The sequence below is a fragment of the Hipposideros armiger genome, unplaced genomic scaffold, assembly GCF_001890085.2.
Source record: "Hipposideros armiger isolate ML-2016 unplaced genomic scaffold, ASM189008v1 scaffold_937, whole genome shotgun sequence".
NCBI classification, from domain to species: Eukaryota; Metazoa; Chordata; class Mammalia; order Chiroptera; family Hipposideridae; genus Hipposideros; species Hipposideros armiger.
Window position 1 is genome coordinate 247911 of NW_017732287.1, and position 67067 is coordinate 314977.

Here is a 67067-nt window from a genome sequence, read left to right on the forward strand (position 1 = left end):
GCGAGGCAGATCAGTCGCCGGCTTCTGGACGGCTGCTCACTGCGGCTGCTGGCTACACACGGTAGCCCATGGCAACCCACTGCCACAGGGGCTGCAGCCTACGCCATCGCCAGCGACTCATGGCAGCCCAGCTCCAGGTTGAGCTGTTGTTCAGCATCTTAGCTGTGGAGGGCAGTGTCACTGGCCCTCATATGTGGGATCTGAACCGGGGTCCTCTGGCGTCCCAAACCAGTTCTTAACCATCGCGCCACTCGACCGGCCCATGAAGTTATTTTTTTTTTAAAAGATGGCCTCCTTCTCTCTTCCTTCCACCAGCCATTAATCCTGGAGCTTCTCACTAGGATTAGTCTCACTGACTGGCCCTCCTGTTACCTGTCCTACTGGACACTCAAATGATCTCTGAACTTTGGTGGCTAGACCCTTAGCTGGACCTTCTCAGAGCAGTGCTCAGCCTTGAACCTTCTCAAACCCATTTATGGAAGCGTGTTCTCGACCAACAGCTTCCTCATTGGTTTACCCACATCCACTAAGATGCCCTCCAACTCATCTTCTGTACTGCAGTGATGTGGTCTTAGCAGCCTTCTGCCTCAAACATGTAATAGCTTTGCATTCTTATCTGCAAGGACTCATTTGCAGAAAATGGACTCAAGGTTCTTTCAAGCAAAAAGGGCCTTAATATAGGGGAGTAGGTGCTTACAAAACTGTAGGAAGGGCCAAGAGGAGTGCGTTCTAGGCTGGGCCCCTGGAATGATTCTCAGAATATGATAGAACTGGCCCACTAGGACAGTTGTCATGTCCACCACAAAGTAGGGAAGCAGAGAGCTACTGCTGGTACTGTGGGACCCATACACACTACCTTAGATACAAGCCAGGGATGAGGATATGGCCACTGTTTCACTTGTTGACTCAAGAGTAATGCTGCAGATACTAGAACTGCAATGAAAAAAAACAAAATCAAAAACAAAAAAAGCTCTACACCCTCTTAGAACATTGGACCTCTGGACACCAGAGCATGTCCTAGACCATGTTCCTGACCATGGTTACTACCAGAAACTGCAGAAATAGACCAAGGGTAGCCTCACCTCTTCTCTACCTTCCAAATTTCACATGAGTGAATCTGATTGGTTGAACCTAGATTGCATCTATTACCAGGGTGTCTAGGAGATGTAGGTTTTAGTTTTCCAGCTTCAGCAGTTCAGAAAGGCACACAAAAAGTTACAATGGATATTGAGTACCAACCTGTCACACTATTGCTCTTAGGTTAGACACACAACTCCTTGACATAGTCTGTAAGGCTTTTCATGGTCTGGCCTTTGTCTACCTCTTGGCCTTAACTCTCCCCAAACTCCCCTTGCTCTCCTCAAGCCTGCTTATGTACCCAAATCATATATACCAGGTGTGTCCCAAAATAGCCATCCCCAAATTCTATTACACATTTTAAGATCAAAATAAAAATATATGTACATGGTAAAAAATGTGAAACAGTTCAAAAAGGAATAAAATGAAACATAAGAGCCTTTATCTCCCTCTTCACCTCTAGTCTTTCTCCCCAAAGGGAGCTGAGTTTCTTCTCTACATTTCCAGAATATAGGAAACAAAATCAGACAAGGTCCCTGACCTCATAGAGCCTACCCCTTAATGAATTATTAATGAAATGATCAGACAAACAATTATAACATTGCAATTGTGGAAGTGCCTACCAAGGAAAGCTAGCAGGAGGTGTGGAAGCTGGAAAGGTTTCCAGAATGAAGTGACACTTGGGCTGAAAGCCAAAGGACAAATAGGAATGGACTAGGTCAAGAGGTGCAGGTGGGAGTGCAGGGTATTTTAGGAAGGAAAACAGCATGCACAAAGGCCCTGTGGTAGGAGAATGGCCCCTGTAGACAGTGAAAGGCCAGTCACTTTGGTTTGATGAAAGGAACTGAGAGCACCCTAGCATACCCAGGACTGCACTCTGAACTAGAATGCCAAGAGCTATGGGATAAAAAAATCCAAGACCATTGTAGAGCCAAGGTTTTTGTTTGAATCTTGAAGTTTGGAGGAAACTCTGTCCCCCAGTCAATTCAGAAACTTCTTCCATCACATCCCAGTCAGAAACTCATCTAGCACCACTGTAAACACTTACAGCTTAAAGAAAACAAATCAAACAATTACGCATTAACAATGAACACTTAAACACTTTAACAAGTTAATATTGGGGAGTCATAAAAAATTAGAAGTTGGAGGACCACCTGGGAGCACTCAAATGAAAGAAAGGGACTCCAAGAATCCAATAAAATATGTCTTCCCTTTCTTTCCCTGTTGTGCTGAATTTCCTCAGTGTCACTTGAGTATGTGTGGTCTCTGGAGGAAAAACAAATTTAAATGTCTCTTGCTTTTGTTTATACTTTTTCCTTCATCAAAGTTTCCTCCCAACTAATTAGCCTATCTTTGTTTCCTAAATATAAATTAATATACTAATAATTAGTGTTAAATAGTTTTAAGGTAAAAATCTTAATTCAACTTGAATTTAGGAGGTCTCTAAAACACATATCAGGTTGGTGACCACATATTCACAGCTAGTGAAGTGAACCATTTGGGCACCATCTCTGATTTCCCCAAGTCATTATTCAGCCTTACTTCATTTATTTTCTTTCTTTCTGAATAACTCTATGCTCTAATACCTCCCACTGCCCAATTTTGATCTAAGTTAGAAATTGTGGCAATTGCAGTTTAAGAATTTTGCCTAAATGAAGAGAAAATGACTTCACTCAAGACATAGTCCTTTTTATACTGTTTAAATGAACCAGTCCTATAAGTAAGGAGAAATAAATTTGAGGATATAAGTTAATGGATTAAACCATACATGATGTTGCTACAGCTCTTCCCAAGCATCTTGAGAGAGAAAGCCAGACATTTCACTTCCGGAAACCAGGCGGTTGCCATCACCATAGAAAATCAGGCAGCAGAAGGGTGTTCTCAGGCACCCTTCACAAAACAACTGGTTTTACTGGTGGTGGCTTCTGTTGAGTCATCAGTAAATTAGGCAACACAGGAGTGTAAAATGTAGCTGACAAAACAGGTGGAACCCCAGAGAAAAAAGGTTGGGTAGTTCTATCTCCTGCTTGTCAACAGAGCAGCCTGTAGTTATTTTGAAGTGATGTTGCAAGTTCAAGCAAACAGAATAAGCCCTTTAAAGGATTTGCAGGTATTGCCACTTTATTAGGAAGTCTGGGATGCTTAGGAATGGGGCACGTGGACACAAAGAAAATACTTTTGTGTATGAGAAGAAAAATGGACAAAAATGGACTTGAGCCCATAAAAACTGTGAACTTTTTTCATTTTTTGCCATTTAAGGAGGATATGTGACAAAGGTGTCACAAGAACTTACTAATAGAAAAATGGCCTATGAAAGACACCTTAACGTCTGAGGGTGTGACAGCTAATTGGAAAGAGGCCTTCTCTCCACGATGCCAAAGCATTACCTCATTTTGCCCTAGGGTGGCTCAAATGTACCCACGAAAGGAGAGAAACTGTCTGAACATGGGGTGCACACCCACTAGCACTGCTGCTTATTAACTTTGCCACGCACGTCCTCACTTTGAATATGGAAAAGCTGAAGACAGCAGGCATTTCTTTAGGTCTCTCGATTCTATCGCTGCAATAGTGAGACATGGCACGATTTACTGAGGACCTAAATGTGCCAGACACTCTGCTAGGCCATGACACACACTGTGTCACAACATCTGGACAATTTAGGAGGCAGGTATTAACCCCACTCGTTTTTTTTTTTTACAAAGGAAACAGCCTCAGAGAGGCTAAAGGACCTTCCCAAGACCACCCAGTGGGTGGAGAGCAAAGATTAGAACACAATGCCATCTGATCCCAAAGCTCAGGCTCTTGGCTGCCAGGAAGTGCCTAGAAAAACTGAGAGCTGTTTGCTGCCCCCCCCCCCCCCCCCCCCCTGTAGAGCTGCAGGAAGACAGATGTCTGCAGCCCGTCCCCACCTTCCTGGCTGCTTAGCATTTGCTTGCTAGGTGTGAGCTCCAAATCAGTAGCATCTCCTGGAAGCATCTCAGACATGCAGACACTCAGGCCCCACCCCACACCTACTGAGCCAGAGTCTGTCCTCTGAAGTTTGAGAGGGCTGATCACCTTCCTCACTAGTACATCTATTAAAGGCCTTAAATAAAGAGCAAATTATCTGGTGGCAGAGTGCAACCCTGAGAAACTGTGTCTGTGCCCTTTGTCAAATCTTTGACGTTTGAAGGGTTCCTTCTACTGAAAAAGGGGTGTCACTTCTGATTCCTTGCCAGAACCGAAATCTCCATCGAACCAGCAGGGGGAAGAAACAAGGGAAGTATTTAAAAAGGTTTTGCTGGTAAGTCTGGCAGTTGCATTTACTGGCACCCGGGTAGTACAAGGTAATGCTAAATATTAACATCTAAGAAGATTAGCAGAGATTGTAGGAGGATTCTCATTGGGTTAAAGGCCATTTACTCACAAATCTCTTCAGTTCAAGGGAGCCCCAAACAGTCCTTAGGGAGGGGCCTCATCGTGGAAGTAACAATGTCTGCAATATACATCAGACCTGGAGTCCAAGTCTCCATTCAACAATCAAGGAAAGAACTAGCTGCCCTCACAAAAGTATTGTGCCCTTGCAGTATGGTTTTCATTGACTCATCCTGACCCAATGGGCTGTGTTCCTTCTGGTTTATTTTTGCTCCTAGGCACTCCACCAAACCTTGCGATTCTTCCCAATGTAGGAAGACAGATATTTTATCTGAGGCGAGCACCAGAAAAACATAGCCTCACTTCTGGCTGGGGAGCCAGTCATCTGGTTATTCCATCTTCTGTATCATGATGTAATTTAATTTCTAAAAACAACCCAAGTCTAGAGTCTGATAGCCTGACCAAGTCTGGCCCATTTGTGCTGCTCTCAGAGAGGCAAGAGAAGTGGTAAATAGTTGCCAAAAATTCCAAGGGACTTAACCTCTTTGAGACTCCGGTTTCCTTATCTGGAAAACAACAAAGAGAGTGTGGGAGGCAATCATCTAGGGTTCCTGCAAGCCTGAGGACTCTGACCCTGTATGTTGGCAGGCCTGGCCTGCAACTCCACAGCCAAGGAGGGCTACCTCTGTGTGTCACAGACTTCCACCAGGGAGTGCTGGTAGGAGGCAGCCCCTTAACCCTGTCCCCAGACACCTGGCCTCATTCCCTTTTGACTTTGTCATCCCATACCTGAGAGTACCTCTTGACAAAATACCTGAAGGTCAAGTGGTAAACACAAAATTGTTCATCACAAATTCATAGAAGAATGGCCAAATGGTTTATGGCACATCCAGGTGACGGAATACGATTCAGATGGCAGAGACATTATGAAGAATTGTCAATGACCTCAGAATATCTTTGAGCCTGCTGTGAAAGAATATCAATCTGAAATGGAACTGGAGGATATGACATGCACATGTCCTCCGAGAATGGAACTAAAGAACTGAGAGACTGATTTCCCGTAAATGCCTGATTTACAGAATGCAGACACTTATCTTCTGGCCAACGAACATCCACGAAAAATCCTTCCCCATCCTCAAGTCAATGAACTTACTGCTTGGACTCTGCCTGGACTTCCCCTCTTTGCTCTCCTTGCTCATGAATACAGCCCCGCCCCCCACCTCCCATACCCTCAACAAGCTCACCTGCTGCTTGCTACTGAATAAATTTCTCAAATTACAGTTCTTCTGCTATTCCCAAATAAACGCAATTTCTGGTACTTTCAGCTTGCCTCAGTTTACCTTGTTTATTTAGGTTGACACCACGATATGCTATATGAAAAGGATACAAAACCATATGTGTAGAAGGATCCCAATACAGGATTATACTGAGGGTGCCAAAAAAAGGTATACACATGACTTGTATTCACCTTTTGTTATCGGTATATATTACTACAATTTTAATAGTTTTTTCCTTTCTTAAAATGTGTATACATTTTTTTGGCACCCTCTGTATTATAGAAGATCTGAAATTTATTTTTATATTTATAAATTTGTCTGTTTTGCATATATATTTATAAAAGATCAGAAAATGGAACTACAGTTGATTTTTCCCTCCTCTATCTTTTTTTTTGTATTTTCTGTTTTCTACAGCTACCAGAAGTTTGTGTTCTTTTTTATAAACAAAAAATGAAAACAAAAGTGTTCTTTCTCTTCAAGAGAAGAATTAAAACAGTACATAGTTGGGCCTTCTTATTTATCTGCAAAAGCTCTAATGTGGGTACCAGGCACTGTGCTAGAGACATCGTATCCTCATTGGATTTAGCTGTCATGGCCATCACAGGTAATCAACATTGTCCTGCATTATCTAGATGTAGATGGTGGAGTCTGAGCCCTGTTATTTCCTGTTTCTTGCAAATGCTATTGTCTCAGTTTTCTGCTGAGTGTCAATGGCGTCATCTCTGCCCAGACTTGTGCTGACTCTACAGGGAGAGGGTGACCTCATTTACTCTGAGCACAGTTGGAGAAGGGGGATGGGAATTGCGAATAGTGAAGGCTTCAATTGCAATCTGCTTTTGCTCCAAAGCCATAGCTATAGCTGGATTTTTTGCTACCTTACTTAAAGGCAAACAGACTTTGCAAGGCAAAAATGGCCTTTCCAAAAAACATACTCTATGATTTACATGAGGAACACACAGCTTGTTTCTGAATCTGACTTTGACTCTTGCAGCAGATGCTGTCAGTGCCCCATCTCTAGGTCCTTTGCCTACCTGGAGTCTTCCTATGTCTGTATGAGGACATTCTCATTGGGGGGGGGAGGCAGGCCAGAAGTGTCAGATAGTTAATGTCCCAGGAGCAACCTTCAATCATTGAGGAATGGGAGCTGGTATATAAATACCTCAACTCTTTCACCCCCAGTGGGACAGTTTTGAGGCATGTTACAGCAGAGTCCTCAGCAGGATTAAGCTCCAACTGCTAATTAACATCTGCTTCACTGGCTCTCCACCCTTCCCTTCTCCCTTACCCATTCCCTCACAGGGGTCCTGAATAAACTACTGGTACCAAAATCCTTGCTTTAGGGTCTGCTTTTGGGGGACTCCAAACGAACAGACCCTCACTCCTTGTGTACCTGACAATGTTCTTGGGCCATTTAGAACAAAAGACATCACCTTTATCCTCCTTAAACCAAAGTGGTATGAGGGATATTAGGCCAAAAATCATGAAGGTGCCCTAAGGTCCAGTGGTTTGAAACTCTCTAAGTTGGATATGTTTAGCATCAGTTAAAAACCCTTCATGCCATTAATCAGTGAATTGTTTCTTGGTACTACAAAAAAAGAACTCATTGTGGACACTGGCCGCAAAATAAAAGACAGCACAGACTTCATTTCCCTAAAGCTATGAAGACATTTCCCCCTAGGCAAGCATGAGCTTTTAAAATTATTGTACCCTAAAAATAACAGTCTCATCCCTGAAGGGTTATAGAAACTGAAATGGTGGGTTATTTTCATCCACCTCCAGAGCAGCTGCTCAGGATCTCTGAATGCTGGAGGGGGTTATGCAATGACTTGGTGCTCTCTTCAACTTGGCGAAGTAAATCATTGCTCTGTGATGGGTTTTCAAGGTAACGTCATAGGACATTTGAGGATGTACGCAGGGAGGGAAGGAAAGGGTACAGAGTGGAAAAGATGATGAGAGGAGTAGAAGTCTGGATTTCATGCAGGGCCTGTCTACCTTCCTGCTTACCTTTGGGGAGCCTCCTCCCCTTTCCACTGGCACCTTGCTCAGGAAGGCCCTGATCCTCTCAGCCTTGTTCTCTTTGTCTGTGCTTTCCCCCATACTACCCCTGGAACTGATCACTGACCTAGAGTTGAACAGTGACCTACTGGTGTCAACCGCTGACTTAGAGTTGACCACTGACAGGTATTTGGAGAACACACAGGCTTTTGAATTATCTATTAATGTGGAGTTAAACACCCTCAGCTTTGTGGAAGAAGCTACTGATGCCACAGTTGATTACAATTCAAGTCACACTGAGTTTCTTGAGCGAAGATTACCCAGATGTCACCAGAGCACCAAACCAGCCCAGCGTCTCCACAGGAAGTCACGAGTCCTTCTAAATCCTTGTTTAAAATGAAGCAAATTCTCCATTAGCTGTGACCATCTGCAACGCACCACTTTCTAAGAAGATTTTGAGCTTCTGAATAAGCCTATCATTACAGTATAGGAGAAATGCATAATTGCAGAAAACTTGTGAGAACAAGGGATGCACCTAGCTGAGGAGAAAGTGCAGAGTGGAGGGATTTGTATACAGACAGGGAACAGGGGAAAGGCATTTATTTATTTATTTATTTATTTATTTTTGGCTGAGCCATCCTGCCACCTGTTGGCAGCTCAGTGGCAGGTCAGCTCAGGCCGGGAATCGAACCAGCGACACTGTTGCTCAGAGCTCGCACTCTTGAGCGAGCTCTTAACCAAATGAGCCACTCTCCCCACCCCGGAAAGGCATTTCTTTCTTTCTTTTTTTTTTTAGATTTTTATTGGGGAATTGGGGGATGGGAACAGCGCTGAGGAATTGGGGGAAGGGGAACAGACAAGTTGCTGTCCTTTTTGTTCTTCAGTCTAGTTGTGGAGGACATTGCTTCACTGGCCCAAGTTGGCACCATCATTGTGCTCTTCCTGGGCAAGGCAGATCAGTCGCCAGCTTCTGGACATCCACTCACAGCTGGCAGCAGCCGCCCACGCTGGCTGCTGGCTACACACGGTAGCCCATGTCAACCCACTGCAGCAGGGGCTGCAGCCTAAGCCATAGCCGGTGATTCAAGGCAGCCCAGCTCCAGGTTGAGCTGTTGTTCAGCATCTTAGCTGTAGAGGGCAGTGTCACTGACCCTCATATGTGGGATCCAAACCGGGGCCCTCTGGCGTCCCAAACCAGCTCTTAACCAATGCGCCACTCCGCCGGCCCCGGAAAGGCATTTCTTAACCATTGCCCATTTAATATGGACTCAATAAATACTCTTTCAGAGCTAGAAGGGACATGAGATTTACCAACTGTTAACCCTCCCCTACATCCCTCAGATGAAGACTCTAAAACCCAGAGAAGTAAAACAATTTATCCAAGATTTTACAGTTAGTTAGATACAAGTCCTAGACTGCACGGCAAACTCTTACCTCCAGGAAGGTGAATGCTCCCCCTAAAATATCGCCATGATTCTCAGTAAATTCTGAGCAGATCATATTATCACAACAATGTTTTGACCAAAACAAAGAAATATTCCTGGATTAGTGTATCAAGGTGCAACTCTGGTTGCAAGTTAAACCTGGCCCAGGCTGCCACTGATTAACACCAAAAGGAATCACTGGTTGTTTGGGACCCACACATTAGTACAGCAATTACGGCACTTAGAAGCTGCAGCTTGCACAGCAGCTAAGGTCTTAAACCACATAGTTACCATTGAACTATCTTGAATTAATATGTAGAAAAAGCCTGAAATCCATGACTGTGTAGCTTTAGACATAAGTATTACTCTATGGCGCTATAGACACAAAACCAGTTTTCTAAGCCAGTTTTCCCTTGCAACATAGGAACAGCTAGCTGTTTCTTTAACTGAACACCAGATCAAGTAGTTGACTTGAAATTAGGCTTCATGTTGTATGAAAAGAAATTCATACTTCTAGACACTAAAAGCATATTCAGCATGGCAAGATGTCCCCACCATCAGAGGCAGGTAAACAGTGATATGCTTATAAGCTGGCTCTCTGAAATAAAGCATCCCGATTTTTGGCATTTGCTGATACCCATTGTGTAAAAACTCCCACCATGGCCAATTTCAAGCTAACTATGTGATGTGACTGAACATGGAGTTGGGAAGAGATGCACACATTGGCTCCAGCATTCTACTGAGAGGCAAGGACCGAGAATGACTTGGAGATCAGTAGATTCATATCTCCATCACTCCAGAGCATACGCTTCATGTCCAGAATATCAGACACAATTGGTTGCACTATTTAATATTTTTGTTCTTTTGTTTTATATTGTTTTTTGATCAATGCATTCATTTGAATCGATGTAAATCTTTCTCTCCGTTAGGTGGGAACCGACAAAATCCCTTACATTTTCATGCTCAAATAAGGTTGATCACTTGCATGATATTCACCCTGGTCACTTGGAAATCAAAGTTTCCTTGTGATGGTCAGGTTGTCTCTCATCTCCACCTCAGCCTCCGCAAAACTTCCAGATTCCTTACTGCCTTGGTCCCTCCAGATGAATAGAATGAGGAGCCACGTTTATGCTGGCAGCAATTTTAATATCCCCTACCTGCACAAATGTGTGGTGTGTGGATGCTAAAACTTTATTTTCCATCACTTTTTATTATGTTGGTGGATATTATTTATGCAAGAGAATAAAAAGATTATGTTAGCTGTAGCTTACTAAAAATAAAAATTAGAATTAGTGTAGAAGAATTTGAATTTTATTTTTGACAAGCATATTCTTGACCTTTTTATTGAGATTAATAGACATATGTTAAAGTGGATAATGTATATTAATCTTAAATGTACAGCTTGATGAATCTGTACCCTACCCTGCATTGGTGACCTTGGAAACCCTAGGTGCGGTGGCAATATCACAAAACAAAGGGATCCTGGTTTCCTGAGTCACCAGATGGAGGGGAACATTGCTGATCTGTATATGACTTTGTATGATGTACTAAACCAACGATATTTTGGGGTTTATTTGTTGCTACAGCATAACCTAGCCTCTCCAGATTAATACAGTTGGTGACATTTAAAACTTGGGAAATTTTATATGAAAATCTGGATTTCTGACTTGTCTTAAGGAAAGGAAGATCTAGCAATGTGGGGCTTAAATTCTTAAATGGCAAAATTCTTCTAAAGCTGAGTGATGGTTCCCCGTCTTGGATGGGCATGAACTCTCTATTTCACCACAGTCCTCGCCATTTCCTGTAATACACCCTGTCAATACAGCTGAATGGCAGTTACCACTTGGCATCACTCCCATGTAGTTGTTTTCTTATAATCAAGAGGAAAGTGAATGATCTCTGTATGCATACCCCTAACAAAAATGGGAACATTAAATATAGATCATGAGGGCTATGTATTTAAAGAAAATTATGAGAGCAATGTTCTTTGTGGAAGAGAATATTTCAAAATGTTTGATGTGTACATTGTGTCTATGTAAATGAAGAGAATGTAACATGCTATTCTGAAGTGGCCCATAGGAAGGGTTATGATGGGTACAGAGCAGAAATGCCTGCTAAAAAACTTATTAACTGAAAAATGGGGCTTAAATTTCCACAGGGATTCTTTTTTTTTTTTTTTTTAAGATTTTATAGGGGAATTGGGGGAGGGAACAGCTCCGGGGAATCAGGGGAAGGGGAACAGACAAGTTGCTGTCGTTTTGTTCTTCAGTCTAGTTGTGGAGGATGTTGCTTCACTGGCCCATGTTGGTATCATTGTGCTCTTCCCAGGTGAGGCAGATCAGTCGCTGGCCTCTGGACGGCCGCTCACGGCGGCTCTTGGCCGCTCACGCTAGCTGCCGACTACTCATGGTAGCTTATGGCAGCCCACTGCAGCAGGGGCTGCAGCCTACGCCATAGCCGGCGACTCATCGCAGCCCAGCTCCAGGTCGAGTTGTTGTTCACCATCTTACCTGTAGAGGGCAGTGTCACTGGCCCCCATGTGGGATCCGAACCGGGGCCCTGCTGCTCAGAGCTGGCATCCCAAGCCAGCTCTTAACCAATGCACACTTGGCTGGCCCCCACAGGGATTCCTTTTGATTGTGAATAAAATAAATGATTCTGATGTGAAATGCTGTTACCTCTGAAATGAGGAAATTATAACCCACTCACTTCATTCATTTGTTTGCCTAGTCCTTAGAGGCATTTGATCTGTGAGGATTGAAAGGGACAGTGTATAAAGAATACCTACCATGGTATGAAGAGTATCTAGCTTGGTGCCTGGCATAGAGTTGATTCCAAAAATGTTAGCTTCCTTCCATTTAGTTTATTCATCTTGACTCCAGAAAAGGATATTGGAATCTATTTCCAACTTTACTCTGAAGTCCAACAGTTCAAAATGTGCATATAATCAAGAAAGCTGGGCTAGCCTAGTGGCTCAGTTGGTTAAGAGTTGGCTTAAGAGCGTGAGCTCTGAGCAACAGGGCTGCCGGTTCGATTCCCACATGGGCCAGTGATGCTGTGCCCGAGCTGAGCTGTTGTTGAGCTGCCAACAGGTGGCAGGATGGCTCAGCTGGTGTAACAACAAGATTGCCTGTTTGATGGTGGGCTATGCCCACCCACAACTAATACTGAACTGGGCACCTTGAGCTGAGCTGCTGCCCAGATGGCTCAGTGGATAGAGCGTGCGCTCTTAACAACAAAGCTGCTGATTTGACTCCCACATGGGATGGTGGCTACGCCCACCCGCAATTAATTGAACACAGCACCTTGAGCTTAGAGTCCATGAGCTGCCGAATGGAAGCCAGATGGCGACTGGCGCCCTCCACAACGAAGATTGAAGAACAGCAACTTGGCTGGTCCCCCTCCCCAATTCCCCAACACTGTTCCCCTCCCCCAAGTCCCCAAAAAAATCTTTAAAAAAAAAAAGCTAACAAAATGGGTCACATCTAACAAAGTGAAGAGAGCAGAGGGGAAAGCAGAACAGAAAGGGAGTGACTCCTTTATCAGGAGAGAAGAAAGAGATAGGAATTCTTAAGTCTGAAAAAATGAAGGCTGAGAGGAGACACAATCAAAATGATAAAATCTTGGACAGAAGGTGTGAAAGGCGAGATTTGTGTCCAGTATATATTGTCTCCCTTCTCTGCTCCACCTCCATGGGAAAATAGTACTTCCCCATCCCACGGATGTTGGGCTTGGCCATATGGCTTGTTTTGGCCAATGGAATATGGGCAGAGCTGATAGCATGTCAGTTCTATACCCAGGCTCCTGGAAGCTTCTGATCTCCACCATGAAAAGAACATGGCCCAGGTAGCCACTAGCCCTCTGCCCAGACCACAGAATAAGTCCTATGGAACAGACCCTCAGCCTGGAAGCCAATTCCAGCTGACATAGAGACCCACAGCAATAAATACATGCTCACTGTTATATGCCACTGAGTTTTGGAGTACCTTTTTATGCAGCATTATTGTAGCAAAAGCTGACCGCTATGGAAGCATGTATGATGAAGAACTTTTCTAATTCCCCAAGCACCAGCACCAAGCGTCTAGACATTGTTCTATGTAAAACTTCAAAAGATCAACTATTTCTATGTGGCACCTCTTCTTTAAAGCCCATGTTCTTACTCTAAATGTCCCTTCCCTCCATTGCCCCGACTGTTTGGTTTCATTCATACACTATGGGTAGATTTTCTTCATCCCATTATTCCCTCAAAATGAGCAGTCCTAGGGGCCATTCCTTCAGTGTTTTGCTTTCTCTGTAATGATAATAATTATGGCTGATAATAAGTAGCACTTTCTATGTGGCAGGCTTTGTTCCAAGTGCCTGACAAAGGTTAACTCATTTAACTTTCAAAGCCACCCTATGGTTTAGGTACTACTATGAATAGCTCCATTTTATAGGTGAAGAAACTGAGGCACCCAGAAGTTAAGCAATGGTCCCAAAATCACACAGAGTTAGTAAGTGGAGGAGTGACGACTCAACCCAGGTAGTTTGAACCTAGATTCCAAGCTCTCCCCCTATGGTGTTCTTTTTGATAGCAATGGGTTAAATGGATAAACTAATCTATATTCACATTAATTCGTTATCCAATATTAGTTGATTATTCCCTCAGGTAACATAAGGCCATCATTTATTATGTGTAGAGAGGGCCCTGAGGAAATGAATCTAAGGATGGAATTTTGCCCTTATGGTGCACCACTGAGGAGATCATTTGAAGGTGATATGTTTTCTTATGCCCTTCAGATCATAAATACTCTAATTTCAAAGAAAGCCAAAGAACTAGCAAACTCAAAACTTGAAAAGAGAAATTTGGGGAAAAAATTAAGTAAACCCTGTCTTGACAGTGTGTATACCACATGGAACAAGCTAATCAGACGGCTGTCAATGAAAACCCAAATATCACTTAGGGGGCTTTCTTACCTTTAAAGGTTTAAAAAACCTGGCTTAAATTCTCCTTCCTGAGGCTGGGCAGCTCCAATGCCTCACCGGGATTGCAGACTCCACTTCCTCCTGCTTGTCTGGATCCTGGTCCCAGTGATTACACAGCAGCTTTAGTTCTATCGTCCCTGCATTATGTTCGGATACAAAACTCCACCTCCCTCGTGGTTCCTGCAAAAACATTAATGAGACCATGCATGTGATGATTATTTTCTATTTTTACTAAAGACACCGTTAAGACACAGAGGAGGGGGTCACATTACAGATTATGCAGCCATCCGCCATTGCATAAAGCCCCAACCAGTTCCTCAGGTCACACCTCTTTCAAAAATCCTTACTCTCTATACACAGAGCTTTTGGTGGGCACCCCCAGCTCTGCCTGCTTCTTTCAAGAGGAACAGTTCCATCGAGCCCTCTGCTTCTCTAGCTTTCAGCCACCTTTCCCCCTAGAACTCTGATAAATCCAAGTTTCTCTATCTTGTTACACTAAGAAATATTCAGGAAAATGGTGAGTGAAGATAACCTGATTACCATTCCCTCACAGGAAAATTTCCTTACAGGTAAGCTATTGGAATGAATAAAATAGTTCAGCAATGCTGGTGGGTATAGGATTGATATACAAACATTAATAGCATGCCAAAACACCAGCAACCAACAATTACATAACCTTAGCATTATATTAACAAATAATAATAAATAATAAATGAATCAATATATATTTACAAAGGTTCCATTTAGCCTATTTGCAAAAACTGTAGGATACCTAGTGATAAGTCTAACAGATGATGTCCAATAGAAAAACCTAACTGCTCCTCTGATGGAGAGTGGATGAAATAAACTGTGGTTTATTCATACAATAGAATTCTATATAGCAATTAATATAAATGATCCAAGATCCACTTATAAAGCTACATGGCTCAATCTTAAAATATAACATTGAGTAAAAATAGCAATTTGCAAAATGTACAATTTATATAAACATACAAAACAATTGAATCTATGAATATAGGTCTGTATACAATTCACCTATTTTTAAGATAAAGGCTACCTTTAAAGACGAAAGGATTAGAAAAGGATGAAGAGTGGGCTTTCTTTAAAAAATTCTAATAGGGAAAGACTTTCTATGGCGATATTACATTACTTTTATATAATGTTTATTTTATATTATTAATGCATATTAATGTATCAATAAGTATTGATATTACATTTTTGTATTTATATATTTGAAATATTTTATAATTAGTAATTAAAATGGAGATTTTTATATGGGTTCAAAAAGGATTTCAATAACATTGAAAAGCTTTTCATATTGCTTAATAGCTTTTTTTTTTCCTCTAAACATACATGTTTAGATATGTCCAAGACAAAAAAACAAAAAAAATGTAGCCCTTAGCAGGAAGTTAGGGAGACTAACAAAATGTAGTAAAATAAGAGAAAAAACTGCTTGATTGAAATTTTATGATGCTAGAAAGGTCAGATTAGATGTGCACTAATTTGCCTTTATTGTGAGAGGTTTTTAGGTAATCCTGAGACAGGGCAAGCCACTGAATACTCCTATCCCTCAGTTTTCATTTCTAGTGGCTGAACTATGAAGTCCCTTCCAGCACTAATGTTTTTATGAGATTCTAGAGCTCTAAGCTCTTTGTGAGAGGTTAGAACTCAGATCAGTTTGCCAGGAGTTGCCCTCTCCTGGCAAAAGTTAAAAGCAGTCTCCTTCTGTCATCTGGAGAGAATCAAGCGGGGAAGGCTCAGAATACAGAGGACAATGTGGAGAGGAAATTGACACCTAGGCTTGGCAGGCCAGTTAGGAACCAGCTGGAGCAGTGAGAGCAGGGATGCTGAGAACGTCAGTCTTGCAGGTAGGACAATGATTGTTCTGCCTTCTTGGACAACAGCAATGTTTCAGAATGAGTATATCTATTTTGTTCTTAAGTATTGGGCTTTACATGTGTATCTCATTCCTTGTAGTAAAAATTGATGGTAATTTAAATATACACTATAAATTCAGTAGTAGCATTTTTCTTTGAAATGATTAGTTTAACGGTATGATAGTTATGTCTTTTTAAGAAAAATGGTCCTTATTTTTTTAAAGATATGTATTGCAGTATTTATGGATGAAATAATACCATGTCTTGGGTTTGCTGTAAGATAATTTAGAGATGGGGCCGGCCGAGGGGCGCGATGGTTAAGAACTCGCTTGGGATGCCAGAGGGCCCCGGTTCGGATCCCACATATGAGGGCCAGTGACACTGCCCTCCACAGCTAAGATGCTGAACAACAGCTCAACCTGGAGCTGGGCTGCCGTGAGTCGCCGGCGACGGCGTAGGCTGCAGTCCCTGTGGCAGTGGATTGCCATGGGCTACCGTGTGTAGCCAGCGCCAGCGTGAGCGGCCAGCAGCCGCAGTGAGCGGCCGTCCAGAAGCCGGCGACTGATCTGCCTCGCCAGAGAAGAGCGCAATGATGGTGCCAACTTGGGCCAGTGAAGCAACGTCCTCCACAACTAGACTGAAGAACAAAATGACAGCAACTTGTCTGTTCCCCTTCCCCTAATTCCCCAGCACTGTTCCCTTCCCCCCAATTACCCAATAAAAATCTTAAAAAAAAAAAAAGATAATTTAGAGATGGAGGGAGAGGATGGGAATCAAACTAAAATAAGACTGGCCATGTGCTGTTTTTTTTTTTTAGCTGAGCCATCCTGCTACCTGTTGGCAGCTCAGCGGCTGCTCAGCTCGGGCTGGACTCGAACCGCTGTTGCTCAGAGCTCAAACTCTTGAGCGAGCTCTTAACCAACTGAGCCACTTGGCCGGCCCCCTTGAGCAAGCTCTTAACCAACTGAGCCACTTGGCCGGCCCCCATGAGCTGTTAACTACTGAAGTTGAGTGATGGCTATGTGGGATTCATTACACCTTCTCTCTACTATGATATATGTTTGAAACTTTCCATACTAAAAGAGGCAAAACTAATACTAGTAAAATAAAATGCTTCACAAGCTGGTTTCTTTTCTCAGTTATTTACACTTGCTGAAATTCTACCCTCTCTGAGTTAGGCCTCACAACTCACCTGGGGCATTTCCCCAGTCTATTCCCACACCATCTGGTATGAATTGATTTGCTTGCCATGCAATGATAAACTTTTAAATCAATGTTGAATTTGATTTCATAATGATAGAATTCTAAGAAGTTTTCAAAGAAAATTGGAATTTGTCTTTTTCAGGAAGGGAAACTTTCACAATCTCCATACTGAATGGACCAGTAAATTATTTCTTTTGGAAAAACTGAACTTAGATTTGTTAAGCACCTATAATATGTCAGGTACTGTTTGAATACACTATTTTTTATGTAACAAAAATTGATTTAATTAGGAATACATTTTATTATTCTCCATCTAAGAGATGAGGAAGCTTGACCCTGCCAAGGTTATGTTGCTAACACATTTGGAGCCAGGATTTTTTAGTCCATAGGTGGATAACTCCAAAACCTGTGTCCTTTCTACTGCATAATCTTGGTTTGTAGCCCAGCAGTATGAAAACCTACCTGGAAGCTTTCAGAGATGCAAACTCTCAGGCCCCACCCCCAGTGCTACTAAATTAGAATCAGCATTTTAACAAGGTTCCCGTGGAATTCATGTGTACATTTAAACCATTTAAACACTGAGAAATGCTGCTCTATGAAACACCTTATTAATTTATCTCAAATAAGAATAATGATAAACATTTCTGCTAACATTCATTGAGTCCTTACTGATGTCAGATTTTGTATACTCCTAGCTCTAATAGAGTTGAAGAAATTCAGGCTCCAGAATTTAAATAATCCAAGGTCACAAAGTGAGTGAGCGGCAGAATCTAGGTTTGAACTCAGATTGGTCTGATTCTGGACCCATTACCCCATGTACCTCATTCCAAATATTGAATCCATTTTACTTCATCTAAATGATGCAAATAAGTTGTCTGTATCACTCAATTATCACTAACATTGTTTAATCCAATACTTAGGTTTGATAGTGTGGACCAAGTCTCAAATGTCAAGCTCAATATAACACTGCTGTTTAAAACAAAATTTTAAGCCAAGAGATCATATAGCCAGTATACTTCTTAGATTAGAGTCAGTTTATCCAAATAAAAATATATTGGGGTGAAAATTCTAGTAGGCTTTCTGGCTATTCCTCATTTACCAAAGGGCGAACTGAAATATCAGATGAGCTCGACTCCTCAAAACAATTCTGAGATTTACAGAGGAAGGATCAGAAAGGACATTCTGCTTCTCAATTTCACTTTTACATTATTAAGCAACTCTAACTTTATGTTTCCTAATAGTAAAACATTTAGGATTAGAATCTCTTTAAACACCTTCAAATAAACAACTCTTTTATTTTACATGGTGTAAAATAGTTGATTTGTTTTGCTTATAAGAAATTTCCCGGGCCGGCCGAGTGGCTCAGTTGGTTAAGAGTTGGCTTAAGAGCGTGAGTTCTGACCAACAGGGCTGCCGGTTCGATTCCTTCCCACATGGGCCAGTGACACTGCGCCTGAGCTGAGCTGCCGCTGAACTGCCAACAGATGGCAGGATGGCTCAGCTGGTGTAACAACAAGATTGCCTGTTTGATGGTGGGCTATGCCCACCCACAACTAAGACTGAACTCAGCACCTTGAGCTGAGCTGCCACCTAGATGGTTCAGTGGATAGAGCGTACACTCTTAATAACAAGGCTGCTGGTTGGACTCCTGCACTAAGATTGAACACAGCACCTTGAGTTTAGAGGCCACAAGCTGCCGACGGGAAGCCAGATGGCTACTGGCGCCCTCCACAACTAAGATTGAAGAACAACAACTTGGCTGGTCCCCTTCCCCAATTCCCAAACACTGTTCCCCTCCCCCCAAGTCCCCATTAACAATCCTAAAAAAAAAAGAAAGCAATTTCCTACTGGGCAACTCTTTCGTTCTCTTTCCTATCTGGGGGTAAAAAAGAAACATACGTAATGTTTTTGTTGGTGCAGAATATCATAGTTATAATTCTAGGCTTACTTCTAGTAAAAGCAATAAGAAACCATAATTAGCTCTAGACTAAAGTAGACTAAATTGTTACAAATATGAAATATCCTGCAGCTACAAAGGGCAGCACATTTCTAAAAATACCAGAGAATTTCATATTTTTTCCATTTTGCCTTACACAGAGACTCCAAAGCAGAAAAACTGAATGAATTTTATGACCAAGTGTTGGCAGATCTCAATCTATAAAGTCAGTTATTAGACATCGTCTCCTTCAGGAAGTAAGTAGGTGGCAGAGTGTAACTGGAAATCTAAGAAGTTCCATTAGTATCACTATTTTTTTGAAAAGGTAATGGACTTGAACTTCAGAGTATTTGATTACAAGGAAATGAGATCCTCCAAAATATATGTAATAAATATCCAGCTAACAATATTTGAATCTTTTTATTTTTTTCAGTGGTAAAGAACAGCTTAAAACAATGATGACACTAACCATTTTAAGAATCCTATCTATTCTGTATTTAAAAATGTGTAAGTAGATAATTAAAACACTTAGATGAAGAATAAATATCCTTGTAGCCTAAAAGATAGGCTCTTTATTTTCCCTGTGCATGTCACTGGTTGTCTATTCAAGCTACTGTGAATGTGAATTGATTTATAGGTTGTTACCTTTTCATTCATTGCCTGTTTTCCAGGAATTATTTATAATGTGGTGAGAAGCTCAGTCTAAAATGAAAAGACAATTCTAATTATTACCTTATCTAGGACTTTAAAAAATATTCAGAGGGGATTATTTTTCAATAATACATTTATAAGCAAATAAATGTTTTCTTGTAAGATTAAATCCTAAAATATGCTTGCATACAAACACACACATGCATACATAAGCACATTGATTTTTTTTTTAAGAAGGAGGGGGGTGGATTTCATTTTAGACCTACGAATAGAGGAGATTCACTTTCTAGTGTTTTCTATGAAAAGGAAAAAAAAACCACCCACCAAGAAAGTTCATCGCTTTCTACTTTTGTCAGGTATTTCCCCATATTTTTTGTTTGTTTGTTTGCTTGTTTAAGATAATGAAGTTCTTTATATGGACTCACCTGATAAAAATCCTAGGTGAGGAGTAAGAGAGAGGTTAGGGCTATAATTAGAGGGAATTGTGACTAGAAATCAACTAGATACCCATCATTCATTCATTCTAAGGAGGTACTTAGAATAAAATAAACAGGACTAAAAGGAAAGCAAAAATATGCAACACTGGGAGTCTATTTTCCCTCTAATTGGATTCCTGAAGCTCCTGTTGAGATAAATTATAAGCAAAGACTCAGCCAATTCTAATATTAGAGTTTTGTCTCAAACATCAAGGATGTTATCAAAAAAATCATATATTGTGTAGGAGAGACAACTATTTAACCTCTGAAGTTCTTCCCAACACTATTTTATTATTTGAGTTGCTTATAGGAGTCAAATTTTAAAGGTCCACTCATCTCCTTACTTTTTGCCTTTTTCTTTGGTTTTGGCTTTTTAGCTGGTATTTATATCGACTGTGATTGCCAGCATTTGGCACAGTGGGTGAAGTCAGTCGTATTTGAAAATCTGTCAGAGGCAGCCTGTGGGAGTTGGTATAACAGGAAGCAGCTCAAGGGGTGGCTGCCTTGTCCTAGTTCTCAAACACAGAGGGAGGTATCACCAATAGAAAGAGGAAGCAGTCTGTATCCCCCACCTCAGCGCTGCAGAAGGTTCCCCTCCCAAACCAGTTTTCTGCAGAATTCTTGCACCTGCCAAATGATCCCTTTCTTCAAATACATAAATACCCACTGTGGCCTTCAGGAAGCTGAGTAAGCAGGGGATGATGGTGGACCGAGAGAGAAAAGAGATGTATAGCTCCTGGGAGATAGAAAGCTGAAGAGAGGAGGAGCTGTCTCTCTTCTGGCTAATGTCTTATTTCTCACTTCCAGGCCTTGAGGCTCAGCTGAATTAGAAATAAAACTGAAAAAGTCTCTGGGGTACACCCTGGGGCATCCCAGGAGGGTCTAAGCATTTCCCCATATAACAGCAGGGTAGTATAATTGATGACCCACTATAATGGAAGCCCAGAGCCTCCAAATAAAGGTAAAACTGTATTCATGTAACCTGTTAAAGTAGCAAGAGAATATGTAATACATTTTAGAAGGATTTATTAAAAAGAAAAAAAAAAGGTTAAACTATCCTAAACAAGAGCTCCTAATTTCAGGTGTTGGAGTGAAGACATTTTTTGTATCCACTTCTCCTCTTAAAACACACACACATCATCATCATCATCATCATCCTGAAATTTTAGAACCCTGGTGATAAGGAGTAAATCTGTTCATTTATTCGTACCTTTAATAAAACATAACTGAAAGTCTGCTGTGTCTCAGGCACAAAGTGCTTGGGGTACATTAGTGAAGCCCTCACAGAGCTTAAGTTCTAATAAATACTAATAAATAAGTAAATTCTATATTATGTTAGAAGGTAATAATAAGTACATTTTATACTATGTTAAAAGGTAATAAATTTATGGAAAACAAAAGGCAAGCAAAGGAGAATCTGAAATTCCAGGGACGAAGGTTTAAGCTGCAGTGTTAAATGGGGTGGTCAGGGTAGACCTTATCGAGAAGCTGAGAACTGAGCAAAGACATTGCAGGAGAGGGAGTTAGCAAAGTGGCTACCTGGGGAAAGACATGGGCTTGGACAGTTCCTTACCTCCTTCAAGGCACAGGGAACAGCTAACACAAAGGGGTGTGTTTAAGGAACAGCAGTGGGGAAGTGTGGCTGGATGTGAGAAACTGAGGGAGGGAGTGGAGAAGAAAAGTTCAAAGATGAGGACCAGATCCTGTACAGTCCTTGTAAAAACGTTGGCTTTGAATCTGATTAAAATGGGAAGCCATTGTAGGTTCTGGGTAGAGGAGTGACATAATCTGGCTTATATATATATATATATATATATATATATATAATTATGTTTTATTGGGGAATTGGGGGGATGGGAACAGCGCTGGGGAATTGGGGGAAGGGGAACAGACAAGTTGCTGTCCTTTTAGTTCTTCAGTCTAGTTGGGAGGACGTTGCTTCACTGGCCCAAGTTGGCACCATCATTGCGCTCTTCCCAGGCGAGGCAGATCAGTCGCTGGCTTTTGGACAGCCGCTCACTGCGGCTGCTGACCGCTCACACTGGCTGCTAGGGCTACATATGGTAGCCCATGGCAACCCACTGCCACAGGGGCTGCAGCCTATGCCGTCGCCAGTGACTCAAGGCAGCCCAGCTCCAGGTCGAGCCGCTGTTCAGCATCTCAGCTGTGAAGGGCAGCATCACTGGCCCTCATATGTGGGATCCGAACCGGGGCCCTCTGGCGTCCCAGGCCAGTTCCCAACCATCGCGCCACTCGGCCGGCCCAATCTGGCTTATATTTTTGTTTTGTTTTTGTTTAAGCTGAGCCATCCTGCCACCGGTTGGCAGCTCAGCAGCTGCTCAGCTCGGACCAGGAATCGAACCGCTGTTGCTTAGAGCTCAGACTCTTGAGCGAGCTCTTAACCAACTGAGCCACTCGGCCGGCCCGTGGCTTATATTTTTAAAAGAGTCTTCTAGCTGCCATGTTGAAGAGCCTTTTTTCAGGAAGGGATGATAGCTCAGACCAAGGTGATATCAGTGGATGAGTAAGAAGTTGGATTGTGGGTATATTTTGAAGGTAGAGACTACAGGATTCGAAATGGATTCAATGTGGGGTGTGAGAAAAACAGAGACATCAAGGATGACTTGGGCAACAAAGAGCTGCTACCTCGCGGGAAAGGTGGTGGGTAGAGGAGCTTTTACAGGGCCAGGTCAGAAGTTCGATTTGGAGCATGTTGAGCTTGAGATGTACTGTTAATTTAGATAACCAAGTAGAGACGTGGAATAAGCAGTTGGATGTATTAATCTAGAGTTCCAGATGGAGCTCTGGGCTGGAGAGATACATTTGGGAGTTTTTATCATACAGATGGAATTTAATGGGACTGGATGAGATCACCAAAGGAGTAAGTGTAGATAGAGAAGAGGAACAAAGATGGAGCCCTGGAGTCCTCTAACTTTAATTGGTCAGGAAAATGAGGAAATGGTAAAGGAGACTGAGGAGCAGCAGCTAGTGAGGCAGAGAAAAAGAGAACATGGTGACAGGGAAACCATGTAAAGAAGGCTGTCCAGAAGTGATGAACTGTATCATGTGCTGCTAATAGGTCAAGGAAGACAAGGATGGAGGATTTACCATTGGTTTTAGCAACAAGCAGGTCATTGACGACAAGGATAAAAGCAGTTTCTGTGGAGTCATAGGGATAAAAGTCTGATTGAAGTGGCTTATAAGGGAAAAAGGAATTGAAGACAGCCAATAATAACAACTATTTTAAAGGGTTTTGTTGGTAAAGGGAAGAAAGAAACGTAGCAGTAGCTGGTGAAGCTGGAGGTTAAAGAGAAACTTTTTATTTTTCAAGATGGGAGAATTAATAGCATGTTTGTATGCTAATAGAAATGATCCAGTGGAGATCCATAAATGATTATATAAAGAAAGAGGGGGAAGAATTGTTGGAGCAATGTCCTTGAATTGAGGAGAGGAGATGCAATCTTGTACATTAAGTGGAGAGATTGCTTTAGTATAAGAGTATGGATTATTCTTCTATGATAATTGGCAGGATAAGTGGTACGAAAGTGCAGATACGGGAATGGGAGTAAATGTGTTAGTGGAAATCTGTGGAAGTTCTAAGGCCTCCAAGGAGAAAAAAAAAGAACACAAAAAGAACAAACAACAAAAGATTAGGGATTAGAATAGCTTTGGATTTCTCAGTGGCAACACTAGAATCTAGCAGATTCAAGGGCCTTTAAAAATCTAAGGGGAGGGGCAGCCAGTTAGCTCAGGTAGTTAGAGCACAGTGCTCATAATACGAAGGTTGCTGGTTCGATCCCCACATGGGCCACGGAGCTGTGCCAATCACAGCCAGATTGAAGACAACTACTTGACTTGGAGCTGATGGGTCCCGGAAAAACATACTGTTCCCCAATAAAATCCTTTTAAAAAAAATTGGGGGCCAGCGGAGTGGCACATCGGTTAGGAGTTGGCTTGGGACGCCAGCTGTAATCAGCAAGGCCCTGGTTTGGATCCCACATGGGGGCCAGTGACGCTGCATTCTCTACAGCTAAGATGGTGAACAACAGCTTGACTTGGAGCTGGGCTGCCATGAGTCGTCCGCGACGGCATAGGCTGCAGTGGGGCTGGCCGGCGGCGGGCATGAGCTTTCGTGAACTGTCGTGAGCGGTCATCCAATGGCTGCCTCATCCGGCAAGAATGCAATGATAATACCAACACGGGCCAGTGAAGCAACGTCCTCCACAACTAGACTGAAGATCAAAAGGGCAGCAACTTGTCTGTTCCCCTGCCCTGATTCCCCAATGCTTTTCCCCTTCCCCAATTCCCCAATAAAATCTTAAAAAAAAAATCTAAATGGAGATAATTTGCAACCTAAGAATTCTATACCCAGCCACACTATCACTGCATGAGTATAGACTAAATGTGTTTTCAAAGGTACTGGGTGTGCTGGATATCTTCTGTTTGCCCCTCCAGATCCACTTTCCACCCTTCTCTATCCTTTGAGCTCAGGGAGGTAGACCTGCATGGACTCCTTCACTTGAGTTCTCTTGCTCTCTGGCTTTTGGTTGGTTTTGGCCAATGTGAGACACTAGGAAGATACCAAGGGGCAGAAAGAAAGAGAGGTCAGTCCTGTGTTCTTTAACTGAAAGCCACAGATCTTGTTGGGCAACCCTTTCCTATAGCTGTCGCTCTCTCTCTGGATTCTAGTCAACACTCCTCATTTCCCCTTCAGGCCTAAATCTTCTGGCTGTTGCTAGCCTCGTATCTTAATATTGTTCACACCATTATAAATAGTTGCTTCACTAAGCTTTCATCTAGCATCCCCTTAAGAATGCCATTTTTTTTCCTGGCTTGACCTTGACTGGATTCACAGGTCTCCAAAAATGTATCCATACACCTTTTCTTATAAAACGATTGGAGGAAGTTCTCCACTAAAATAAGAAATAACAAAGAAAACGACACAGGAATGAGGCAAAGGGAATCTCCAGAACTATCGTGAAAGGAGATCCCAGGATGACACCTGAGTATTTGGTATACAGAACAACCAATTCAAATTGGTGCAGGCTAGAAGGTTCTTCAAGATGTCCTAGAATTGTACAAATACCTTCAAGTTGTTAGAATACCGAATGAGGAGCTTTACACAACTGGTATAAAAATTTGATACTGAATTAGAGGTAAGGACATAGAAATCTAAGCAAATGAAAACCAAGACAGTTGTTAATTTTAGTTGTAACAAAAAGTTGGGCAAGCAAGAAGAGTAATCATAATATAGGAAATAGCTCAATTGCAAACAGCATTTATGTAACAAAAATTCCAAGGGACTGCTGAATTCTTTTCTTTTATAGACTTCCTTATAGTACACAGGTTCTTTATTTTTGTTATGCAGGGATTTCCATAGAAGGTATTTACCATAACAACATTGAAAGATGCCAGGACATTTATTCTAACATGATTACCTAGGCCATTTGACACAGTAAAAAGTTAAAAATCTCAGTTTATCTACCACTGACCGCTGTGATCTGGGACAAATTACGTACTTAATTTCTGATCCCTTACAGAGTAGAAAGATTGCAAATCATACCATGTAGATTGCCTGGCACAACGTAGGCATGCATAAATGACCATTCTTGTCAGCTATCTTAGTGGAATAATGCTGGATATGGATATTATAAAACCACGTGGAATACAACTTTGACCTCAATGTAAGTGGGCAGTTGGGCATCTAGAAGTAATGCGGTATTAGAAGTCTGACACCATTATAAAATTAATACTTCCAAGACTAAGTAAATATGACACATTATTGACAACCCTGTATATAAACAGAATTGAGGCAAAAATACTGAGGAAAAAAGGTGACTGAAGGAATAAAGTACAGAGAGTGAATCAACTCCCAGAGGGACTCAGTGCAGTATACAGTTCTCCTTTACAGCAGAGATTTAAAGTCCCAGATTCTCTTGGGAGTCCCTATCCTGCTTCTCACCATAGAAAGCCCGGGATCCCAAGACAGGGTTCTGCTTCCTTTTCTAAAAATACAAACAAACAAACGAAGAGTTTTAGCTGCATAAATTCATGAGGTCCATCAAATTCCAGGGGTGGTCAGTTATTAATGGTTGGAAAGGTAAAGGAAACAACATATATAATAATATACACATATAATAATATACACATATAATAAGCACATATCAAGCACTAAAGATTTGTCAGTCACTGTTCTAAGCCATTTTACGTCAGTCATCCCAATCTTCATAACAATTCTAGGCTCTTTTATCCCCATTTTACAGATAAGTTAACTGAGAATGAGAGGTTGAGGAAATTGTCTAAGGTTACATAGCCAGTAAACTGATAGAAATAATTCTGAACTCAGATTTGCCAGCTTCCAAAGCCTTTTAGGATTCTAACTGCATTGTTAACGTCTAGCAAATACAGTCTTTAGCTGTGGATTTTCTAACTAGCCAAACGGCATTGATGAGGTCATATATAAGTAAGTGATCTTCAAATACGAGGTGATAGCGTACAAAGGCCAGACTATTTTAAGCAACTGCTTTTCAAAGTGTAATAGGATAGAGCCTTAAAACCTGTCAACTCTTTCTGGATATGGGGCTCAGACATTCAAATACATTTAACCAGTAAAGTTCTGATAGAAAGGGGGTTATGTTAGGGCTATTTTAGGTTCTTTCCCACCTGTGTATTCCCAGTACCAACTGTGCCTGCCCTTGTAAGTGTTGAATAAAAATATCTGTTGACTGGATGGATGGATGACTCACCTAGAGGGTCTTTACAAATCTCACACAGAGCATCTCATACAAAACATGCAGACCATTAAAGCAAGCCCCGTCAACACTTTTTGTCACGCAGCTGCTTAGGGGCTAGGGGAACCTGCCTCTGATGTGGGACAAAGGTTTGAGAAACCTGAGAATGTCGCCACCTGAGAATGAAAAACAAAAAGGAGGCCCAGAAATCAGGGACCACAGTAAACTCCAGACCCAGGCCGGCCTGTTTTGCAGCGGAGCTGCCCATTTCCATCTAGGCGCCTGTGAAGCGCCAGTGTAGGCACAAGACCCGAGCTTAGTCTGAATGGTGGGACAGTAATGACAGTGCAAGAATTCCACGCCAGCTACAGTGTTTGTGGACTCAGCTGGAGTAGGAAGGAGCACTGTTCAACTGACACACCCCAAGTCGCTCTGCTGCAGCCCAGGGTTGCGGATGGGGCGCTGGGAAGCGGTTCAACACGCTGAGCTCAATCGAACCGGGGTTGCACCAGATCAACCTACCCGGGAACCCGCGCACGCGCATCCCATCCGCGCCCGCAAGCCTGCAGCGCACGCGCAGTTTGTCCTCGCTCGATCCGTCAGTCCCTGCAGCGCCCAGGGCTACGCCCCCGCAAACCCCGCCCCGCTCCCGTGCGCGGAACGCTCCATATCCGGGTCCCCGCCGCCGCCACCGCCACCGCCGCTGCCTAGCTCATTCAGCTTTGCCGGGAGTGGTGTGATTCCCGACCAAAATGGCGGCTGTGGGGCGAGTCAGCTCCTTCGGCTCCTCTCCGCCGGGATTAGCCTCGACTTACACAGGGGGCCCCTTGGCCAACGAACTAACGTCGGGCAACGGCGGTGCTGCAGCAGGCGACGACGAGGACGGGCAGAACCTTTGGTAACGACCCCACCCCTCCCTGGGTCCCCGCTGGCACTCCCGGCCCTGCGGACGCCTCGGGATCCCGTGCCCGCCGGAGCTCGGCGTCTGGCCCAAGCCACTGCGTTCTCGGCAGTCCCCGCCCAGGCGCGCCGAGGCCGTATCCGTCCATCCCTCCCGCGCTGCGGCCCCGGCCCCTGACCCCCGGCCTCAGCGTGCGCCTTGCTCTCCGTTAGGTCCTGTATTCTCAGCGAGGTCTCCACCCGCTCGCGCTCCAAGCTCCCGGCGGGGAAGAACGTACTGCTGCTGGGTAAGTGTCCCCTGCCTCGCTCCGCCCTGCCCGGCCCCACCCCGGCTGGGGTCCGGGTCCGCCCGCCGGCTCGCCCGCTCGCTTTGTGCGGACTGCGGGACCTGACCCCGCCCCGCCGCCCGATCAGTCGCTGACAGCTAGGGGAGATGGGGAACCGGGCCCCCCGCCTGCCCTAGGACCTGCAGGGACGCTTCCTCCCCAGAGCCCTTTCTCTTCCCCTGGAGAGGTAGGGAGGCCCTGATAGCCTCCTCTGGCAAGGACAGAATGCGATAGCCCCTCCGAGGGATTCTAGTGGCTTGAGGTGTATCTAGAAAATGAGGGTTTTTCTTTCATTACAAAAATTGGTAGCAGGAGGCTCTTCGCCAGAGCTCCAGTGCAAATGGTATTCCATTAATATTTAATAGCCGAGTCTGTATAATTGACATAGAAGCTAGAAGTTAGACCTGGTAGTCGTGATAAGTGTTCTTATTTGATTCAGCTTTTTCGCGTACAATGGGCTTGTTGTGTTGCAGTGCGTTTTTGACTATCTATTATAATTCTGAAATTTGTAAAGGGCCAAATGGATATAACAAGGAGAAATGGTCTAACATTTCAATTTTCCTAATTGTTCTATATCCCCTCTGCTCTTGGGAAGTTATGCATTTTGTTTCTTTACTGAAAAGTGAGAGTGAGGGTAGAGGACAGTGAGGGAGAACAATTCACAGGTTCATATTTTTTCAGGCTTAGCTTAGCTCCTGAGTCATTTACAGGAGAGATTTCTTCCATATTCTTTAAATATGAGATATTGCAGTTTGGCTTATAAGATGATGGTTAAATTTTAAAACTTTGGTATTGCTGTCTCGACTATTTTTGTTATATACATGTAAAAACAGAAAAGGAAATAAGGCAAATTTACCTGACAGGTTCTGCTTTTAATAGGCATGTTTAGGTAAAAACAAATTACTTATTTTTCATGAGTTGCTGCCAATCTAGAATATAATTCTTGACGTTCTTTAAAGTCACAGGGAGCTAGTTGAAAAATTAGTTTTTACCTTTGTTTTTAGTGTGATTGAAAATACCTACTGCAAATTAACCTGGGTTCAGTCATGGCCCTATCACATACTAGCCCAGGGATCTTAAGCAAGTTCTTTGACATCTATAGTTCCTTCATCTTGAAAAAGGATATTATAGAAGTAATAATGCCTACCTTTTAGGGTTTTGGGGAGGATTGAATGAGATAATGTTTATAAAGTGATAACACAGTGACTTTTTGTGATGGGTTTGTCTTAGCTGGATTAGAAAACATTTGATTAGAATTCTTTTTAAAAATTGAATTAGTGCCTACATAAGTGATACTTATAGGGCAAAGATAGATTAGGATCCAAAGCAAAAAAATTCCAGAAAATGTTTGAAATTTACTAATTTAAACAAATGAGTATTAATTACTAAACTAAAATGGACTTAAGACAGTGTGACCTCATTGAAGTGAATTATATTTTAATTGCTTTAAGTGAAATAAAGCTTCATTTCAAACACTAGTAAAGATAAGATTCCTGAATTTTGTTTTAATTTTGTAAGTTCCTCCCAGTTATTCCTGTGCATTAGATATTACTTAGATGATTCTGTTGGTAGTGAAACAAAAGTGACAGTTTTGTCCATTTCTTGATGTTTCTAATTTGCACTGATGTTGCACCATGCTTTTTTAAAAATCTGCTTTTGACACTGGGTCAGTTCATGTATATGTACTTAGAGGCCCTAGAGTCTTCCATCCCTCCATACTTAGAATAGATTAAATTTCCTTTTTTTATGAGCTTAATAGCTCATAAAGCTCCATCTAGTGTCAAGTTATATGAGCCTGAAATTAAAAATTTTTATGTGAGTACTATTGGGGATTTTCATCAAAGTCTTTTTCAGCTTTGTAAGAAGCAACAACAGATTTTATACTGATTACATAAATAGGATTAATGTTCTAAAAAAGCTCTATAGATTTCTTAAAGACATTTAACCATCACATGGCAGCATTCAGTTTATGCTAGTTGAGGGAATAAATATATAAACAGGGATTGTGGTTTTCTTTGTTATGAGTTTGAAGCTGTTAGGCAGGAGGATGCTTACCTTAATATGCCTTTCATGAATTATGGTGATCTCTGCAGTTCCATATTTCAAAAACCAAATGTGAGACTTTAACAAGGTTTTATACTTCCAGAAATAACCTAGAATAGCAATGATGATCAAAGCTTAATGTACCCCAGACACAGATTGCAGTTTAACCTTAGCTTGCTACATGGCCTCCTTTCCCGTTGCCCATGGAAGAAAAGGGTCAGGGCTAGGAATGGATCAGCCATTCTCAAAGCATTTTCATATAAATAATAGTTTACCTCCTTTTCCCCCTCCCCCTACGCAAATCTGGGAGATGGATGTTAGCACCAAGTTTTGGATGAGGTAATACATTTCAGAGACCTTTTAAGTGAGTTTTCCAAGGTTATACTGCTGTGAAGATCCTGTGTTATGTGACTTTGGCATGGCTTTTCAACTTGATAGAAGTCGCTACAAGGAGGAGAGTTCTATGTAGTCCTCCTACGGCATACTTTTTTTAAAAGGCTGTCTTTGAGTGAAAGTACTAATAATTATTTTAAAGTAAAATCCAAATATTTGTTGGAATTCTAGGATGTAGCTTATTGAGGGACACCACTGTGGCCATGGCACTTGTGTTTAAACATTCAGGCCTGACCTCTAGTGAAACCCAGAAACACTATGGCATTAGTGTTTAACCATTCTCTTTCTTTAAAGATTTTGAGCATGAGCTTCAGTAAAGTTTATTTTTAATATTAAAGGCAAAACTTCTTGTGCATGGGGGTTTTTGTATGTGTGTGGGTGTGCATGTATTTTAAGTAGGATTTAACTTGTCCTTTTAGGAACTATTTTTTCTTCTTTACCCTTTATATATAATCAATTTTACTACAATAATTGTAAATATATTTTAATAGCTGCTTTTAAGGGCACTTTCTCCATATCTTGGTTACTTTCCCATGTTTCGATAAGAAAACTCCCTAAGGAAAATGATAATTATATTTATAGAACACTTACATATACTAGTCATGTAAAATTGGTTATGTACCCTTTTTATCCTCTTAAACACCAGGAAATGGACACAGAACTGTTAAGTAAATTGCAGGAGGATTACACAGCCAAAAAGAGGCAACATAAGAATTCTAAATTGTGCAGCTTGGCCCCAGAGTCAGCATTCTTAACCTATCCACTGGACTGTCTCCCTAGAAGAAAAGAGAGCTTTCTTTGTAGGAAAAGTAAGAAAGTGTTTAGCAGTTATTAAGGAATGTTATCTGATTCCCCTAATGTATCTATTTCATTACAAAAAATCTCATTGATTTTGATTAATTGAATTAATTGTCTACTAAGATGCTTATGTAGAACTTGGCCCCCAGCACAGTGCCTGGTTTATAGATAGGACATCGTTATAACTTTCTGATTTGAGACCAGCGTGAATTAATGAAAACTGGTTGGTCCTTTGGTAAGCCTCATCTTTCTCATCTGTAAATTAAGATATTTGGATTTAGTGATCTTGATCTTATGTGATAGTCTATATTTTTTTAATTCTAAAGCTTGTGAGTTATTAAATATTTTTAAAGAAATATTTTGAAGACATATTGTAATTGGGTTTAAATTAATAAAGTATTTCCTTGTAGATGTGGGCTGTTTGATTCTACCCAGGGAAGAAATCTAGAGTCTATTTCTCCCTGAAGGCACTAGTCCAGGATAGTATGCAGCCAAAAAATATCCCACATAGTGCTGAGCATCATCAGAAAGTATGTTTGAAAAGTCTTCTTTCTTATTCAGGAACAAAACTAGCTGCCATTAGGCTTGAATTATTGCAAGTAGGAAACCTCAAGATATACACAGTGGAACTAGATGGAATTCTGTTCAGAGAAGTAACTTGTCAAGGAAGTGGATGGTTTTCTAAGCGAGGGCTGACGCTGAAAATAATGAGATTGTTCAGTCTGAAACTATTAACCTTGTGAGAAACTGGGATTAAAGACCATCAAGATTCCATGACTTGTTGGAAACAGATATTTATCAGGAGAAGTATGTTAATGCAGTTTTCTGGCATGATTGGTTGTGGGAATGTGATGCCAGGAATAGAATGTTACCACAAATATGATACTGGATTGGTAATTTTTAAAGGATATACAAAATTATTTATTGCATATTATATATTACTACTAAAAATATACCAAATATAAAATGTTTTTAGAGTCCAGTGGCATATTGGTATTTTATAATGGTCAGGGTCATTGGCCTTTTATGTAAAAGGCCAGATACTAAATAATTTAGGCTTTGTGAACCATATGGTCTCTGTTGTAACTACTCGGCTCTGCCCTTGTGGCTCCAAAACAGCTATAGGCAATACACAATACATAAATGAATGGGTGTGGCAGTGTTTAATAAAACTTTATTTGCAAAAGCAGACCAGATTTGTCCTGTTGGCTAAAGTTTGTGGATCCCTGCTTTAGGTTATTATGGGCATCAATGAGCATAGATACCAGTTAAAAGAGGTTTTTGGTTAATGGAATATGATGTTTGGCATATAATAGGTGTTCAGTAAATGTTGGATGAATGATGACCAGATTTTACTTCAAGTATCATTGTTATTCCAGCTAGAGGTATAGTCTGAATGTAGGTTTAACAAGTGTTAAGAGGAATTCATGTATTTCCCCCAGTGCTGCTGTCAAAAACAGAAACAGAGCTGGAAGAACCACAGATGTAGGCTGGTAGAGTGATAATTCAGCTGGTGTGAAGTCCACGTGAGAGAGAATGTCAGCAAAAGCACTTGGGTGAAAATGCAAAACTGAGGAGAACCTTGAGTTAGGAAAAAGCTAGGACCCAAGTTCAGCATGGGACTCTGTTATTAATAAGTGAGTGACCATGAGCTAACCTTTTTGGACCTTATTTGTAAAGTCAGAGCAGTGGCTATTAGAAGACCTCTATTCATTGGTTCATTAAACATTTATCAGAACGTGCTGTGCATAAAATTCTTTGCTGAATCATCTGGGGAGAACAGGGCTAAGATTGGGTCCCTGCCTGCTAGGAGCTTATAAACTCCTGTAGTAAAAATCAAATATGTCAATATGAAATAATTGGTAAAAAGGTCACATAAGATATTGTGGAAAAGGTGATATCTGAGTAAAATTTTGCTAAGTAGGGTGGGGAGGAGAACAGTGCCGGCTGTGGACCGAGGGAACGTGTTGCAGTGGCTAAAACCTGGTGAAAAGGACCAAGGCCGCTTAGGATTGCCGGAGTCCTTACCTACAAGCACCAGGTCTGGGAGTCAGACCTTTCTACCATTTGAAGCTGGGGGATCGTGGGCACATTACAATCCCCTGACCTGTTTGTTAATTGAGATTCTTTCATACTTTATGGGATTAAAAGAACTAAAAGAAATTATGTCTAAAATGATTTCGTCTGTAAACTGGAAATCACTATTTTAAATTATAAAAGTATTACATGTTTCTTGCCAGCGAGAGAGAAAAAAATTTGACAAAGATAAGAAAATGAAAATAAGCATGATCCCACCGCCTAGAGATAATCAGTGTTCATTTTTTCTATGTGTATATTTGTTTTTTAAACAAAATAAACTCATACCTTATATACTATTTTGAAGTCAGATTTTTACTTATTTTTTACTTTATATATCAGAGGGTTGTGTTTTTTTTTTCATGGCAGTATCTATGGTTTTCTCCCTTTCATTGACTGAATAATATATGTGGCTATACCATAAAATTAGTTGATTGGTAAACAGATTATTATTGTTATACTTCATTTTCCACTTGCCCAGTATTATGTTTGGGATAAATTCCTAGAAGTTGAATTTCTGGGTCAAAAGAATATATCTTTTAAGCCTTTCTATATATTACCAAACATTCTCCTAGGAAAGTTGTACCATTTTACAGTCCCACCATCAGTATGTGAGAGTACTTGTTTGTCTAGCACCATTGCCAATACTAATGATTATTCATTTTAATCTTTGCCTATCTGGTAGGTAGGTTAAAAATTGGCACCTTAATTTAAAGGCAGTTTAATATATCATACTTGTTGATTGAGAACTATTGCTTTAGTGTGACTTTGACCTTCCGGAGCATAGGAACTGTTAATAACCATTGGGATTAGCATTTATTGTTCTTCGTAAATGTTTATTGAATTAAACATTTCAGTTCATGTCTAGTCAGTCTGCAAGAGTGAGGGACATGATAAAGGATAAGTTCTTGTTTTTTAATGTAATGTGGATTGCTGAATGATGATATTCAAAGGTAAGTAAGGCTTTGGCCAACCAGTGGGATGGGAACATATGAATTTGCCTGTTAGTTGGGTGTTCTGGTAGGTGCTTTATTATGTAGCATGTTCACTGTTTTACAGAAGAAGTTTTTGAGCCCCAGGTTACACAGCTGAGCTAGGATTCAAAATTGGGTTTGTCTAACTTTCCACTCAGTAGGTACTCCTTAACATGTTGGAGGGATACAGTCTTGAAAAGCCATGCATAAATGTTTATCTACAACTACTGGGTGCAGCTGCTGCAGCTGGCTAACAGCCTCTCCCTGCCTTGTCAGCTGAGGCAAGGGAGGAGATGTTCTTTGTGAGATGGGGAGCAGATCAAAAGCCCCCACCCTGCCTGGGTCCTCTAGATAACCTATGGAAGGCCATGCAGAAAGTCTGAGCTGAAAAGTAGTTCCAGTGAAGACCTCTCATGGCTCCTGTCACCAGAGCTTTCAGATGCAATAGGATGATTTACGTATTTTACATCATGCAAGGGCAAATAAAAAATGTCAACTTCACAATGTTATCTCAGTTGGATAGAGAAGGAATATGGCAGGCTAGAATTTCTCAGTTCTGATTATCATGAAGCTGTGAACCATAATGTACCCCGATAGAAGTGGGGAAATGTCAGTCAAAGCTCTGCATAGAATGTAGGTATCAGACACACTAACTTGGGCAAATCAAGACAAGTACAGTACTTCAGTCTTCCATGACAACAGGAGAGGAACTGGGAGAAAAGGGAGGCAGAGTTCTGCTGAATTTTACCTTATGTCATTTTGTTTATCTTGAGCTGGTGAAGACTGAAAGCTGCTCCAGGAACAATGGCAGTCAAACAGTGTTTAAGAGCGTGTCTGGATTCAAATCATGACCCTTTCACAAGATGCTTCATCTTTTCAGATTATAATGTTTACCTTATAGGATTATTGTGAGGATTGTGTGAGACAATGTTGGTAAAACACTTCAAACAGTGGCATACATTGGAAATGTTCAAGATAGCTATCATTAATGTATTATGTGTACGCAAGTGTTTTGCTTTAGCTACTCATTTTCACGATTCATGCTTTTATGTCTTCTTTTTAAAACACTGTTGGTTTCTTATAAAGGAATTTTATTTCTAGTGTATCACTGATCAAGAAGTAACAAATGATAATAATAGTCATAGAACTTAAGATCCATCACCATAGAGATTGTCTGGTTTTACTTCCTCTTATTGTAGAAGCTGGGGAGCCAACGGAAATACTTGACTTGTCCAGGTTCACACAAATAATGGTGACAATGTTGCAGTTAGAAATTATACCTTCAGAATCTTTCATTTTTAATCTGTTAATCAAATTGTCATTATAAAGTTTATGTACATTATGTCCTGTTGTTGAATTAGAGATCTGTTGTGGAGATTAAATAGTATCATGAGCACACCTTTATTCCTACACTGTTTAGGTGACTGTATTTAAGGAGATTTTTTTATAGTTTGGTTTTCAAATTTGAGCTGAGAAGAGATGAGACTTGATGGCTGTTATTGCTTATGGTAAAGCTGAAGTTCTTTTAAGTGCTTGGATCTTACACTAGGCTCACAGAAAGTGACTTATTTGGACAGGGTTCAGACAAATAATTTGGAATACAGGCTTACTTGCTGTGGAAAATTTCACTGTAATTTGATCAGCAAATCTTTCCTCCTTTGGTCCATCTGCTGGGACAGGGTTTTTAGCCTATAGACTGTTTCTGTATAGCCAGCAAGCTCAGAATAGGGTTGGTTTGTTTATATTTTCTGAGAATTGGGGGAAAAAACAAAGATGACTATGTGACAGACTTTATGTGACCTGCAGAGCCAAAAATGTTTACTACCTAGTCCTTTACAGAAAAAGTTTCCCAGCATATGATGTGAAAATAGCTTTACTATAATAGAATTTGATGTAATGAAATATTTTTATTCATTTTAAAAATATTTCATCTTTAGGAAAATTTAATATAAAAGTGCAAATTGAGATAAAATATGGAGAATAATTTTCACACCACCAGGTTCTTTACATTACAGAAGGACTTTCATCTTAGTCTGTTTAAACAGGAAATTTCTACTTGTATAAGTGTTTGTTTACAGATCATTAACTATTTGGCTGGCACATGGAAAGCTGGTGTGTGTGTTTCACTGCCAGCTGAAGGCCAAGGAACCGAAGAGAAAGCTTTCTTACAGTTTATAGACACAGGTAGATGAATTCCTTCATCGTTGTTTGAAGCCACACAGGTTCCATTTCCCTCTTTGCCACGTTAAAGATATATTAATTACATAGAATGAAATACATATGTAGTATTTTAATTTTGTTTTATTTTACTCAAACTATAGGCTCTGTGTGTTGTTTTCCAAATATAACTTGGAATTTACTGACTTCTGTTCTTTGAATTGTTTGGCCATTAAAGATGATTTTTAAAGTGCCTAATACTGGCATCCTGAATCTTTACATTTTTTAAATCCTTCTAATTACATAATAGATTAAAGAGAGAGTTCATTCATGATGGACTTTTTAATATCTTCAAGCATCATTCAGCTTGGCTGTGGCAAGGCAGCTGAGTACCGGCAGTTCAGTCCAATGACTAGAAAGTTTTCCTAAGTTTAGTGAAGGAGGTATGTATTATAAACTTACACTATTAATCTGTTATTGATGAGAGATAGCCACTTGAGTTTTATAAATATAAATGATGAATTATTTTAATAGATTGTGGTAAAGGCCCAGGACAAGCAATTACAGATGAGGTATAGTTATGAAAATAGAAACTGTAGTTGTAATTAAATATACGAATTTTGGTAAAGGATTTTCTGTGTATCGGGCAGGTGCTGTAGAGTGAATGTGAACCCCCCCCCAGATTCATATGTTGCAATTCTAATCCTCAATCTGATGGCATTAGGGGGTGGGTCTTGGTAGATGAGGGTGGAGCCATCGCGAATGGGGTTAGGACCCTTATAAAAGAGACCCCAGAGAGCTAGCTCTCACCCCTTCTGCCATGTGAAGACACGGTGATAAGATGGCTGTCGGTGAACCAGGAAGTGAGCCTTCCCTAGACACCAAATCTGCCAGTGTCTTGATCTTGGATTTCCAGACTCCAGAACTATTTAAAAGCCACCCAGCCTATGGTATGTGTCTGTGTTGTAGCAGTTCGCAAAGACTGAAACAATGTGGTTTCTGTTTTTGGTGAACCAGCAGGGACAGTATCTGCTAAGAATAGAATAATCTTTTATCTGTGAGTACCTTAAAAACAAGGACTTTATATCCTGCTTACTGTTAAGAGAACTTGCCCAAAGAATATTTGGTGAATGAAGGGGACAAACTTTACACACTTAACAGCCTGCAGAAGGAAACACACAAATAAGCTGACACACAACACTGAAGTGTCTTAAGTGTGTGGTGTGTTGTTGAGAGTACAAAGAAGGGCCCTTAACCAGACTTGTGGAGTCCAAGTTTCCTAGAAGAAACTAAATTGAGACTGTGAAAGGATAAGCTAGGGTTCTCCCAGTTGTGGTGAGGGGAAGGGAAGAACATTCCAGAAAAAAGGGACAGCATGTGTGAAGATGTAGAGCCCCTCTGCTGCACTGGAAGAAGTTGTGAGTGGCTGGAGTCTAGCATGGGTGGGACATGGTGAGATGGGCGGGAAAGGTGAAGGGGCCTTTGTCCGGAACACTGGTCTTTACACTTTGCCCTTTACTGCAGGAGCAGCAGGAAGACTTTGAAGGGTTTTTTTCTGACATCTCATGAAAATTCCAAACATACAGAAAAGTTGAAGGAATCTTGCAGTTAATACTTATACCTAAACCTAGATTCTACCATTAACATTTAACTATTTGCTTTATCACGCGTCCCACCATGCGACCCTTTCATTTTAATGCATTTGAAGTAAACTGCAGATATCAGTATACTGCCCTCGAAATACTTCAACGTGTATGTCATGAACTAGAATCCCTTGAAGGGTCTTGTAGAGGGAGAAGGGTCTGATGAGATGGTTCAGGAAGAGCACTCAGCTGCAGGATGGGGAGTAGACTGGAGTGTCGTATGAACTTGGTGTGTTTATATAGTGAGGAGAAGAGAACTAGGAAGTGGCCATGGGTTAAATGCCTAAAGACATAAAAAGAGAAAAAACCCAGCAGCCTAACAAACAATGTGATTGGAAGGTGTGCATAACCCTGGAGCAAGACTACATCTTTGTGAATACCTCAGATACGATTCTGGAAAATGGTAGGTAACAAATGAGATTTGTTTACAGAATATGACTTCATTGGCCCTGTTAGGCCTTTTATAAAATAGATCTATTTTCAGATGTCCCCATTTGCCACTGTTACAAATCATGTCAGAGTTCATTTAGGTGTAGAAAAAGTGATGGCTGCAGAAAGTGGTCATTGTAATTGAGGCTTAAGACTTATGAAAAGAAGAAATGGGCTTAATATGTATAAAATATGAATGTTCAATTCTCAACCATCTGTAACTTCCAAATATTATCAAAATTGAAGAAGGGCAAAGAGTAGTTGATAGAAATTTTGTTCCCAGATTTTGTTTCAGTAAGCAAAGTGTTTCTGTAAACACCTTGAGACTCTTCTGTGCCAAGCACTGTTAGGTATTAGAATATTCTTAGGAATAAGATATTCTTCTCTTTCTGTCCCTCATCCCATTTTCTTTTGAGACCAAAGGGGAGTTGCCCTCCTGAGAAGGCTGGTTTGGTTCCTCTCGGGAGGCCTGCATTATTGCCGTGCTCCCCGTCTTTGTGACCGTGGCCTGGCCTCAGCTTCCTCATCTGTAAGCAGAGAGGGTTTCAGTAGAGTTCTTTAGTCTGTATGTGCTTATGAAATGTTCTTTTTTTTTTTTTAAGATTTTATTGGGAAATTGGGGAAGGGGAATAGACAAGTTGCTGTCCTTTTGTTTTTCAGTCTAGTTGTAGAGGACGTTGCTTCACTGGCCCATGTTGGTATTATCATTGCGCTTTTCCCGGGTGAGGCAGATTGGTCGCTGGCCACTGGACAGCTGCTCACGGCGGCTCTTGGCAGCGCATGCTGGCTGCCAGCCACACATGGTAGCTTATGGCCACTCACTGCAGTAGGGGTTGCAGCCTACGCCATCGCCAGCGACTCATGGCAGCCCAGCTCTAGGTCGAGCTGTTGTTCACCATCTTAGTTGTAGAGGGCACAGCGTCACTGGCCCTTATGTGGGATCCGAACTGGGGCCCTGCTGCTCAGAGCTGGCGTCCCAAGCTAGTTCTTGACCAGCACACCATTCGGCTGACCCTATGAAATGTTCTTTATTGTCATTGTGAACACTTCTGATTTATTATTGGAAGTGAGAAATTTTGAAATCACAGGGTGGGGAAAAAAAATCTCACTACAATATTTACCAGATTACATTTATTTGACACTATGTTGTTTTTCAAATTCAGTGTGGTAATGTTTATCTTACAGTGAGTGAATATTAAGAGGCACACTATCTTGATAAAAAATTCCAGGAGAGAAATTGCTGGTATAGTAAAACAAACTTCAATCTCAGTCCTTAGAGGTAGAATCAGGAGGATAGGAACATAATCACCTATCATTCAGAGACAGCCCACAGAGAAGAACGCATCAAATCACTTTTTTTTTCTTCTGAAAATATCAGTGACCCCTGAAAGCAGAAATACCTTTTTCTTTTCTGAATCATAATTCAAAAATAAAGTGTTGTTTTAATGGCCTCTAAAGATAGCACTACTGTATAATGGAAAGAGTATGCTTTGGAGTTAAAGTCATATGAATTCAGATCCGGGTCCTGTTATTTCATGAGACTGTAGATAAGATACTTAACTTGAACAATTCTGAGCCCCAGTATCCTCATCTGCCAAGTGGGAGATAATCATCATTCCCCCTTACAGTTGTGGTTTTGTTAGAATTACTGTGGGTTAAATGCATACAGTAGGCACTCTGTAAACGTTTACTGCTACTGCTGCTGCTAGAGAGATGGAAGTGGAAGTCACTGGTGGTTCTGTTTGACTAGGATATGAATAAAGGGAAGCAAGTTACAGCCCTTTAATTTTTGTTTATGGACGTGAAGCAGGGCCCAGTTGGGACCCCTGTAGTAGAGGCCTCGCTGCATCCCTGGCCTCATCTTTCCTTGACCTAACGCTTAGTAAAAGATTATCTCCCTGTGGGGCCGGCCGAGTGGCGCGATGGTTAAGAACTCGCTTGGGATGCCAGAGGGCCCCGGTTCAGATCCCACATAGGAGGGCCAGTGACACTGCCCTCCACAGCTAAGATGCTGAACAACAGCTCAACCTGGAGCTGGGCTGCCATGAGTCGCCGGCGGCGGCGTAGGCTGCAGTCCCTGTGGCAGTGGGTTGCCATGGGCTACCGCGTGTAGCCAGCAGCCAGCGTGAGCGGCCAGCAGCCAGCGTGAGCGGCCAGCAGCCGCAGTGAGCGGCCGTCCAGAAGCCGGCGACTGATCTGCCTCGCCAGAGAAGAGCACATGATGGTGCCAGCTTGGGCCAGTGAAGCAACAACCTCCACAACTAGATTGAAGAACAAAAACGACAGCAACTTGTCTGTTCCCCTCCCCCCAATTCCCCAGCGCTGTTCCCCTCCCCGCAATTCCCCAATAAAAATCTTTAAAAAAAAAAAAATATTATCTCCCTGTGGCTTGAGCTCAGCTTGAGTTTGGATGCCCCCTGTCCCACCCAGTTCCCTATTTTAGAAAATTATCTGGAACTCGGGATTAATACCCTTAGGTTTATTGATCACAATCTCTATGGTCTAGCATTCTTTCTAGGCTACTCTCATCATTGTTCCTGGGTTGTTGACTCCACCAGAGAATCACTTGGCCAGAAAGAACACTCCACGCACACCCCACTAACCTCAAGTAGCTTCTGGAGGAACTTCCAGATTTTCTCTTAAATACCCCCAGCTGGTCTGAGAATGTTGAGGCAGTTTTTGGAGGTGTTAACCCGCTACCTTCTCAGACCACCGGTGCTCTGATAATAAACGCTTATTCTATGAACCGACTCCTATGTGGATCTATTGGCTGAGCGATGCAGGCAGCACAAGCCCCAGACTCAGTTGGCATCTGGTTTCAGAAGCACTTGAACAGACTTGAAATTTCATCATTTTTCTGTCCTCACTTCTTAGGCTTTTGCATTTCAAACCCATTAATACACAAAGTTTTAAAATAAATCCAAAGTTGGTAAGGGGTCAAAATTTGTATCCTTCATTCAGGAATTTGTGAATCTCATATTAATATTTTGGCACTTTTTTTGTCATTTGAGACAAGATCTGTTAGTGGTTGCTCTGTCGGAAGCTTAGGAGCATACACACATTCCACTATGAAAGGAGTAGAGTTAATAGGCACTCTATGTACTGGGGATGCAACAGGAAGTAAAATACAAAAATGCCTGTTCCTCTGGGGCTTTTAGGGGCAGGGAGTGACTAAGTAAAATATTAGTAAGTTCAATGGCAAAAAAATAAAACAAGAAGGAATAGGAATGTTAGGAGGTTGTGATTTCAAATGGGGTATTCCACACTTTTGCCATCACAGTCTTTCTAAAATACCTGAACACCTGTGGCTCCCCGTTGTCTTCAGGATAAGCCTAACCATCTCAGCTTGGCATAGATGCCTTGCATCATCGGGCATCCCTTGTTTGTTATTACCTTCTGGCTCCTTTCCCCCTCACATTCTAAATGTCATGCATTCAAATTATTTGTCCTTTCTAGAAGGACATTTCTTTCCCTCCAGGCTTCTGTATATGCTTTCCTTACTTCCTGGAACGACTCATTGTCCGTGATTCATTAACATTACAGTGTTTGGCTAATGTGTTTCCTTCTCTACAAAGCCCTTTCTGACTGCCAAGCAAAACTCTCCCTTAAAGGGTGGCTTCCTAGGTTGTTGCTTATTTCTGGTGTAGTCCTAATTACAGTAACTTGAAATCGGCTCCCATTTGTTTTCCTTCTCCAATGTATGAGCTCCTAGAGGACAGCAACAGGCTCAGATATCTATTTTTTCAGTTAATAAACTGTTTTTTAGAGTAGGTTTACGTTCCCAGCAAAATTGAGTGGGAAGTAGAGAGTTTCCGAATATCCCATGTGCCCACATAGGCACAGCATCCCCCACTATCGACATCCCACACAATGGCACATTTAGTACAGTTACGATTAATGAACTGACATTAACACTTTATCACCTAAAGTCCATAGTTTACTTAAGGGCTCATTCTTGGTGTACATTATGCTGGTTTTTACAAATGTATGATGACAGGTATCTAGCATTACAGTATCATACAGAATAGTTTCACTGCCCTAAAAGTCTTCTGCTCTGCCTATACAGACTCTTTAAAAGAAGGTTTTCATAGATCTTACATGCTGATTTAATTTTTTTTTTTTTTTTAGCAGAGCCATCCTGCCACCTGTTGGCAGCTCAGCAGCAGCTCAGCTCAGCTCGGGCCAGGCATCGAACTGCTGTTGCTCAGAGTTCAAACTCCTGAGCGAGCTCCCAACCAACTGAGCCACTCGGCTGGCCCTGATTTAAATTATTTTTATGTCTAATGTTCATGCCTATTGAGGCGACTAGATATACATTCTTTAAACTGTTTTTGTTTTAAGTTACTGAACAATTACAAAACCAAAACAAATTATAAATTACATGCAGTAAAAACTATAGAATCGATACAATTCCTATTAGCAATCAATATAACACATGATGTTTTACTGAAATAAAATGCCAGTGTTGGGTTTAATAGTAGATATAAGTACTTAATGTATTTATTTTTCACTGGTTAACTTTATTATTTCCATTTTAAGCATGGTGGATCATCATGGGAATTATTGTCATTATCATAGATATTACTGTTTTCAATTCAATCTGTTATTTTGATGGGCTATTTTACTAGTACACTGCAAAAATAGTATTGAAAAATAAGTACTCATTTAATGACAAGTTCTTTATTGCGAATTTAAGGCTACACTTATTGCTATGAAGTGTTGGAAAATGGTTCATGAAAAGAACCAGTCTGGCCAGTGCAATTGAATGTAGAAATGACTGCTCTGTGACACTTTTTTTTGAGTTTGGCATGCTTGTTTTGTCTGCATCACTTGGTCTCAGATTGGCACCAGTAGGATTATAAATACCATTGCAGAGGTGGGTACTGCAGTCTTGTGGCAGCATTTACATATAAAGATGGTCATTCAGAAGATCTAAGACATATCTTTTTTTTAAAGCTTAACATGAAAATGAAAAAAAATTTTAAATTCTCAGAGAACTCTAGAATCTCCAGGAATAAGAAACTACTATTAACATGATAAGTTAATAAGTTTATGAAACAGTAACATGTAGTGTTTAAATAAATTCACAATATAAAAAAATCCTCACCAAAACATTGAATAAGTTAGCCTAGTTTTAGAACTTTTAAACTTATGCCAAGTTTAAATCACATGATTTTTTGCTATCAGTATTTTTAATGTCTGCATTTTATTTTTGTCTGTTCTGCATTCCCTTGTACTTTCCAGCTTACTACCCATCCCCACCCCAACCTCTCCCGACCCCCATACACACCCCTTCTTTGCTACATATTTCATATGGCTTCATGGTTTTGATGAGGCTGTAGTCACAGTTCCCTGTCCTGGTTAATTTTGGTGTACCAGCTATCCTCCATGAGTGGCCCTTGTGTAGGCACATGACCCAAACCGGGCCAATTTTACGTGAGATTCCAGACTGAAAGCTAAGAGAGAGAGCCTTTTGTTCCTTGTAGATTAAACTGTGATGACATAAGAGTTGAGCTTCCTGAAAAATACCCACAGAGGAAGCCACTTGTAATAGGAAAGAATGAGAGACTGAATAAGAGCAGCAGAAACGCCAGGAGAGAATCCTGGAGGTGAAGTCTGCATAGTTACCTGGTTATCGTCCATCAAATGAACATTCTGGTTGAAGCTAGTTCAGTTAGGTTTTTTATTTAGCACTACAGACCATTCTTATTTATATTTGTGTGTGTGTGTTACATATTAAATTGAAAACATTTGTCCTTTTTTACAGGTGAAGATGGAGCTGGGAAAACAAGCTTAATAAGAAAACTTCAGGGAATAGAGGAGTACAAGAAAGGAAGAGGACTGGAATATTTGTACTTAAATGTTCACGATGAAGACAGGGATGGTACGTGTCGTTTATTTGTAACATTAGTTTCCTGAAGTCTTTCTGAGGTGCACTGCTGCTCATATTAGTCTTTGACTTTTCTTAATGTGGCATTTTTTTACTAAGAATCCTATGTCATGCCAATCAGTAAATTATTTTTAGGCATACTTTTATTGGTTTGGGTTAGGAATTCATATAGTGATATTTTTAAACATCTTATGGTATTGAGGTGTATAGACTTTAGCTTTCTTGCTATCCTTGAAGAATCTCAATTTTTCAATACATTTTCTCTTAGATAGTAAAATAATAGTATCCTATGATTGTTTGATGACCCCCTTGCACCTTCTTTTCATTTTTTGACACAAAAAATGTCATCTCCCCAGCTTTTTTCATCTGAGTAGCCATTTTTTTCTTCTATAGATCACTTGCTTTCTCATTTTTATGTATAATATCTTTCTTTTTTTTTTTTTTTTTTTAGCTGAGCCATCTTGCCACCTGTTGGCAGCTCAGCGGTAACTCAGCTCGGGCCAGGCATGGAACCGCTGTTGCTCAGAGCTCAAACTCTTGAGTGAGCTCTTAACCAACTGAGCCACTCGGCCGGCCCTTCTATGTATAATATCTTAAATATGCATGGCTCTCTCTCCTGATGGTAAGAATAGCAACATGTTATTCAGCCTGGTTTGGGATTGAGAGAAACAAAGTAGAGGATGGCGGTGATCTATGTTGGCAGTTAAGTCATTTTCCTGAATATTTGTTAGGCTCTTACTTAATTGGTAGCTGTTACCCAAATAGTGCAACCTTGTAAAAGGAGACATCTCCTGTAGAGATGCCCTAAAATACCAAGCAGTATTGTTAGTTGAATGATGAAATAACTTAATCTTTTTCCCTTTGTAACTTTCCTTTGTCTATTGTAGATCAAACAAGATGTAACATATGGATCTTAGATGGAGACCTGTATCACAAGGGGCTCCTTAAATTTTCACTGGATGCCAGTTCTCTGAAGGACACTCTAGTTATGCTGGTTGTTGATATGTCAAAACCTTGGACTGCTTTGGATTCTTTACAGAAATGGGCAAGTGTTGTTAGAGAACATATTGACAAATTGAAAATTCCTCCTGAAGAAATGAAAGAGATGGAACAAAAGTGTGAGTAATCTAGAAATAGTAATATAGGTTTCAAATACAAATTTTCTAGCTGACTATCATAATCGTTGACATAATTTATGACTTTGAATAAGGTTTAAGGAAGGAAACATAATGTAATAATAAGGAAACGTACTGTTTTTGAAATTCAGTTTAAATGATGTGCTGGGTTTTAATATCGTTTTAAATTGGAAACATATACATGATGGCAGACTCTTTAGTAAAGGTGCCTTTTCTCCTTTGCCAAAAGGCCATATGCTTCCATTTCAGAAGTACTTTTTCAAGACAAAAAAATTGAATCTTTCTTCAGCTGCTCATTTTCAGCAGTTTCAGTTCTTGATAAGCAGAACAACCTTACCAACCTTGTCAAAATGAAATATGTCCAAAAAGATGTTAATAACATAAATATGAAGATGTTAAGCTGATTTTATGATTTACAAAGTACATAAGATATTTCATACATGCCCATGTAAATTGGAAGTTTTCATGGAAATTATGAAAATGATATGGGTCATTTCTAACAGGTTGTAAGCCAGTTGTCACAGTTCTTAATTTCACTGAGAGTGCTTCGTTTGCCAATGTTGCACTTTGCTTAAGGAAATATGCAGATGGAATGCTGCTTTTCTTTGTTATTGTTAGCTGATGATAACTTTTAGGAGAGAGTTGACAGCTTACTAGAATTTATATGCACAGAAACAGTAAAAACAAGAGAATGTATGTCCTAAATCATTGAAAAGGGTGCCTAACTGCTTTAACCTATGCCTTTCTTTCCCTGTTGGTCATGGCCTGTGGGTTCCCTGGCCCCCTCTAAATTTATACTATAGAGGTGGTTGTGATGTGTGGTCTCAAGGCTAGCAGCGTTGATATCAAGACAGCCCAGAGCTTGTCAGAAATACACATTCTCACCCCCCATCTCCCTGGGCTACTGAATCAGAAACTCGGGTGCGCGCTAACACTTGAGAGGCACTGTTAGATTTCAGCCTCTGATTTGAAGGGTACTAGTCACCAGAGCTGCTAAGGGTCTATGCGTGCCCCTGTGCTCTTGGAGGAGCTGCACTCAGGTGTTTAGGATTCCCTCTTCTTGACCCCAGTAAGTTTAAGACACTTTTCCTCCTTTATGTCTCTGTATAATATTGCCTCATGTACTGTTTTTTTTTTTTAATTAGTTTCAGGTGTACAACACAGTGCAGTAGTTATACTTTTTACCCCTCAAAGTGACAACCCCTCCCTCAGTCTGCCCTCATATACTGTTTTAAACTGTGCAGATTTGTTTTGCTTTTAAACCTGAAAAACAGTCTTATATGGAAATCCCTATGCGTGTACGTCACTGTTTCTTTGAGAATTCCTTAGAGTAATTACTGAGTCAAAGTATACATTACGCTCTTGATACATTCACTCTACCTTTTTTTAAGTGAAGGTTTTGACAATCTTTCAAATGAGTTCTAAAAATTTATCAGCATTGGTAGTATCTCAGTAATTCTCATCAGGGTTATAGAATGAATGTGGCCCAAGATTGGACATAGGTAAAAAGGAGAAGACCCGAATAAAAGGGTTTAGAAAAAGGAAGTTAATATTAGAATATCATCTAGGACTGTCTTTTAAATTGTGAAATTCCCCCCACCACAAACACATTTTTCTTTTATCTTTTTTCAGTACTCTTTGTGAATTAGAGAAGGTAGTGAGACAAAGCTAGATTGCGACTTGCCTAAAGTGATTTGCACAAACTAACACAGTCCTACGTTGAACCCCACTCTTCAGAGCCATTCAGTGTTATACTCTGCCTCGTAATTAATGTGGGTCCAGTGTTTCTGTACTGTCTTTGAAATAGATTTCTCTAATCCTTTTTGTTTCTTCTCTTACATAAGATGAAGTATAAACTCTAGTAAAATATATACTTACATTATGGCAGGAAAAGCTACCTACTGAAATGAAGCAACTTTTAAACTATGGATTAAATTATTTACTTTGATTTTTCAGTGATTAGAGACTTCCAAGAATACGTAGAGCCAGGAGAAGATTTCCCAGCCTCTCCTCAGAGAAGAAATACTGTGTCACAGGAAGACAAAGATGACAGTGTGGTTTTGCCTCTGGGTGCAGATACACTTACACATAACTTGGGCATTCCAGTACTAGTAGTTTGCACAAAGGTTAGTTTGCTTCCTAGACATTCTGTTACTGATATTAACCAAGGATGAACAATTGTTTTGTTTCCCAGGCTCCTTTTGAAGTTGACACATTATTTTTCCTAGATAATTTTTCTTAACAAATAGAAATAATTTGAAATATTAAACGATATTCACATGTTGGTTTTGTGATCTTAATAATTTCTTCGGAAGACAATGTTATTTCAAATATTTGTGATTGAATTTCATCTTCCTAATTCCAATTGGCCTTCATGGTTCCGTCAGTTTAGTAGAAATAATCTCAGGTAAGGTGATAATTTAATTATTCATTTTTATAAAATAAAGTATTTTTCCACATTAAATTTTGATATACTAATATCCTAATATCAGAAGATTATGTACTTACAATAAAATAGACTTTTAAACACCTACCAGCACTCATTATATAATGTTGATATGCAGTTTTCAGGGAGTTTTTATTTATTAAAGAGGTTATGATAGGATTGCTAAAATCAAAATTCTGTTAATTTAGTTTTGTCACTATATACTTTATAATAAAATCAAATTTCCTTTAAAAACAATTTATTCTTCTCCCTATTTAGTCCTAAGTAGTATGTCTTTACTATTTGTAAGTCATGGAATATATGGAATAGTTAAGAAAATGACAGAATATATAAACACTTTTGAGATCTAAAATTACTGATACTTTTTGTAACATGAAAAATTTGTACATATAATTGAAGGAGAATATGGAATTTATTCTTTGGGATGACAAAATGATAAAAATTTTAAATATAGCTTAAGTTTTACTTTAAACACTACAAAAATTATCAATAACAAAGGAATGGAGGTAGCTTTAAAATAATCAAGTCAAGTCTGTTATCTGCTTTTCAAATGATGATTCTGGTTTAGTTAATTATTACTTATACCTTTTCTTTAAAACTGTTTTTAAACTGTCACACTGGAAATCTTTTGTGTGTGGTTTGTTTTGTTTTGTTTTGTTTGGCAAAGAGTTGTTTATTGGCAGTGTGCTGCATCATTATACAAGGAGACTGTTTTATGAATTTTTATACGTAATAAAAATTATATATTAGATTTGACCCCAAACTTATATTTGGGATAATGAACATTATTAAATGTATATTTTTAGATTTTATACTTCGAATTAGAAATGTTTTAGCGGAGTTATTTGGATATCCTGATGCTTGAACATGCCTTTTTTTTTTTTCTGTAGCAAGCAGAATTCAGAATTTGTTTCATGGATTGTACAAGTGACATTTCAAAAATAGCTTGTAATTTCCCCTTTTTTTGCTATTGGTGAAATTGTAGTGAGAGTGAATAAAAGCACCAGAAAAGAAATGAAGGTTACCTAAGAGTTATCAGATAAACAGAGGAACATAGAGGAAGTAACGAGAGGTGCAGACTCCCTGGATATACGTGTTTTATAGAATTAGAATAGAGTTTAGATCTTAAAAACTTTGTTTTAGGACATAAGTAGTTGAGTTAGCAAGTATTATAAGTTTGTCTTGTTATCCTTCTTTCCTTTATGTACTAAAACTTTATGGTGTTCTCACCACATTCAATATAACAACTCAATGCTTTTTAAAGAAATAAAATTATTCATTAGTCTTGAGACTCCAACTAAATGTCTCTAGACAAATAGGAGTAATTGATCTGCTAGGTCCTACTGTTTAGTCATCATATTAGAGTGGTAGTTTTGTTTTGTGATATTCCCCTACCCCAAATTGAACAGTTTAAATCATTATATTTAATTTTGATTATTTAATGTTGTATTGGTTTTTTAAAATTATTTTAACAGTGTGATGCCATTAGTGTATTGGAGAAAGAACATGACTACAGAGATGAACATTTTGATTTCATTCAGTCACATATCCGGAAGTTTTGTTTACAGTGTATCCTTTTAATACATCAATGGGTACAATGGACCTTACCTGCTAATTTTTTTTTCTTTTAAGAAAAGAAATTAAGTTCATGGACTTTAGAAGTTAAGTAAACTTTTTTTCTCCTGCCTCTGGTTGGAAATTTCATTTTAGTTCCCAAACCATTTATATCTGGGTATTTGGGGATATAAAAGCAAGTACTGAAGTATATAAAACTTTGGCTTCCTGTGTTTAAAGTACTGTGCTTAAGAAAAATAATTTATCAGTCTTATGTGGAAAATTCTAATGAGTTGGCATTGTAACATTCTTATTAAAAAGTGGGTATATATCACCAATATAATGTTTATATCCTAAAATGCTGGGGTGAAATTGTTATCAAACCAGTTTGTATTGTTATCTTTTTTTTTTTTTTAAGCCCAATGCTAAGTTATACATAGAATAACTCAATACTCAGTATAATTAATAATCCTTTAACTGGCCATTATACTATTGACATGCTATTTTAGAGTCTGAAGAAGTGAAACCAGATCTCCCCACCCTCCAAAATGTGGTATTTGTTGCGTGGACAGTGGGGCAAGGTCAATATGTACAATGTGTTTTAATATGTTTAGTATGTTGTTTCCACATGTAGTCTAATGGGGTGGTTTCAAAATCTGGCCGGGCCCATCTAAGACTGACTAAATTGAAACATTCAAGGGGAGGCTGGAGACTCTATACTTTTCACAAACTTTCTGAGTGATTTTGATGATCACAAGACTAGAAAACCTGTCAGAAGAAATCCTGTCTAGTCCAGGTTGCAGGGATTAGGCGAGCCAATGGGTAACCGTTACAAGTAACAGAAGGATCAAATGAGGGTTGTGAGTGAGTGCTCTTAAGAGAATTTCCTAAGGTACACTTCACAGCTGGAGTGCACTGAGAGCCGTCTCAGCCACCCCTCTAGGATCAGATACTCTGCATTCCCCAACTGGAGCTTTTGAGTCTGAAAAGTGAAGAAATGACCTTAGGAGTAGATAAGAATAAGAAGTAATATGTACATGTTTATAGTATCTGTAGATTTTCATTTTAATTAATGGACATTTAAGGACCACTTACAGAAAGCTTAGCTGAATAATGAGTAAGATTACTTGATACTGGTAGTTTCCCTTTACCCTTTTTCCTTCATTACTTTGTCCTGTCCATGGCCCTTTCTCATGTCACATCATGGTTGAGTTAAGTTTAATTAAAGGGCATTTGTGCACATAGAGTCTTTAAGAAGAAAACAAAAAGGAGTAATCGAAATAGATACACAAAGCTTTTTTTTTTAATCTTTGAAGATTAGAAAATTTGAGACCAGTGTCTTTACACACTTATTTAATGGTGTACTTGAAAATGTACCTATAGAAATGTAATCAGGAAGGAGACCGTCCACTAAAGTAATTGTACCCATTAGCAAAGCCCGTTGATTCTAAAAGAATATGAGATGTGAGAAGCCATTTACTTCAAGATAGTGAGGTCTCTGTGCCAATGAGCGTGGGCAACAGTTCAAAATCATCTTTATTTGTAAGTTAAAAAAATTTTAATTGCAATGCAAAGTTTTCAGCTGTAGAAATCTAAATTATCATAAATTGATTTTCATTATGAGAAAGATCCTTAATGAAAAGTTTACACTAATTAAGCTTTTACTTAAGATTATGATGTTTGTTTCTGTTTTATGGTAACGTCAGTATTATTTAGCAATACCATTTTCAGGTTTATAAGCCTTGGTTTATGTCCTAGAAAACATGACTAGCCCAGGTCAGAATTTTCTTTTGGCCTAAGCTACCGTCTCTCTCAGGGTACTCTGGCCAGTGCTAGAGCGTGGTCCTTAGCAGTGGTCATAGAATTTCTGATAGCCACTCTGATCTCATTATTTCTCAGTAGTCCCCGTGCCTCTTTTCCCGCAGGCTTCTTTTGATCTTTTGATCCACCTTTATGTTGTTTGAATAAAAGGTAAAGTTAAGATCTGCTTTAATTATATATCATCATGTGAGGTTGTGTTATCTCAAGTTTTGGTCATGAAATCTACTTTTGCCTTGGATCATTACCGAAAGCTTCCTGATAAGACCTATTGATTCATCTTTCTTTTGTGGGTCTCCTGAGCTTTGTCCCCGAGTTCCAACGAAAAACAGAAAAAATACGTCATGACTTTTCCGACAACCCAATAGTAAAAACCACAAGAGACATTAGTGCAAAACATTTTTGTTGAAAAGGCAAACAAAATAGGCCCCTCCTTCATGAAGTTTAGGATGCTTAAAAACAACAAATTGCCTCTTCATGTGCTTTAAATGTAGAGGTAGTAGAAGTGTCAGTATTTCCAAATTTACCTTTCCTTTCTTGGCTTAATGAGACTTTTGGTTTTATTGTAGCTTATTATAAGATGTTTTATTTGCATTTTAGCCTGTCTGTATTTTATACCTTGATATTTTTGACCACCATATAAAATACCTTTAGAAATTATTATTTATTTTTTATTTTAAAATTTTTTTTAGCTGAGCCATCCTGCCACCTCTTGGCAGCTCAGCTCGGGCAGGGCATTGAACCGCTGTTGCTCAGAGCTCAAACTCTTGAGTGAGCTCTTAACCAACTGAGCCACTTGGACGGCCCTTAGAAATTATTTTTTAAACTAACATGTATGTAGATGTAACTGTTAAGCTGAGAACACAGAATTTTGTGGTACCTGTTCATGGAATTTGTCCAAAAATTTCTTTAACATTATTATTTAGATGGTGCAGCACTTATTTACACTTCGGTAAAAGAAAACAAAAATATAGATTTAGTATATAAATACATCGTTCAGAAACTATATGGATTTCCATATAAGATTCCTGCTGTAGTTGTGGAAAAAGATGCAGTATTTATGTAAGTATACACTTAAATCTATTATCATGTATTGTTGCTACAACTTGATGGTGAGTCATTTTCAGTTTTGAGGTAAGACCAATAGACTCTTCCAGGAGTAGGTGGGAGTCTGTTTTAGATTCTTTTTATTTATAACCTGCCGTGATCTATTTATCATTACTTTTTCTATTTACTGCTGGCCTGAACCTTTTCAAAAGGTCTTGCTAGTATAGCTAAACTATTGGGTGTGTATCTATAACTATAGGGTGTTTAACTACTACTCCTTAATTGGTTATGATACATAAAAAAAGAAAAAAGCACCCAGTGTATTATCCAGACATTTTAAGTAGAAATTAGTAAACTATAACTTGAGCATTACAATAAAAAAGCTGATTAGTTTTCTGTAATTGGTCAAATTTAACTTTATAAAAATGTTTCCTTTAATGTGATCATGGCTTGAATGACGGAATGACTATATAAATGTTTGGGAATTTCTCATGTGCGTTTCTTTCCAGTCCAGCAGGGTGGGATAATGATAAGAAAATAGGAATATTACATGAAAATTTTCAGACTTTAAAAGCAGAAGATAATTTTGAAGACATTATAACTAAGCCACCTGTTCGAAAGGTAACAGTTTTAGCATATAGTCTTAATATTTAGGCTTTTAAGCTGAGGGGGAGGTCCATAATTTTAAGATTGTAAGGTAGAAAGGCAAAGGGGTCCTTCCATTTTTGAGGGGTTTCCAAGTGTAATATGGCTGTTTGTAATGTACCATTCAAATTAATAATCTGTTTTATTAAAATATATATTACCTATTCAGCTGCTGAATCATGACTGAGCCTTTGGCATATTTATATCAAGATATTCATATCAGAAAATACAAGTGCAGATTCCATATTCTAATGGAATCACAGTTGGTATGAGTGAATGCATGGATCTTGAATAGTTTGAATGATAGAAGCTGTGAACTTTTCAACCTAGAGCTCAGCAAAAGCCAAGAAAGCATTGCTAGAATAATTTTATTAGCCTCTACCTGTTGAGGCATATCTTGGATCTCCTCTGCAATCATCAGTTACCCATGCTCACCGCTATCCAGGAGCTCCCAGTTTCTTATATCCAATTTTAGTCTTGACTGTTACATGTCATTCTTATGACTATTAAATCGGGTTCCATAAGGTACTCTTCTTTCAATATCTTCATTTCATGTTGAGCAGTATATGATGTTCTATAGTTAGGTAGCATAGATGTTTCTATAAAGTTGTATAAAACTGAGTTTTTGCATATTGTACTTCTCACTGATTTATAATTTGGACATGTTTCAAGAAAAAGTAATTTTGATTTTTCATATAATAAGATTCTTACTTTAGAATCCAAACATTTACATTGAGCACCTGTCTTCTGTTTATGGGTAATTAGAAATAAGAAAATGTAAAATGTAATGTAAAATGAAATACCAATTGGTGTGGTTTTTGATATGTCTATTGAAAGAAATGCACATATCAAAAAAAAAAAAAAGACAAAAAACAATAACAGTATTCCGCAGTCTCTTTTTTACCAACAAGTTGTGCCTTGCTTTAGTTGTTTTTATTTATTCCACAAATATTTATTGAGCCACTGTTTAGGCACTAGGTGCTAACTAGGAGGGAAATGCTACAGTGAATCAGTACATATGCCATCTCAGAAGTGCTATGGAAATAAAGCCGAGGGGAGAGTGAGTGAGAGGGCTGGGGCAGGGAGGCGTGCCGTTGTCCCGAGGGGAGAATGTTGGAGGCTGCGGGAACAGAAGGTGCACATGCCCTGCGGCAGGAATGTGCGTGGGGCCAGAGTGCTAGGAGATGAAAGGCAGAGTTAAGATCTTCTGAGGCCTCACTCAGGCTACAGGCAGGACTTTGGATTTCATCCTGAGTGGGGTAGAGAGCACTTGAAGAGGGAGTTTGAGCAGAGGAGTGATGTAATCTGACCTAACCTTTTAAAAGGATCACTGGTTCCTGCGGGGAAAATAGACTGTGGCATGAGTGAAAAGCCACTTGGTCCTGTTTCCCTGAAATAAAAATGTAATGGCTCTTCTATCTGCTGAATTATTAGGAAAAATGAGTTGCAAATGTCCCCTGCTGCTTCTATTTCTAGACTCACTCATTTATGTGTTTCTTACTGCTCATTTCAGTTTGTGCATGAGAAGGAAATTGTGGCAGAAGATGACCAAGTGTTTCTTATGAAGCTACAGGTATGAAATTACATCAGAGGCAGACTTAGTATGGTTAATGGGTAAACTATTCTTGTATATATTTTCTTTAAAAATATAGCAGTACATGCTATGAATGTCTAACCTAGAATTCTTTTGTGTTTTTCAGTCCCTTTTAGCAAAGCAACCACCAACTGCAGCTGGAAGGCCTGTGGTCAGTATTACAGATTTTGACAAAATTATTAAGATGCAGTGCATATTGCTTTAGTCCTTTTTTCCTTAATCATATACATGTCTCATATAGGTGTGCTTTGATATAAACTTCAATTAAGAATTCTTCTGGAATTCATGAGATTTTAAAAGATAGACGTCACTCCCTCTGAGATTACTTAAATTGTAAAGATCTATTTTGCAGTGTGTGTTGTGTGTCAGTTATTGTGCTGAACCACTTATATGCGTTATTTTATAAATCCTCACAACAGCCCTTATGAGGTAGTTACTATTATTAGTCCCATTTTGCAGACAGGGAAATGGAGGCTTTGAAGGACATTATGTTTACCTGAGATTATACAGCTCGTAGGATGCATGTCCATATTGGGATTCAGATCTGACTCTCAAGCTTATACTCATAACCACACCTCATTATTCAATATGTTCTCCTTTTTCCATCAAGTGAAATTTAGTACAGTAATATCTTGGTTTGCGAGCATAATTTGTTCCGGAAACAAACTACTTGTATTGCAAGACATCGCTCGCTTACCACGTGAAAATGTATTCAAAATGTTTGCTTGTCTTGTGGAACACTCGCAATACAAGGTTTTACTGTATTCTCAAATGTGATGGGTCTCTGGTATTTTCTAATTATGAGAACATGATTGCTAAACATTTTTGTCAATGGTTTGCAGTGTAAAAGAACCAGTAGAACAGATGGGGTACAGTTGCAAAGTAGTTGGCTTTTATAATAACTTTGTGAAGTTGAAAGTTTTTGGTTTTAATAATTATGGCTTTTCTATTCTTGTACAGGATGCCTCACCAAGAGTCCCAGGGGGTTCCCCTCGAACACCAAACAGATCTGTGTCATCCAATGTTGCCAGTGTGTCACCCATCCCTGCTGGGTCAAAAAAAATTGATCCAAACATGAAAGGTACATTTCTCTTTTTCTTGGAGAAAACAATACAATACATTATATAATAGAAAGAAATGTACTTAGAATTGCCTTTTATACCACAGCTATTTTCATTTTTGTGCAATAGCTTCTAATCTTTGTCTCTGTGGATATAATCTCATAGTTAATCAGACTGAGAACCATTTTATAGTATAGTCTTAAAATGTCATTTCTGTGTAAGCTTTATGAAAGCTTGTGTTATATTTAATCATTCTCCCTTGGGTAGGTCATTGAAGAAATTCATATTTTTACAATAATAGGTTACCTGCAATTAACATGAAGAAAAACAATATGCAGAGTAGATATTTCTATAGGGATAATTGCCATGAGTGGGAGAAGTAGGTCAGAGTTTTTACATTTTTTTTTTTTTTTTTATAAGCTGAGCCATCCTGCTACCTGTTGGCAGCTCAGCGGCTGCTCAGCTCAGGCTGGGAATCGAACCGCTGTTGCTCAGAGCTCAAACTCTTGAGCGAGTTCTTAACCAACTGATCCACTCGGCCGGCCCGAGTTTTTACATTTTTATACCTTTTGATAATGTTTTTCAAGTAGATTGTTCAATTTACGTCATCAATATCGAATGTTGTAATTTTGCCACAGTCTAATCTGTATTTTTAAAATACTAATAAGAGTTTCCCCCCCAGTATTTCCTTTCTATTTGTATTTCACTTCTTGGCTTGTTTATTGTTATCCTTGCCTCATTTATCTCTTGGAACTTCTACTGGTTTTCATACAGGATTAGGTAACTTTTTGTAATACTTGAGGCAGATATTTCTTAAGGTATATTTTAGAAGAACCCCTTTCAAAGGAGATATATATATTGGCATTTAACATATGTTTGTTTAAAATACCTTTGGCCTTTTAAAAATAACATTCTAATTTTTAAATAATTACCTTACAGTTTTAAAGTTTACTCATATTTTGTTTTATATATGAGTAGATAAGAGAAGAAGTTACCCAGCTCTAAAGATCAAACCAAACTTGAATTCAGAATATGCATCATTTAAATTTGAAGTCTGTTATTCATTTTCTGTATATGATTACTATGATAATTTGTACAAAAATGGAATGTTTTGATTGAAAGTTTTTGTTTTTTGTTTTCTAGCTGGAGCTACAAGTGAAGGTGTCCTGGCAAATTTCTTCAATAGTTTGCTGAGTAAAAAAACTGGTTCTCCAGGAGGCCCTGGTGTTGCTGGTGGTAGCCCTGGAGCAGGGGCTGGAGGTGGAAGCAGTGGTTTACCACCATCTGCCAAAAAGTCAGGTATAGTGACCTGAGGCTTTTTTTTTTTAACAGCTTTATCGAGATATAATTCACATACCATGAAATTCACTCATTTAAAGTGTACAACTCAGTTTTAGTATATTTACAGTTATGCAAACCATCACCATAATCTAAGTTTAGAATGTTTTCATCTCCCCCAGAAGAACCTGCCAGCCTGGAGTATTTATGAGAAAGGGAAGGGGAACAATTAGTCAGTAGGAGGAAGGCATTTCTGTAGGTGCAGAAAAGCTAGCATAATGATGCTAATTCTAAAAAGTGTTAATTTTCAGTCCTATATTCATAATAATCTGATTTCTTATCTTTGTAAACAGTTGTTTGGGATACAATGTTGCTTTAGGCCCAGTCCAAGGTTATTTTGCCCTGTTCTAACATTCCAAAGGTTTGAGGCATCCTCTGGGATGGCAGCTTTGACTCCATTTTAAAGTAGCTCCGTTTATATATATTTTTTTAACGTTAGTATGTAGATAAAGTTATTGAAACCATTGGCAGTTTTTAAATGAAGAGACATGGGTATAAAAGATACATTGACTTATATCTAAATCTTGTTTCTTTTCCTTTAATGTAGGCCAGAAGCCTGTCCTATCAGATGTTCATGCGGAACTGGACAGAATTACACGAAAACCAGTTCCAGTTTCTCCTACAACACCTACATCTCCTACGGAAGGAGAAGCTTCGTGAAGATACCAAATAAAGCCATTCATTCAGTTCTGGAATAATGTAAACTTGCCTCTGCCTTTTCCTTCAAAAGTGGAATTAGGGAGCTGGAGTGCTTTTCCAGATGGACTAAATTTTTCTTTTTGTGTGTGTGTGGTTGCCCATTTTTATAAAAGGAGTGATACAGAAGGAAATTATTCTTCACTAAGTAGCACTGCTGTTTGCATCACCACTTTGCATAAGAAAGTAATTTCGGATTTCAAAAAACTCAAAATTTATAGATCTGAAATATAGCCATGCAGTCATTCTCCAAAGGCTATTTAAAACACATCAGAGGGTTTAGGGAAGGACAGAAAATAATATGCTTTGGGCATTTGACTGACTTGGGAGTCCAAGCTGATTTTAGTTAAGACTGTCAAAATCATTTTTTTAAATTATGTGTTAGTTTTACTGGAAAAGAGAAAATGATTGTCAGATTTTTCACACCATCATAAATATACCACCACACATGGAATATGCCGAGAAAACTATCAGGTAGCATTTGATACACTAGGCATTGTCTCAATCCATGATCCTGTAAATTGTCATCAAAATATGATTTCAAAATATTGGCCAAGATTTGTTTTGTGAGAAGAAGTAAAAGCACACTGCCTAAATGTGTAAAAGAAAAATGCAGAGGTTCTTAAAATGTAAAGAGGTAACAGTCTGGATTTGTCTATATATATATGTCATATATATGTATGTCATATATATATGTATATATATATATATATGGCTCTGCCTTAATATACCCCTTTTTTGTTTGTGACTTTGAACTGTAATCAGTTAATAAAGTATTTATTCTCTGCATTCAGGTTCAAATAACTTGTTGCATTCTCTTATATTTAATTTTGTATTTATCAGATAATAAGATTTGTGAGTATTTCAAAGTGTTCCAACTTAATAGGATTATTGAACATTCTGATCTAAGAGACAGTGAGTACATGAGATTCACTGTCCTGTAAGTTACCTTAAATTGGGAGTTTACCTTGATCAGCACATTTTTCCCACATCTGGAAATGAAGAATCTTATGTTATTCCTAGTAGATAAAAATACAGCTTTTATCATTATTTAATGGGCAGAAGCTGTTTTTAAAAGCTTGGCAAATGCACTGACATGTAGCTACTCTCTTACAGGTGAGAATACCTGTTAGAAGTTCCACCTTTTCAATACTCAGTTTTCAATGCTTGTTTTAGAACATTCATGAGAACAGTTTCATCTTACTGAAGTTCAGCTAAAGAATGTATGTGCATTTGACCAGTTGAGTCATTTTAGATAACTGGAAAAGTGGTTACTATACTTTAAATTGTTCTTTATTACTACTTCAAAATATGTATTCCAAAGATTTTTTTTTTTCAACAAAATGTTTGAGGACAATACACCTACAGTCTCACATAATCCTTTCATTAGAATCTTAAAGTCTGTTTAGTTTTATAATAGTATTTGGCTCCTAATAGTTGAATATAAGTGCTAAAAATATATGAGAGGGTAATAATTTGTTTCAATGTGGGAAAAACTTAGGATGTTCTTGGGCACGGAAAAATTAATTTGTGAAAACATTTTGTTTGATAAAATATGAGATGAAAAATGCCATTGATAAAATGGTTAGTCCAGAAAGGATTCTACAATCATGGTGTAAAGACCAATTTTTCTAAATTAGTACTTGATGAAATTAGTGAAAGTAATGAAAGAAAGAAAATGGCAGACTGTGTGTCATGCTATACTTTGATATGTCTGCTCTGTTTACATGTTTACACCAACTCTTTTTTCTGTGTGACATTGGAAATGTACTAGAAAATCCTTGCAATTAATTGGGTTGTTACCTGAAATGACAGTAATTGTTCATTTTATATGAAATTCAGCTTTAACTAAACTAAAACCTTGTGCATATCACATTTAAACCTTAAACCTATTTCTTTCTCAATTTTTGCAAGGAATTTTGTTTTTAAAGTACTTTTTATTGACGTTTACAGTACACAGACCGGTACAAGTTACAAGTGTGTATGGTTCAAAGTACCACAAAGTGACCACATATAACCAGCATCAAGATCAAGAAAGACGACATTACTAGCACCCTAGATGCTTCCTGTGTGCCCTCATCCGTACCTGCACCCATCAAGTAACTACAATCCTAATAATTCCCAAAGACATTGATAAGGTTTATTTTTAATCTTTATATAAATGGCATATTAGTGTTTATATTCTTTTTGTGCCAGGCTTCTTTCAGTATTAGCTCTGTGGTTCATTTTGTTGCATGTAGCAGTAGTTACCCATTCTCACTTTACCATTATGCTCTACTGTGCAAATATACAGTAATTTATCCATTGTGTTATTGATGGGTGTATATTAGTTTCCTCTTGTTGCTGTATCAAATTCCCAAAATATATAGTGACTTACAACAACACACAGTTAGATTTGAAGCCCAAAATCAGTCTTACTGAGCTAAAGTTAATGTGTCAGCAGGGCTGGTTTCTTTTGGAGGCTCCAAGGAGCATGTTTCCTTCCCTTCAGCTTCTAGAGGCTGCCTGCCCTGCATTCCTTCTCGTGGTCCCCTCTCCATCTTCAAAGCCAACAAACGGCGTTGTATCTTCAACTCTGCTTCCATCACATTGCTTCTCACTCTGACAGTACAGACTCCCGCATATCAAGATCCATGTGATTAAATTGGGCTAACAAGGTCTGAGAAACGCAGGTACACTTCCTTACTTCACACTTGCTTGCATGGTTTCTGAAGAGAAATTGGATTTAAATCTTATCTTTGCTCCTCCATAGTTGTTTTTCATTCCCCCCTTTGGCTTCTTTCAAGATTTTTTATCTTCAATATTATGAAGTTTGAATATGATATGCCAAGGTATAATTTTATGGAGATTTATGGTTAGTGTTTTCAGAACTTCCTACATCTGTGGTTTTGTGTTTGACATTAATTTGGGGGAAATTCTCAGTCATTATTGCTTCAAATATTTTTTCTGTTACTTCTGGTGTTTCCATTATGTATATGTTACATCTTTTGTAGTTGTCCCACAGTTTTTGAATACTCTGCTCCTTTTTTTTTTCCAGTCTTTTTTCTCGTTTTAGTTTTGGAAGTTTCTATTGTTGTATCCCTCCAGCTCAGAGATTCTTTCCTCAGCCATGTCCAGTCAGATAATGAGCCGATGGAAAGAAAGCATTCTTCAATTCTGTTATAATTTTTTTTAATGTCTAGTATTTTTTTATTCATTCTTAGAATTTCCATCTCTGTTTACGTTATCCATCTGTTCTTGCACATTGCCTACTTTTTCTATTAGCGCCATTAGCATATTAATCAGTTATTTTAAATTCATGGTCTGGTAAGTCCAATGCCTCTGCCATTTTTGAATCTGATTTCTATGCTTGCTTTGCTGTGTTTTTTGCCTTTCACTATGCTTTATAATTTTTTGTTGATAGCTGGATATGATATAGGGAGTAAAAGGAACTCCAGTGAATAGGCTTAGTAATGTGCGGGGAAGGGAGTATTCTCTAGTCCTACGATTAGGTCTCAGTGAGCCTGTGTCCCTAGGCTGTGAAGTTAACAAGTTCTCAGTTGTCCACCCTCCCTCTTGTCTCTTAGGTGGGACAGGATAACTAGAGTGTGCTGAAGCTGGGTATTTCCTTTCCACCTGGTTGCTTAGGCTCTGATAAAACCCCAGCAGGTCAGGCTTTGGTAAAATAGTTCTCTTGAGGGCAGACCTTGTTAAGAAGAATACTCTGGCGTATTCTCATTTCAAAATGGTTCTTTTCCTCCTCCCCGTGCCAGAAGCACCAGGGGATTTTTCGCTGATCTTCTCTTTGAGGACCTGGTAGAGCTGGAGGTATTACAGTTCAGTCTCTCCTACCCAGTACTGCCTCTCACAGGTTTCTGCTTCAGTAAGTTGTGGTTTTCTCTGCTACCTGACTCTTCAAAGTTTGGAACAGCCACTGGCTCTGAATTTACTTCTATGGCAGATCAAAGAAGAGGTTTCGAGTTTTCAGCTTGGTTAGCTTTTTACATGTTAGAATGGAAGGATGACTTCCAAACTCCATTCTTGCTGGCCTGGAAACTGGAAGTCTAAGCTCCCTCTCTTAGATCCTAATCACATCTACAATGTCCCTTTGCCGTCCGTGTAAAGTAGCATTCACAGGTTCCAAGGATTAGGACATGGACATCTTTGGGAGACCATTACTCAGCCCACCACAGAATGTTTGGGTGGTTTTCAGTTTTTCAACTGCTATTATGAATTGTGCTGGTATGAAAACTGAAAATGAAATACATTTTATTCATATTGATCTTATCCAACCTTACTCAAGTCAATTTATTAATGTAATAGTTCATCTGTACTTTGTTTTTTTCTACATACAACCTATCATCATCTATAAATGACATGAGTTTTATTCCTTTCTAATGTCTTGCTTTATGACACCTGTACACCAGTACAGAATGCTATTGAACCATTGAGAGAAAGCATCTTGTTCCCCATCTCAGAGTGAAAGCTTTCAATGTTTCACTATTAAGTGTATTTACTGCATGCTTTTTCGTAGATATTCTCTCAAAAAAAAGAAAGTTCTCTTCTTTCCTACTTACTTTGCATCATGAGTTTTATCATGAATGGATGTTGAATTTTAGAAAATGCTTTTGCTTCATCTACTGAGATAATTTTCTTTTTATTTTCTGTTAATGGTATCAGTTACATTACCTTTTAGAAATATTAAGCCAACTTTGTATTCCTGAAATAAATCTAACTTGATCTTTATGTATTAGTTTTTTTATATTGCTGAATTTGGTTTGCTTACGTTTTCTTAGGACTTTGCATTATGCTCCTGAGAAAGATTGGCCTGTAATTTTCATTTCTCATATAATTTTTTTCAGTGTTTCTTATCAAGATTATCTTGTCCTTACAAAACAAGTTGGGAAGTATTCCCTCTTTGTTTTCTTTGTAAAGAGTTTGTGTGAGATTGGTGTAATGCTTGTCAATTTTGTTTCTTTAAAACTATCGTATATTAATTTATAAGTCCTTTTGTGGAACTTAACAATGGCTCCAATGGTAACATCCATTACCATTTTCTTATTTGGAGGTATCTGGGTTTTTTTGGTTTTTTTTTAGAGAAATAACTTGCTTTTTTAACTGGCAAAATGGCGGAATATGGGGAGTTCCTCTTTTATGTAACACCTTATTAATGTCCTTACCAAATAGTTGTTCCCCATGCAGAAACAGGATTGTAAACAATAATGTCAGGGGATTCCTGCTGATAGTTTTCCAAAATTCTTTTTTTTCTGGAAAGTTTAAATATTACCAATGCGACAAATACTATTATTTGCATTCTTTGTACTGACAATTTCACTTCATTTTTGAAAAAAATATCTGCCAAATAAGTCTGAAAAACCATTTGGTCTATAAGTAGTTCTTTCAAGCAAACATGGTGAAGAAAAGGAGGATATTTCAGCTTGTAACTCAATAGCATAAATGCTTTTCCTCAAGACACCGTTATATGTCAGCGTGCAGCCGAAGTGGTGCATGGATACGTCCCATTTCCTCACACAGCTTTAAGAGGACTGATACTAAACGGTTGCAACTTAATAAAATCAATAATTTTTACTTCTTCATCAAGGCATTTCTTTTTTTTATTTTTATTTTTTTTTTATGGGAACAGTGCTGGGGAATTGGAGGAAGGGGAACAGACAAGTTGCTGTCGTTCTGCTCCTCAGTCTAGTTGTGGAGGACGTTGCTTCACTGGCCCAAGTTGGCACCATCATTGCGCTCTTCCCTGGCGAGGCAGATCAGTCGCCAGCTTCTGGACGGCCGCTCACTGCGGCTGCTGGCCGCTCACGCTGGCTGCTGGCCACACACGGCAGCCCATGGCAACCCACTGCCACAGGGGCTGCAGCCTACGCCGTCGCCGGCGACTCACAGCAGCCCAGCTCCAGGTTGAGCTGCTGTTCAGCATCTCAGCTGTAGAGGGCAGTGTCACTGGCCCTCATATGTGGGATCCGAACCAGGGCCCTCTGGTGTCCCAAGCCAGTTCTTAACCATCGTGCCACTCGGCTGGCCCCATCAAGGCATTTCTTAAGTGAATGTGGCTTTATTTTTTCCCACGTAGTGGTGAAGAATACAATGACTACAAATTCGGTTGGGTCCCACTGCCTTGCTTCGTGCTAGAGTGCCAGCAGTATTACTCTATTGGCAGTGCAGACCAATGTCCACCCAGTGGAAAAGGCAAATGACCTCTTACTAGTCGTATGAGAATAGTTTCACCTCACAGAACTCCTACAGAGATCTCAAGAACCCCTAGTGGTCCTCTGATGGCCCTTGGAGAACTGTGATAATCCAATAGCCAAATTAGTCATTTGATCTTGCCTCATATTGGCTTAGAATTTAAAACAAGGCTTTGATTCAGAAATTGAGGTTGATGTACCTACTGTAGAATGTGACTCTTCCAAGCATTTCCTGTTTGGGTTCTTTCTGTTTATAGCGCTACAACTTTGCCATAGTTAACTGAATTAGTCTTGTATTGTTCTGTGTTTTGTGTGTGTTAATTCTGGTCTCTCCAAGTTCTTTCTACTCAGATGAGAAATACCATGTGAATGGTAGGTGATGACCACATCTTTTGCTCTTCTCCCAAAGCCTAGTATAAACTGCAGTAGCTGTTCAATATTTGGAGCACACTGTTAACCTTCAAGTAAAATAGAATCGCAACCCAGCCCTGCCTTACAAGATATCTAAGCATTTTAGCCACATCCTACTCTTTTACATGGGCTTTGTAAAGCCATGAGAATCTTAATGTGCAAGATTTGTAGTGCCAAGATACTGTGGAAGACAGTGAAAAGAACCAGAAGAGCCAGACTACTCCATTTACTAATCCCATGACTGTGGAAGAGTCGTTTATTGTTCTATAGTCTTAATTTCACCAACTGTATAGTGGCGAGGACAACCTGTTCAAGGGTAGAGTTATTATTAATAAGGATAAATGAGATTGAAGATGTGGGGATGCTTTCCAACCTGTAAAGTGTTACAAAAATGTTAAGTTGTTATAGCACCAGGGAAGGAATTTTAACTTACTTAATTGTCTAAAATACTAGTCCCATGAGTAGATTATTGAAGCAAGCTTATTTAGCTATCTACTCTAAATGATTAGTGTAATTAGACCACTTTTGAAAAGACTACTGCCTTGTGTGCTGGTTTCTACCAAAAAAAAAAAGTTCACACACACACACACACACACACACACACACACACACACATTAGACCAATAGCTAGCTATTTGTAAAGATAAAATTGGATCCATACTTGACATCAGTCACAAGACTAAACTGCAAATATATCAGACCTAAATGTAAAATATAAAACCCTACAAGGTGGGGTAAGAAAGGAAATGTGGATAAATTCTTTTGTATCTGAGTGGGGAAAGCCTTTCTAATTTTAATTCCACATGCAATAAGAAAAAAAATTCAATTAGGTTGTCGGAAAAGTCATGACACATGTTTGCAACAGATGGCACTAGTTCATTTTTGGAAGTATTAGAGTCATTCGCATCTATGTTATTGCTATGTCATTTGACAGCTGACAGTTCTAGCTTCATTCTAAAAAAACCCAGCAATTTGGTTGAGTTTTGGAGATTTTACAATAAATTGAAGGTGGAAGACCAAACTCTGCATTGTTGCCATATTTTACTGTTTTACTTCCATAAAGGGAAGAATGCATGTCAAGCTTGTGAAAAGTTGCATAACGTTTACAGTGACAGTGCTCTACAAGAACGTCAGTGCCAATGATGGTTCACGAAATTCCCAGCTGGTGATTTTGATCTCAATGACGCTCCTCGGTCAGGGAGGCCCACCGAGGTTGATAATGACAAAATAAAGGCATTGATCGAGTCAAACCCACGTTACACAACCTGAGAGATTGCAGAAATATTGAACATCCGTCATTCAAGCGTTCGTGACCACCTGAAGAAGCTGGGATACGTAAGCAAGCTTGATATTTGGGTTCCATGTGAACTCAAGTTCATTTGATGGTGCATATAGACATCTGCGATATGCTCATTAAACGTGAGGAAAACGATCCTTTTTTGAAGTGACTGATAACTGGTGATGAGAAGTGGATTTTTTAAAACATTGTGCGCAAACGGTCTTGGTCCCGATGTGATGATTCGCCTCAAACGACATCGAAAGCAGACATTCATCAGCGGAAGGTTATGCTCTCAGTGTGATGGGATTTTAAAGGTGTTGTGTTTTTCTAGCGCCTACCAAGGAACCAAACAATCAGTTCAAATGTGTACTGTCAGCAATTGGACAGTTTGAATGAATCCATCATCCAGAAATGTCCAGAGCTTGTTAATTGTAAAGGAGTTGTGTTCCATCGCAACAACGCGAGACCACACACAAGTTTGATTACCTGTCAAGAATGATTGGAGCTTGGATGGGATGTGTTGCCACACCCACCATACTCGCCTGACCTTGCACTGTCAGACTTCCACTTGTTTCGCTCTCTTCAAAACTCCTTGCGTGGTATAATGTTCAATTCAGATGAGGCTGTAATTCAGCACCTTGTTCAGTTTTTCGCAAATAAAGACAGGTCCTTCTATGAACAAGGAATTATGAAGCTCACTGAAAGATGGCAAAAGGTTATCGAACAAAATGGGCAATGTATCATTAATTGATCTTCATTCTTTATATAAATAAATGATCTTTGAAAAACATAGACAAAAATATGTCATGACTTTTCCGACAACCCAATACATAAAAATGACATAATAAAATAACTGAAACAGCAGTAGGATGCCAAAAAGCACCATAAGCAAAGTCAAAGGCAAAAAGTTGAGAGAATATAACATCACAGATAAATGACTAATATTCTTAAGATATGAAGAACTCTTACACTAGAGGTGGGGGAACCAAAATCCCTATACAATATAAATAACTAGGCAGGAGACGTGAACAGACAAGTAAAATATAATACAAAAATGCCCTTGAACACGTAAAACCATTTTCAACTTTCCTCACAGGGAAAGTGTAAATTAAACCTACACTGAAATATTATTTCTCCCTATCCAAATAAAATAATTTCAAGAGCTTGACAACACACTTTGTTGGAGAGGTGATTGAGAAATGGGTGCATTCATTCACTGCTCCTGAGTAAAACCTGCATCAAGAGAAATTTGCGGGGTGGGG

At 39.4% G+C, this 67067-nt stretch overlaps 1 protein-coding gene and 1 long non-coding RNA gene across 2 annotated transcripts in view; one reads left to right on the plus strand and one right to left on the minus strand.

Moving 5' to 3' along the window:
- The window catches only part of LOC109375370 (uncharacterized), an 82033-nt gene extending 62223 nt beyond the window's left edge, over positions 1 to 19810 (minus strand). The window contains exons 1-2 of the long non-coding RNA XR_002122560.1: positions 19754 to 19810; positions 14084 to 14272 (exon numbers count right to left, since the gene is read on the minus strand). This is a non-coding gene — a long non-coding RNA (uncharacterized LOC109375370). The remainder of the gene's footprint in view (positions 1 to 14083; positions 14273 to 19753) is intronic.
- A 7797-nt stretch (positions 19811 to 27607) lies between these two features.
- Positions 27608 to 58731, plus strand: DYNC1LI1 (dynein cytoplasmic 1 light intermediate chain 1). Its single transcript, XM_019630733.1, has 13 exons — positions 27608 to 27864; positions 28080 to 28153; positions 44473 to 44589; positions 45483 to 45713; positions 47688 to 47857; positions 49653 to 49746; positions 52476 to 52611; positions 53106 to 53217; positions 54755 to 54814; positions 54942 to 54986; positions 55796 to 55916; positions 57040 to 57195; positions 57782 to 58731. The coding sequence occupies exons 1-13, from the start codon at positions 27719 to 27721 to the stop codon at positions 57892 to 57894; spliced, it is 1575 nt and encodes a 524-aa protein (XP_019486278.1). The 5' UTR covers positions 27608 to 27718; the 3' UTR covers positions 57895 to 58731.
- The last annotated feature ends 8336 nt before the right edge of the window (positions 58732 to 67067 follow it).

What these genes read in the sequence shown, in the direction of transcription:
- DYNC1LI1 (XM_019630733.1), top strand. Translation starts at nt 27,719, where the DNA reads ATGGCGGCTGTGGGGCGAGTCAGCTCCTTCGGCTCCTCTCCGCCGGGA. An exon ending in TCACGATGAAGACAGGGATG is followed by an intron (nt 44,590 to 45,482) that starts GTACGTGTCGTT and finishes TGTCTATTGTAG; the next exon opens with ATCAAACAAGATGTAACATA. An exon ending in CTGCAGCTGGAAGGCCTGTG is followed by an intron (nt 54,987 to 55,795) that starts GTCAGTATTACA and finishes ATTCTTGTACAG; the next exon opens with GATGCCTCACCAAGAGTCCC.